This window comes from Pteronotus mesoamericanus, unplaced genomic scaffold (genome assembly GCF_021234165.1).
Source record: "Pteronotus mesoamericanus isolate MK-2021 breed Mesoamerican mustached bat unplaced genomic scaffold, CSHL_Meso_final contig_20, whole genome shotgun sequence".
In the NCBI taxonomy this organism is placed as follows: domain Eukaryota; kingdom Metazoa; phylum Chordata; class Mammalia; order Chiroptera; family Mormoopidae; genus Pteronotus; species Pteronotus mesoamericanus.
Window position 1 is genome coordinate 21,570,239 of NW_026555085.1, and position 60,951 is coordinate 21,631,189.

The following is a 60,951-nucleotide window of genomic DNA, read 5'->3' on the forward strand; positions in this document are numbered from 1 at the left end:
AGCTTGTATATAAATTTTATAAGGCATGTAGACAGCCTTTCCTTTCCCTGATTATTTTGCTGGTTAGTTTGAATTCATACCTAAAATATGCCTAGAGGAAGTTTTTTCCCCCACCACGGTGCAACAAAGGAGAGTTATTCTGTGAGTAGTAGAAAACTAATAAGTACCAGCAATTCAGTCCTACAACTGCAAAGCTGGGTAGATTTGGGGAAAGTTGATGCCATCCCAGAGCCATTGTAGATTTTCCACTAAATTAAAAGCAGAATAAGGTAGAAAGGAACTGCTTAATTTACATTTGTGCCCAGGACTTACATGAGAGACGGAAAGATTCAGAGACCTTCTTAGTGGCTGAGTTATGGTAACTCTAGGATGGGGTTGCAATATGATTTGGAATGCAATAGTCATGTACAACTCTGGTCCAAATTTACACAGCCTGTGCGCTTTAGTGGCCAGAGTATGTAGTTGTGGCACAGTCTGCAAAGAAAAAACTCTTTACCCTCTGATTCTTCACTCAAATCAGCTGCTGGCCCCTGGTCTAGAAAATCATGCAGGAAGCTCTAAGAAAAACAGCTAATATTTCTGAGAGCCTAAAATGTCTCAGCACGGCCATGGACCCGGCTGATTGATCATTTCATGCAGTTCCAATAAGCATACAGGAAAAAAATTGTTTTTCAGACTAGGTCAGGCTTACATGGCTACTCAATAAGGAGTTTGAATTACAGTCCAAGTCAGTCTCATGCCAAAGTTCTTTTATTTTTCTTTCAGCTATATTTCTTCCTTGTGGGTGTGCTATGTCCAAAAAAGAGAGTCAAATTTCTGTGTTTATGTGTAACGAGATGTGCAGCCCAAACTTAAGAACATAAATAGCAAGCATTCAAGTGGAGAGAGCCATGAAGAATTGAAGGCAAGGTCCTGGAGTGATGTCAGAAATAAGGATTCTAGAATCTTGGTGAAGCAGGAGGCAAGCAGTAGGATGTAAGTTCAGGGGGCCGAGGGTGCATGTGAAGCAGAGGAGGATGTATCTGAAGCTCTTCTGGGACGGTCCAGCTTCTCACCGGATTGGCCATCCCTCTGACCTCTGCATACCCAGAGGATCCTTCCATTAGACTACTAAGGGGGAATGGGCCTGTCAGCAATTCAGTACTAAACACTGCATAAGAACAGCTTCTAACCAGAGCTACCTATTTTCTAATCACTTTTCTTGCCTCACTCAGATAACAAAAACCAACCACCTAGGCAATATGGGAAGTCTAATTATCGCCACTAACACTGCTGCTGAAACAGGGCAACTGCTCTATCCTGGCCACAGTGTGGACCTTTATCTTAATAAAGTTACTATGAGTGCAAGGTCTGACATTGAACTTTGGAGTCTGAGGAATGGTTATTTTCCTGAGTTTACCTGGTGGTGATCAGGATTTAATGGGCAGATTCATATCAATGAAAATCAGCTGACTGGTTAATCCTATTGCAAATTTATAGCAGAAGGGAACAGAATGTTCAAGCTTATTGATCACAATCCGTATCCTCCTGATCCTCTGGACGTTAGTCCTGTTTTGCATCCTTCTAGAGTGGATATATATAGATTCCCACACTTTGACACATTCACACTGGGTGTTATTCTAAATGCTCAATGAGTGAGGACTCTGGAGTCAGACCCAGGGTTTACATTTTGGATTCCTTACTTTCAAGCCCTATAACCTGGACAAATTCCTGCCTAATCTCTTTAAACCTGTTTCCTCATTTGTAAAATGGGGATAATAATAGTAACTGCTGCACGCCATTGTTATTGTAAGGCTTTTAAATGAGAAGATACCTGAAAACAATGCTTAATGCAAAGCCTGACACATACATACACTTAAAAATGTTAGCTTAACATACCTTAATATCAGCAGCATTAGGTGTTATTTCTTAGGATGGAATCTCTGATGGTGACTCTTTCTCTGCAATACTAGTTCCTATAAAACTTTGAAACTGGAGTTGTATTTTTTGAACATATCTTAAAATTGTGAAGTATTTCCTATGTATCTGAAGATAAATACATGCTTGTCTTCCATCTGGATAAATGACAGCAGCTAGGGGCAGTCATTTCCTATACATTATCTCTAATCACCCCAGCTGTTCTACAAAATGGCTGCTACACTCTCAATTTCTCATGCATGGAAACTAAGGTCAGAGCTTAGAGGATGTATACTAAAAATGTTAATAGCTTTTGGGGTTTGGGATTATTTTTTTTTTACCATTTTCCATACTTTTCTATATTACTTGAATATTTCATAATGAACATGTATCTTTTTTTTTTGTGATCAAACAAATAAAAAAGCTCTTTCCCACTCAACAATAAGAATTTTTTCAGTCACAACCAGTAAGTGCGGTAAGTTCGTTTTGAACCTATGTCTGGTAATAAAGCCCATGTTCATTCTTTCTCTCTTGAATTCAACAACTATTTATTGGCTGTCTGAAGTGCCAAATGCCAGGCATTCTCCTAGCAGTAGGGGAAGCAAAGAACAAGACAGGCAAAAGTATCTGCTCTCCTGGAGAACATGCAGGGGAGAGAAAGACAATAAGTAGTAAACAAATATATACCAGTCATATACCAGATGATGCTCAATACTATGTAAAAAAAAAAGAAAACAAAGCAAAAGGGCTAAGGAAGCACAAGGTGGGATAGGATTCGATCAGGCCTATGACTGAGAGAGAATGCTTCATGGAATCAAATGTGTAGAATGTCAGACAGATTAGTTGTTTGCAAATGTTTGTATGTCTGTCATGCAACTAACAAAAAGTGTGATATTTAGCACTTTCCCCATTCATCTGCAATGAGTTTAAGCAGGGTTTTAAGAAAATGGTAGATTCTAAAAATGCTTTAAATAGCGTAGTTATGTGTGTACTGTCCAGATCTTTTGCCCTCACTTGAATTACAAATAAAATCTAAATTCCAGCATCAAAATAATAGTCTACCCACCAAACTGACTGTCACACTCACAATAAAAACTATATTCTGAATTAACATGGATTAAGAAAGGCCAAATCAAGAAACCAGTCACTTAAAAACTTAAGTAGGCACACTCAATAGTCTTAACTGTAATTATTTCTTCTGAGTACCTCATGCAACTAACTCCCGCTCTTTTTACAAGCATTAATGATTACCTTTTAGTCTACACAAAAGAATATATATGTAAGGTAAACAACATATTGGACTCTATCAAAAAGTCCATTTGAAAGGTTCACATTTGAACATGTTGATATGCATTATTTTCAAATTTATATTCGCACATTCATAGAGAATCTATTAATATAAAAAACTTTTACACACACATACACAATTTTTATATATCGAGCATAGCTTGCTTTCCTGCCTTCAACTCGAAACAATTTAAATGATATCCAAACCATTTTAAATAGTCCAAAGAAATCATGCAGTGAATGTAACTAGCACTTGAGGAATGCAGTAAGAATGTGATGGCAGTGACAGGATATAAAAAATACCAACATGCAGCTCTGATTGGTGTGGCTCAGGGGATTGGGTGTCGTCCCATAAACTGAAAGGTCACCGGTTTGATTCCTGGTCAGGGCACATGCGTGGGTTGTGTGTTGGGTCCCAGTTGGGAGCATGTGAAAGGCAACTGATGTTTTTCTCACGCTTCCATATTTCTCTCCCTCTTTTCCTTTCTCTCTAAAAATGAATAAATAAAATATTTTTTAAAAATACCAACAGGTACATAGGGTTGTATGTATATGGTTGAGTGGTGAAAAAGTTATGGAAAAGATTTTTATCAGTGGGATTTGTCTGATTTTTAAATTAATATCAAACATTAAAATTACAGCAGCACAAGGCTGTTGTCACCTGGAAGTTGTGTCCAAAAAGCCTACCTTCAAAGTGCAAATTTTAACCCTGGAGTGTTTGTAAAGAGTCAGACGAAAAATACTAGATGTTTCACTTATTGAAACAAAATATCAAGCTTCAAGAAGTATTTTGTCCTGGTAAAGTTGATTTTGGTTTCTTGGTAATAAGAAAAAAAAAATGTTAGCATCTAATAGCACCTGTGTATTTCTATATACAAAACCACTGGCAGTGGGAATGGACCTGATCTTACCTGTGAATTGTCCAGCAATCCTCTCTACTTCCTTTAATATTTAAATATTTGAATCATCTAATGGAAATATCATTAAGTACTTCTTTTATCCTAGTCACTCTCTACCCTCCTACTTCCCAGACATCCTCCTGGAGGAAGCCTCATATTCTAATTGTGTTTTCTAGGCCTCAAAAGTGAGGCTATTGAGGACCACCTCTGTGGTAGTAAAAGGAATACCTAAGGTGCACTTTCTGACCGTTCATTCCCTACCCCCACCTCCAGCTGAATGAATATTCTTATTCTGGAGCATGAGATCTAGAGGGCAAAGTTCTCTCTGACATTCGAACTGATTAATGAATGATGAGAAGGAGCCTCGTGGAAAGGAGTAGTCCAGGCAGAGGGAGCAGCAATCCCTTGTCCAGCAGGTAGCTCTCTCTTGAGAGGACGACTAGAAAGACAGTCAGTCCCACCAGTGACCTTCCATGTTTCCCTCCCTTTAGGGGATGTTTATGCCAAGTGGTGGGTGTCTAGGGTGCTCCTGTGCTAGACACCCTTCTCAGCCCTGCCATCTCTCTCAATTCTCCTTTCCCTGGTTCAGCCTGGGGCAGACCTATTTAGACAGATAAAAAAAGAGGCAAGACTCCCTTCCTGTCCAGAGTTTGAGGAGAAGAGACCAGCTTCCCCTCTCCCAGCTGGTCATCTTTTTATAATGCCTGGCTGTGGGGTGGGCAGTATTGCTGGCTCTTGAATTGGTGCTTCTCCATCCACTGTGGGGAGTGGCGGGCTCCTGCTGCTGCCTGTGGCAGAGCCTTTTCCCCTCTTCTTCGCGCCTCAGCAGAACCCCCTAACAGGAAAAAGCATTTACCTTATCCCTTATCACTCTGGTGTAACAGCTACCATCTTAGGGGTATTGCAGCGTGAGATCTAGGGTGTGAGGAAGCTTTTGTGAGTCATTCAAGCTGTGAAAAGTAGATGACTTTCCAGTGTACCTGCAGTCATGCGAGTGACCGGTGCTGGGAGTGAGCTGGGGACACAGGCTCGGGCTTCCAACCTTGCTCATATGGAAATGAGCAGAAATGTCTCTAAATGGCAGTTGAAAATGTTCAAAGTCTAGAGGAGGCTTTTGCCATTTGGAAGTGAGCCAAGCACAATGAATGACTTTGAACTTGTTTATCTGACAAATCTTAAAGTGATAACCCCCAAGAAGCAGAACTATTTACACACTTGAATAAGTCAGTATGCATGAGTGGAATAAAATAACCAAATTTGTGAGTTTTAGAGCTAGTAATGGTCAGGCATTGGTCAAGGTTTCATTTTGTTTTTCCTTCAAGCCAAACAGCCTTCACTCTTCTTTTGCCTTAGTTATAAAGGGTCTCACTGAATTCATCAGCATAACTCCATATGACTGGAGGTTTATTAAGTGGGAATCTCAGTAACATGCCTGGACATTTAAAAACTGTGAGGAGCATGTTCAGAACTGTACCCACAAAAGCAGCAATGAGGGCAATTGGTTCTATGGAGCTGATCAAACTGAATAAATCCCCTACTTACAGACACCAGGACAGACACCAGAAGGGTCCTTTGAACGGGTGCCTTTCCCCGAATGAAATGTTCAACTGAGAGAAGCTGAGCAGCGTGGCTGTGCAGAGTGACAAGGGCAAGACATTCTGAAGCCTTACCTTGGAGCTCTCCTATGAATTCTGGGATATTGCAAATTGAGAACCCAAACTCTTTGCTCACAGCTGTCATGAAGCTAAGGTATCTTTGTTGGTTGCTAATAGCCTGTCAATGTTAAAAAAAAACAATAATAATAATTTATTTCATCAGTAGCTTAGATTACTGATTAAGTAGGCTCCAGTTTAAGCTGTTTAAAACAAGCATACTAAAATCAACCAAATGGTCATGTTATTTTAAAAGTAACATGTAGCAGGCAATCCATAGATCTATGCTGAATGAAAGAACAAAGCTATGTTAACTGGTGTTTATATGGTGAACAGGAAAATGTAAGGTAAAGGTTGGAAGCACTGGATTTAATGCTTGTTATTTGAGGGTCTGTTAACAACAGCTCTTATGACACAGCATCCATTCAGTTCCTCAGTCCAAACACCCAAAAGTAATATGGTATTAGGTAAGTGCTTTTTCCTATTGCAGGCATTCTGCTCCCCACCCCATCCACCTTCCTTATAATCTATCAGCAAGTCTTGCCGGGTCAACTGCCAAAATATAACCACACCTGTTGCTTTCTCCATTTCCACTGCCCCAGATGCTTCAGTGGCTCTTAACAGGTCTCTCACTGACTGTTTCCACTCACACCCCACTTAGCAGCCACATTAACAGTACATCACTTCTGTGCTTACAACTCTTCAACAGACTTCCCTCATCAAAGTCCACAAAGCCCTTTACGATCTGACCGCTGTGTCTTTCTCTCGCCTCTCCTTGAACCTTCTACCACCTTGCTCGGAACACTTCAGACACATCAGCCTGCTTTTTGTTCATCAGACATGCCTCATGGTCTCTGTACTTGCTGCTCCCTCTGCCTTGAATGTTCCGCGCAAGGCTCACTGCTGCTTTTCATTCAGGTCACAGAGCAAATGTCAACACCTTCTAGATGCCCTCCCTGGCCACATTTGTCACTGTTCACTCTGTAATAAGTCTTCCAAAATAAGAATTATCATGATCTGACATTCTTTGTTTATTTGCTTACTGTACCCCTCTAATAGAGGCAGTGACTTGAAGTGTCTTATTGACCACAGTGTTCCCAGCCCCTACTCATGTCTCAACTAATTACTGTTGAGTGAATGAAATGGATGCCACTTCTCCTCTGCCATTTTTTTTCTACTTAGATTGTGACTCTCCCTCCCCCCCCAAAAAATCACAAAGGTGTAACATTTGACTGTTGAAAGAAAGCTGAGATCATCTACTCCTATCCCTTCACTTCAGGATGAGAAAGTGGCGGTTGGAGTTCCAAACTGACATGCCCAACAGCACGCTGCTCCTCAGGGACAGAGTCCAGAGTAAAACCAGGGCCCATGACTCTACCTGGTGCTCTCTCTGCAAAAGCTGCACAGGGCCAGGCTTCGAAACAATTGGATTTTGTGGTTCAGTGATTAGTAGAAAGAAATGTATTATCAAAAGTATAAGGAAAGCCTGGGAAGAAAATATAAGACCACATAAAATAATAGCAATAGGTAACAAGATCCCATAATCACAAATAAAGGAAAATACATGTCGGGGGAAGGAAAGTCATTATTTTCAACAGTGAAAGTAATGAGTACAATCTGCTGGGTTCTACACCAGGGGCCCACGACAGGCAAGGAGCATGTGGTGGCTGTGCTGAGACAGTGCTGACAGACTGGCGAGGACATACCCTGCCAGCAGACATTCACATTCACTTTTTAAACACTGCTCTCAATAAATATAAACTGGTTTTCGGTTTGGATTCAGCGAAGGGGCACTCAGTTGGAGTTCCCTGACAAAAATTTTCAGAATGTGGTTCGTTCTTGGGTTATACCAAATACATAATGAACGTCAATTGTGGTCCAGTGTTAAGCAGAAGACCTACTCTGATGGGAAAAATGATAGAAAAGGCCACTGGGTTGCTTCTACATTTAAGTCACCTTTTTTCTCTCCCAAAGCCATGTCCAGGGTTTGACAAATAACTGACTCTTCAGACAGAAAATGAGTCAGGAAATGGTGGTGAAAAGAGGAAGCTGGCTTGTTGGCTAGTACTGTGCACTTTGCACTCTACGCGCTCACACACACACATACACACACCCCACTCTGTCTTTATATGAACTCCAGGTCGTGACAGATTACACATGAGCCATGAAGACTGTCTAATACTCTGGAAAGAGGTTGCTCCTGGTCCCTGGGCGGGGATTCCAGAATTTGTCATTGGGTTAGAAAGGAAATCCAGGATTGGGCTGGAGACCAAAGGCAATAAAAATAACCAGGGAAGGGGGTTAGGCATTAATATCAAGGATAGACATATGAGAGGAAACAGACTGGTAGCAAGTAATTAAAGGGAGAACCCTGATCTAAATGGAAAAATATTTGGAAGGTGAGAATACAACTCTGGGATTCGCCTATCAGTCAACTTTAATGAAGTTTAGCTTATTCTCCCTTTATAACAGACTATAGAGAGTCTTCTGAATAAAAAATAAATCAAGACCAAACAATAAAACACCTTTCTAGGGACCCACTGAGGTAGTACTTGCTTTCTTTGCAGGTCAGCTTGACCCCAGAGGAACATTCTAAACAGCAATACAATACCCTAAGACTTGGCTCATTTTTGGTGGGAAAATGTTTGAGTACAATAGAGCTTCCTCTGACTCATTGTACTGGTTGACAAAGGCCTCTGCTGTGAAATTTCAATTCAGTTAATAGAAGAAGAATGTCTTTAATACACTGGGAAGGAAAAGAGTTGAGTTATGATTGCTTTTTGGCAGGAGGAGCTGCTCATGCCAACCTTTTGTCTCCTGCTCTACTCCCTTAAATAATACATAAGCTAGCTTGACGGGTTTTGTTCTTTAATTGCCCATCTGACAATGCAGGTAAGGGGCCAGGCTTTCCAGCCCAGTGAGGAGGTTGTCCATGTGGAGGGGTAGGTAGCCTGTTGTGGAGTTCATAACCCCGCGGCCGCATGAGCTGGGGACTCAGCGCTCAAGCAGAGGGAGGAAGAGCAGGGGGCTCGGGGGATTGGCACCCAGCTGCATTAGGAGGGTGTCCCTGCAGTGGGTGGCTCAGGGTAGTCTGGGTAGTGGAGTGAGGAGAGTTCCCACCCACCAGTGGGACCCATGAGAGTGGAAGCAAGGGTGGGGCGAAGGGAGCATATGTGGGGGTGACGGCCGCAATAGGAATGCGGTTACAAAGAGGGAGAGTGGGGGCAGGCACATGCGCCCTCTGGCGCCTGGGTTGGGAGATGCGGTGAGAGGTGGGCATGTTGGTTGCTGTGCCGGTCCCAGGCAGAGGCCTTGGTGTGGCTGGGGGTTGAATAGCTGTAGGTGGCCTGTTGGTGCGGGCAAGCTTCCTGCCTGTGCCATCCAGTACGAACACCTCCTGTTGCTGCAATGTAAGATCCTTGGGAGTTACGTGTCTGGCAGAAGTCGGGGCTGCGGGGCTAAGGGCAGACACCTGCTTTGATATCCCCAGATCCCACCCTGACAGGTTGTTTGCTTGGGCCTGTGGGAGGGGGAACCCAGCAGCAATCAGGCCCAAGCAAACACCCTCGCCCCACCTCTAAGATGAGGCCCCTGGGCAGCTGAGGGCTTCTGCTCTCTTCGGAGTGTCTGGGCACCCACAGTGCCCCCAGAACAGCTTGCGCCTCCAAGAGCCTCTTCTGCTTCTCCCAAACTTCCTGAGTCTGACTTGTGTTTTTCTTCTGGCCAGCTCGAGGCCCCCTCCTAATAAACCATGAAATTCAAATTGTGTAATTTCAGTGATTCTGCATATGAATTAAATGCTTACATTTGCATTTAAAACCGGCACTGCACAACATAAAGATGAGGGATAAAATTTATTCGAACATGTAGAATTTAGTTTTTCTTAGCCGAAAAAACTTTAAATAACAAATAAAAAACACTAGAACAAATTGACAGGAGTGAGGAAGTGGCCAGACTATGGAAGAAAGGAAAAAGCTTTATATGTATCTTTCATGCCATCTTCCCTTGAGCAAGGAAAACTGCAAATTATGTTTCCTATCCTGTCCTGCCCTTTTCTTCTCCAATCCCATAGAAACTTCCCTGGTTCCAGCCCAAAGCTACCTCATGGGCAGTTTCAACAGCCTCTTCACCGTCTCTCTGCTTCCTGTCTTGATGCCCTTCCACCTCAATGCTTTCTCTTTTAAAGACTGCAAGAGCAATCTTTAAAAATGCAGATTCTACTGCTGCCGTCTTTGGCTTGTGTCAATGACATCATAAAGTTTTAGCGGCCTCTCCAGCCCTCTCAGGTTTTCAGTGTCTCCCTGTGCTGCACTCGCAGAATATTTCTCAGTGCCCGTGCCTTCTATCCTGTGCTCTCTCGCTGTGTCCCAGCTCTGCTTCCTCCTGTTGCAAGTACTCACCCCACCTGCCCCGGACTTGTTATTAGCAGCATACCCTTCACATCTCAGCTCACCTGTAATGCCTTCTTGGATTGCTCCAGATAACGTTAGTCACTTCCCCTTCTCTTTTCTGAACTGAAATTTGTTGATTTATATTGTACCATATTTATTATATGGATTATAATTTTTTTTTGCATTTCTCTCTCTTTCTATGTCAATAGCAACTTAAAGGCAAGTTCTATTTATTTCTCTACATTCACTAATTTTTTTATTCAAACATTACTTGTTGGATGTCTAGCATGTCCTAACCACCTTTAGGCTGAAAATACAGTAAATAACAAAAAATTTATGAGTTCATGGGGCTACAATTTATTCATGGAGACGTAACCTTAACAAGTGAATTGTATGATAGGATAAAATCCAACAGAAAGGGGTGTTTTGAAGGAAACTTCATGGGTGTCTGATCTAGTTAGAGGAAACAGCTGGTATTCCTGAGAAAGAGATGTTTAAACAGATAGCTGAAAGACCACTATTAAGTCCACCAGGCAAAACCTGGGGAGAAAAATTCCAAGAAGATGGAACAGCTTGTGCAAAGATTGAGTGGTGGGAGACACTGGGGGACATGCGAGGAGCTGAGAGTGGGATGAGAGCTGAAATGAGATCAGAGAACTAGGTTTTAGGGCGAGATACTGTACAGCCAAAACCCAAGGAATAAAGAAAAACAGACTAAGCAGAGTTTGAACACGCTTCTCAGGGGTAAACATGAAAAGACATCTCGGGAGAGTGGGGGAATACTGGGATCCTTCTAGAATGCTGGAGGGCACCTTTCTAGAGGACAATGAAGTGAGGGGTATTATTGGCCTTTACTTTTGACACAACAGCTCTATTTCTAGGAACTTATACTAAGGGAATAATCCGATAGGGCGCTAAGACAGTGTCATTTAGACTTTGCACGAAAGAGAATTTCACAAATGGAAGGGCTGTTACTTCTAGTCTGAAGGAGCTCCTCTTAATTTTTCATTCTGAGTACACAAATCAATTTATTTATTTGAATAGAGATGTTTGTTTTTGCCCAAATTCATAACAGAGTATTGTACTCTCACAGCTTTTTCGGAGGTGGGGTTGGAGGAAGGGAGTGGGACCGGCACATTCCCTTCACTTCATCAAAAGAATCACAGTTTAATGCCAGTGGAAAGGCAATGCTCAATGATTTGGGTCCCTGGGGGAACTGAGGCCTGGTGGGTTTACTCCTTATGAGTCAAACATTGTTAGTTTGGTCAGTATGTTAGGTGATGCCAAAAATAAGACCATTTGTTAAAAAAAAAAATGCCCAGATTTTTTTAAAAAATGAATTCAAACCACATGTCCCAGTGGATCTTGTTATTTAAGGTGCTGTTCAGGAGTCACAAATCACTGCCTGTCCATGGCAAGTGGTTCGAAGTAATGTGACTTTGGAACACAGCAGTTGGACACCACATTGCTTATGCCTGCAAGTGGCAGGGGTCAGGTTTCCTGCCTCATACAATATGGTGCTTTTGGGAGATGGATTATAAGCCTTCATTTCTACAAATACGACTTTTTGAACATGATTAAATGGCGTTCCATGCTTTATGCAATGTTCTCAAGAACTAGGGCTAATAGTAGATCCAGTTATGTTAACATTCAGCATCGTGGGTCTCAACAAGGTGCCAGTGAATGTAAAAGAGCCTGGCTCAACCCTGGGATTGAACAACATGGATTCCACCTGCTTCCAACACATACCTAACCAGGAGACAAGAGATAAATTAACTTCTCCGAATCTGTTTTCTTTAACTGAAAATTGGAGATAATAATGGTATTCTCCCATCAGGTTATTTATGGAAATTACATGAGCTAATGCACCATAGGCCCCAAATAATGTCAACTGTCTCTATCCACAACAGAAATATGCCATAAGAGATGAAGTTTTCTAAATTACAATATCTTGAATCCACTGGGAGAAAAATGTTGTTATTTAAGAAAAGTGTCTAATTGTACACTTGAAATTCTTGCTCCAAGCAACCGTATCCTTTTGTGGCTAGCCAAACAGTGACAAAGAGTGTTACCGGTTTTTGAGCATGAAAGGAAGGAGGAAGCCTAGAAGGCATGGGGGTATGAGAAGTGACCAGGGCTAACAATACTGTCCTGGTAAGGGGTGCTGTAGGGGACAGTGAAGGCAAATTTGAAAGAAGCAAACTTTGACTAGACAGAAACAATGAACGGTTATCTAAGAAGAAGTCATCTCTTGATAGCCCCTGGCTCCATGATTTTCCAGTTGCACAGGCCTCCAAAATCCTCAAGAGTCTCCTTCTGAATAGTAGTCTCTCCTTAATCCATGAGGAATACATTCCAAGACCCCCAGTTGATGCCTGAAATTGCAGATTATACCCAACCCTACATATACCATGTTTTCTCTATACGCACATACCAATGATAAATTTTAACTTATAAATTAGGCACAGTAAGAGATTAACAACAATAAATCATAATAAAATAAAACAATTATAAATATACTGTAATAAAACTTAAGTGAATGTGACCTCGCTCTCTCAAAATATCTTATATTACTGTACTCACCCCTCCTGTGACGATGTAAGGTGACACAAAGCCTACAGGATGGGATGACGTGAGGCGAATGATGTGGGCATTATGATGTAGCGTTCAGTTGCTACTGACCTTCTGACGGTATGTGATGAGCACTTTACGGCTTCCCTTTGTCATATCCAAATTACCAGCGTCACTGCTCTTGCACGTTGGGACTGTTATTATATAGAATAGGTTGACTTGAACACAAGCACTGTGATCCTAGGACAGCTTACCTGATAACCAGGAGGGCTACTAAGTAACTAAGGGGTGGGTAACAGTATACAGTGTATGGAGTCTCTGGAAAAGAGATAATGCACCTCTCGGAAAGCACAGCAAGGGATTTCATCACGTTTCTCAGAGTGGCGTGACATTTAAAATATATGGATTTTTCATTTCTGGAGTTTTCCATTTAGTATTTTGGACATCGGTTGACCTTGTGTAACTAAAACTATGAAAAGCGAAATTGCAGAAAAGGGGAGACTACTGTATTGACAGGTCTGTCTTTTTCCTGTTGTTACTTGAAATCCTTCAAATGGACAGTTTGTGGAGGGTCAGTGCATAGATCCTGAGGGCGGAAATGCCTAGATTTGTAGCCTGATTCTGTCATTGTCTTAACTACGTGATCTTAGGCAATTTAATTAACCTCTGTGTTATGGGTGATAATAATTACATCCATCCCATTCAGCTGCTATGAAAGGAGCTAATTTGCATAGAGCATTTCACTACTGACTAGCACTTACTAGAATGCTGTTATTTTTCATAATGTTATTTCTTTATTCATCCTCTATTACCTAGGCGCTTCACTATTTTTATAGATGCTCAGCACCTGTCTGGGTTCTTTTTTCTTCTTAGCAAACTTGGCAATCAGGCTGTGATTTTGCAGTAACAGATTCCGACACTCTGAAATCTGCCACCATGATCCAAAGGTTAGCTGCTGAAATGAGTGCCATGATAATTAAACTGAACTGTCTATGTTGTCAAATGGAACACTAACATTTCTGCAGTGTTGAGGCTAATACCATTTGGGAGTACGAGCTATGGAGTCACAAGGACCTGGGTTCAAATCCTGACTCTGGTATTTCACAGCTTACATGAGCTTACACAACATAGTTTCCCTATGCCTCAGTTTGCTCATCTGTCAAATTGGGCTACAATGTCTGCTGTGCTAGACATCTTCTATGTGCTCCAACAGATGTTGCTCTACCTTTCTCCACCCTGTTCTGTGCCCCAAAAGTCATCAAAAAGCACCTTTGCCCTCTGGTTTCAATATGGGAGCATTCAATGATCAGTTCATATATATGACTCAAGGGAGGCCACGCATTGGTTCAGACTTCTTCCGATGCAGCTGTAATGTCACTGGTATGCACAAAAACTTGCACATGGAGGAAGTCTATATTTATAACCTGTAATAAAACATATTTCTTGATCCAATTGGCATATAAGCTTTATCTCCTCTTATTCCTCTGATGTATCCTCGTGCTGATGAAACCAAATTACTCACTCGTTATTTCCTGAACATGTCCATGCAATTCCCTACCTTCATTCCTCTGCTTCTGCTGTTCCCTGCCAGGTCCTGAATACACCTGACTAAATGCTACCCTTTGCGTGAGGACTGGCTCACATGCCTTCAAGGCATTCCCTTCCTCTACTCCCAAACACAGGAAATCAGTTTCTTGCAAGAACTCCCATATCACTTACGTGTATCATTCTTTCTGCACTTAATCACTTCCTACTTGCATTATAAATTCATGTTTTATTTTCCACATTGTTTTCTAACTTCTGTGGGGAGATGTCTGTGTTTCATTCATCCTGTGCCCCCCACCATTACTTGCCCACAGAGGCTGCTCAATAAACACTTCATGAATGATGTGTACGGTTTTTGTTTGTGAGTGAAGACCATTAGCTGGTTGAGTGACGTGAGCTCCTGTTAAGGATGTACTTACACAACAGTTTCTAACAAGAACTTCTTTTGGGTGTTCTTCAGCTATCTAAGTATTGTGCTTCCTTACAGTACAGCTCAGTGTGGAAGAAGGGGATGAGTAAATTCATCTTTAGTCTCTCTTTTGGATCATTGCTACTTATAGTTCATGACAAAACACTGTCTCACACAGCTCACTAGGGGTAACCCTGTGTGAATGATGATATTCCAGGACAGATGGCAGGCGCTGGGGGAGGGAGAAGTATGAAGGGAGAGTATAAATGGAAAATCTCACTCTCTGCCAACCAGGAAAATAGAATACATCCTCTAAGCTGATATCTTTGATTCCCCTCTTAACATAGGACACTCTGTGATGAATTAATGGTTATGCCTTGATAAATTCAGCTGATATATATTGATGTATTAGATTTGGGCTACATGTCCTGGCACTGCCATGTGCTTTGAGGGATACTGAGGACTGGAAGAAGGGTCTCTATCTCTATTTTATTGCTCAGGCTTATGTGATCTAAGCATTGCCATCCACAGCAAGGAGGCATATGGTGGGTTCATCATTTGACAACTCTCTCACCTAAAGCCTTTCATGAGTTGAAAGTATTTTAATATAATTTGAGTGACACTATGTGAGCCAGTTTCTCTATGCCTGAGTTACTCTCTGGGAGGAAAGAAGGTTCCTTTAAGGCAGCCAAGGTAAAAATAGCTTACCATAGACTTGAGTTGGGGCCAAATATTTTACCTCTTATGAAACAACTTTCAGTGGCTACTTGCCTTTCTGAGTCCAGACCAGCCCTTCTCTTCTGCCCCTCATCTCAGAAACTGACACTGGCACTGCTGGCCTTGGCCATTGGAGGGAAGTGCCGGAATGGTCTCAGATGCTATGGGCAGACTCAGAGACTCAGTGGGCCCGCTGGAGCTGCCACAGGCAGCGGAGAGGAGCAGGGTTGGTCACCACACACCCAGCGAGTAGAGTACCTGTCCCCCTTTCCCCTGCGTTTCCATTAAGCTCATATTTAATATCAGTTTACATAGTCTGTGACTTGGGAACAAAGAAATAAAACTTCACTTTTGCAAAAGTCACTTAATCTACTGGTAACCTTGATTTTGTCTGTCCTTGTTTATTTTCCCAGCAACCCATTTCACAGCATGGTTGGGAAGCTGGGCTAAAATAGGCTAACTTGCTTAGGAAAGTGAGGGCGCATGGTGAGCATGCAAAAATATTAGGCTTCATATATGAAACTCATCACTTGCCCTTGTGTCTCAATGTATTAACTCCTTTAAAGCAGAGCATACCATATTTTGTCATGTATAATGCACTCTTTTTTGCCCACATTTCTTAGGGAAAATTAAGGATGTACATTATACATGGGCAGTACTGATTCTGTATCTACATAAATGTTTTTAATTCTTTTATTTATGCTTATGCGTTAAAAGTGTAACTCTAGAAAGCAATAACAATATCCATATGCAAAATAATACCCTGGAATATGATCAGTGGTTTTGTTTCTAAATGTAAATAAATAAAAATTAAACTAAAAAATTAAAATGAAAGAATTTTTTTCCTTAAAGTTTGGGCCAAAGACATGGGTGCGCATTATTATAAATGGCGAAATACGGTACATTTGAATCCTCCTTGATTTCAACCTAGCACAAAACATGAATATATACTTTACTTCTATTAAGCTTTTAGTACTCTCTAATGACAATATCCTAAAGAAGGAATTTTTACTACTAACTGCTCTAAATCAGTCCTCTTCCTTTGTTACACCTGTGTATTTTTTGTGACCGTCCCTCATCCCTCAGTCCAGCACCAGCTGGTTCAGGAGAGAGGACCGTCCATGTGTGAGCCAGCAGGCCCAGCTGTGAGCCCTGAATTCGGAGTTGCTCCGGACGACCTTGGTGCCCCTTTGCTTGTGAAGGTGTTTTAGTCACAGAAGAACAGACATCGGCTCTCGCAGCTGCTCTTGTGGCCATGTCCAAAGGGAAGTCATTCTAAAATAGAATCAAAGGGAATAACAAATGGTCTGTCTGGTAGACTATTCTGAGGGGCAGGAGGTTGGAGGATTCAAAAATGAAAGTCTGTTATTGAGTATAATGAGAAGCATATGGAGTTTAAAGTTTGGGGTGTGATTTTAACAAAAAGGCTCAATTGGCCAAGTTTATGGCTATTGTGCCACCTGGAAATATTAAACACATAAAATTGTCAACATCAGATACAACTTAATGAGACATATTTATACTAAATATGTTTAGTATATTTACTAGTAGATTTTCCATTGATCTCACATTCAATTTTAACTGGAAATCCTGTGTATATATTACAAACTTGTTTCAGTATCTGTGCATTTGGATGTCCCTCTGTTTGTTTGAGCCGGCAGTGTTCCACAGGCCTAAATGTGACTAGGCAATATCTCTCAGAATTACAGGTAACTATTCTCTGCTTTTTCTCATTTGTCATTATCAGAAGGTCATCATTGTAAGTGCCTTATAAGGAGAGCAAGTCCTGCTAGTTGGAAGGCCTCTTCACCTACACCTTGATTGGTAGGGCCATGGAAGCCTGGGAGTGAGATTGTGCATCATCCGATTATTCTGCTTTCTAGAGGGAGAAGACTCCAGGAAATCCAGGAGGTATGTGAGGAGAAGACCAATCCAGCACCTCAGAGGGTCCCACACTCTGGTGACATTCACAAATCTTGTAAGTCATCTTTTAGTACCTGGGACTGTTTGGGTTGGCAGGAACTTCCAGGTCGAGTGTCCTGAGCCCAGACCAGGACTTGTATGAAGCCCCTATGGGTCCTGACCCCTTATTCTCATTTTGGTGACACTCTTCAATCTTCTAAAATGGTTGAGTAGATGCCCTGAGGAACTTGGGGAACTTCATGCCAATGGGGCCTTGGGGCCTGGCCCTAGTTCAAGAAAGGAGGCTTGGCAACCAGATCACCTCCACAGTTCAGCACAGTATTTCTGACATGGAACTGCATGAGAATGGGAAGCCAGTGTGGGGCTGACACACTCATTCTGAGTGATTCAAATTGTTTATACAGACAAGGCCCTGGCCAAAAATATTTGTCCTCCTCCACCCACCCACCCACACTAGGAGTGGCCCTGGAAAACAATTGAGAAGAAAGAGAAAGAAATGGGAAAGTTGGAAGAAAATAGGGTGCCAAGTTGACAAAGGACCTGAAAAGAATCAAGAAACCTCACTGAGAAGGATTTTGGAAAATGTCTAGTAATAATACTACATAATTAATGATAGCTAATAAACAGTACCCATAACATAGCCAGGCACTTAAGAATTTTGCATATACTAAGTTCTTTAATCCACAAAACCCTAGATGGTAGAAGTTATGACCACCCCAAATGACAAAAGAGAAAGGGGGAAGGAAGAAACAGAAGAAACGAAGGGAGGAAAAGATTGAAGACTAGAAAAATTAGGCAACTTTCCCAAGATCACACAGTAGCTAGGACACAGTAGGGTTGCAGTTTGGACTTGTAGGGTTGACTCTAGCATCTATGGACCAAAACACTTGGATACACATGTCTAATAAGGATTTTTAAGTTGTCAACTATGTGGTGTAGGATATGATCACTTCCCATTATGCCCAATATTCCACTAAACTTTACTATATCCATCAATGACTTATTTTTTAAATTTTGCTTTGTTTAGAAACCAGTAAATTGGCCATTTCTTCTTTAGATCTAGAAAGGGAAAAAGTAGGAATGCCTGGGCAGCAATAAACATGTGACTATAAGACTTTCTGTCATCCAAAGAAATCTTTGGGAAGGGCTATATATCAGTCAGGATACTAACAAGAAAAGAAGGTATCCTTCAAGGGTTAACTGAGAAGAGTTTAATTGGATAGGGGGCCAAAGTTAAGGATAAAAGCAAGAGAAAGTGAAGCCCTCAGGGACCAGCAATAGAGAGAAGCCTTTATACGCCTAGTGTTTAAGGGGCAGGAGAAAACAGTATTACCTGAATGCACAGAGGGTTTGCAACCTTGGAAGACAGACTGTCTTCCCAGACTGTAGGATGTAGAGCCATGGCAATACAAGAAAGAAGCAGAAGAAATAAATATCTCTTCTTCTTTCTGTTTCCACTCTCTGATTTCCTGAAGGTGTTTCTTCCTTTAAATTGAACTTATTGGGGTAGCATTGGTTAATATAATTATATAAGTTTCAGGTATACAATTCTATAGTAGGTTATATATTGTACTGTATGTTTACCACCCCAAGTCAAGTCTCCTTCCATCACCATTTAGCCCCCCTTTACCCTCTTCAATCTCCCCATAACCCCTTCCTTCTGACAGCTGTGAGTCTGTTGTTAGTTTATTTTGTTCATTAGATTTCATATATAAGTGAAATATATGGTACTTGTCTTTCTCTGACTGACTTATTTCACTTAGCATAATAGTCTCCAGGTCTATCCATGCTGTCACAAAAGTAAGATTTCCTCCTTTTTTACAGCTGAGTAGTATTCCTTTGTGTAAATATACCACAGCTTTTTTTAATCCACTCATCTATTGATGCTTGGGCTGCTTCCAAATCTTGGCTATTGTAAATAATGTTGCGATGAACATAGGAGTGCATATATTCTTTAGAATTAGTGTTTCGGGATTCTTTGCATATATTACCAGAAGTGAGATCACCAGGCCATAAGGCAGTTTCATTTTTAGTTTTTTGAGGTAACTCCATTCCACAGTACTACTTTCCACAGTGGCTGCACCAGCCCTCATTCCCACCAACAGTGCACAAGTGTTCCCTTTTCTCCACATCCTCACCAGCACTTGTGGTTTGTTGACTTATTAATGATAGCCATTTTGGCAAGTGTGAAGTGATATCTCATTCTGATTTTAATTTGCTTTTCTCTGATGATTAATTATGCTGAGCATCTTTTCATATGTCTATTAGCCATCTGTACATCCTCTTTGGAGAAGTGTCTATTCAGGTCTTTTGCCCATTTTTTTAATTGGATTGTTTGTTGTGGTGTTGACTTTTATAAGTTCTTTATAAATTTTTTATATTAACCCCTTATCAGACATATTATTGGAAAACATGTTCTACCATTTAGCAGATTATCTTTTCATTTTGTTGATGGTTTCCATTGTTGTTCAAAAACTTTTTAGTTTCATGTAGTGCCACTTGTTCATCTTTTTTTTGTTTGTTTCTCTTGCCCAAGGAGATATAGCAGAAAAAATATTGCTACAAGAAATGTCCAAGATTTTACTGCTTATGTTTTCTTCTAGGATTTATGGTTTCAAGTATAACATGTAAGTCTTTAATCCACTTTGAGTTTATTCCTGTGTGTAGTGTAAGAAGGTGGTCTAGTTTCATTTTTTGCATATATCTGTCCAACTTCCCAACACCATTTCTTGAATAGACTTGTTGATTTTCTGTCTGGAAAACCTATCCATCAGTGTTAACGAGGTGTAAAATCCCTAACTATGATTCTATTACTGTCCATCTCTCTCCTTATGTCCATCAAGATTTGCTTTTCATATTTAGGTGCTCCTATATGAGTGGATAAAAGTTAGCAAAGGTTATTTCCTCTTGTTGGATTGCTTCCTTTATCAGTATGTAGTGTCTTCCTTTGTTTCTAACTATAGCCTTTGTTTTAGTCTATTTTGTCAGAGGCATGTATTGCTATTCCAGCTTTTCTCCCCTTCCTATTTGCATGAAATAACTTTTTCTATCCTTTTACATTAAGTTTGTGTGTATCTTTCATTCTGAGGTGGGTGTCTTATGGACAGCATATATATGATTCTTATTGTCTTATACATTCAGCTAAACTATGTCTTTTGATTGGAACATTTAAACCATTTACATTTAAAGTGATTATTGATAGGTACATATTTATTGCCATTTTATTATTTTAATTATGTTCTTTTGTTTTCTTCCCTCTTTTTATTAGAGAAGGCCCTTTAACTTTTTTTGTAATACTACTTTGCTGCTAATGAACTCCTTCAGCTTTTTCTTGTCTGAAAAGCTCTTTACTTGCCTTCAATTTTAAGTGAGAGCCATGCTGGGTAGAGTAGTCTTGGTTAGAGGTCCTTTTTATCACTTTGACTATTTCATGCCAATCCCATCTGGCCTGAAATGTTTCTGTGGAGAAATCAGCTGACAGTCTTATGGGTGCTCCTTTGTCTTTCTCTTGCTGCTTTTAGGATTCTCTCTTTGTCTTCAGCCTTTCCAATTTTAATTTTGTTGTGTCTTGATGTGGGCCTCTCTGGATTCCTCTTGTTCAGGACTCTTTGTGCTTTCTGGACTCTTGTGTCATTTTCTTTCACCAGGTTAAGCAAGTTTTCAGTCATTATTTCTTCAAATAAGTTTGATTCCTTGCTTACTTTCTTCACAATCTGGTGCTCTTATGATGTGAATGTTGGTACACTTAAGTTGTCCCAATGGTCTCTTAATGGAACTACCCTCATTTTTAAATTTTTTTTCCTTGCTCCTCTGATTAAGTGTGTTTTGCTATCTTGTCCTCCAAATGACAGATTCGATCCTCTGCTTCATCCAACCTACTGTTTATTCCTTCTAGTGTAGTCTTTACTTCAGATACTGTATTCTTCACTTCTGGTTCTTTTTTATGGTTTCCATGTCCTTTTTCATGCTACTGTAATGCTCACTAATTTCCATGAGCATCCTTATAACCATTCTTTTGAACTCTATTCTGGTAAATTGTTTGCCTACATTTCATTTAGAGCTTTTTCTGGAGATTTATCCTCTTCTTTCATTTGGGACATGTTTTTCTGCCTCCCAGTTTTGGCAGTCTCCCTGTGCTTGTTTCTATGCATTAGGTAGATCTATGACTGCCAGTCTTGGTAGGATGGCTTTATGTGTACTGTGGAACCAAGTAGTACAGTGTCTTTGATCATCTGAGCTGGGCTCTCCAAGAATGTCCCTTGTGTGGATTATGTATTTCTCTTGTTGTAACTGAGTCTTGATTGCTGCTAGCCCATTCATGTGTAAGGTCAACTTTCAGGCTGGCTGACTGTAAGGATCAACCCTGACCACCATGTACAAGCTATTGTGTAGGTGCTGACCACTCAGAGTGGAATTTGTCCCAGGAGGGTCTGGTACCTGCTGAGATATCTCTTTGAATATGCTGTTTGTGAAGCTAATTGGATCCTGCTCTGATGTTGTCTGAAACTGGCCTCTGGGTATGTCTGTCCTGGGCCTCTTGGAGAGACTCAGGTGCAGTCCAATATCAGATGGTACCTGTGACTAGCCCTGGGCAACCTGTTTGAAGTTACAAAGTGATCCACAGTTAGTGGTTGCCTCTACTGGGCCTGGGTGTGCGTGGGAAGGAACAAGCTGCACACTAAACTGGCTATTACCAGCACTGGTCCCAGGGCCAGGTCAGCAAAAGTCCCAAAGCACCCTGAGATCTCCCTCTGTCCTTCTCTACCTGCCAATTACCTGTAAGGCTCAGTCACTGAAAGGGGCTCTGACGTTACCAGAGTTGCATAAGGTAGGTTCTCAGTGAGTCACCAGGTAGGAGCAAGTGGTGTTCACCAGATTGATATGGGTTCAAACTTGTTGCCAGTGCTGGGTCTGAGGTGACTCAGCAAATGTCCCAGGGTATATTAATTATAGCTGTTCCCTGCAGGGTGCTTTCACACCTTGTGGGGGAGCGGGGCCTCAAAAAGTCATCAGGATGAGGCCAGCTGCAGCTGTTTCTATTGGCCAAACCCAACCAAGGAGCCAGAAGGCAAGACCCTGTAAGGGTCAGCCTCCAAGAACACAAAGTAGTCAGAGAAGTATGAAGAAGAAAAAGTGAATAAAAATAACTAGTCCATGGACTGGAACTTGCACAAGTCCTGGAATTGGAGGTTCCAGAAAATGTTCCCATGTTCTCAAGGAGGGAGACCTCAGCTGATACATAGGTTACACTTGTATTCTTATATTTCTACAGTGAATGTGTGTGTTTGTGTGTGTTTCTGTGTGTGCCTCTGCACGTGTTTGCATGTGCCTGTGTGTTTCTGTGTGTGTGTGTGTGTGTGTGTGTGTGTGTAGAAAGATGGTAGTTTGGGTATAAGTTCAGGCTCTGTCTAGGTTGGGCCTCAGATGCTTCTGTGTTTCACCAGAAGTCCAGATATACCTAGATATACCTAGGGAGACTGAATTCTGTGAAGGGATGTGCTTGGCCAACTGCAGGCACCTGTGTACATCCTGAGGTCTCCTCTTGCACTGCCCTAGTCAGGGTGCAAACCCCAGGGCTTGGCCCAAACCATCTGGTTTCCTGAGGCCATGGCCAAGCAACACTCACCTCTCTGGTGTTTTGCCACCTCTGGGCTGGGCCCACCCTCAGAGTGCACATTCCACTCAGATGCCAGTGATACTGATGAGCAAGGCACCACAGACCATTTCTGACTGTCAGTCAGCGTGTTCTGCAGAATATTGCACAAGTCATGTAAGGGACACTATTTTATGACTCATTCTTTTAAAAAAGCATATAATAAAAATTGTAATCTTAACATGTCATGTAAGTAATATATGATTCTCATTGGACTGATTCTTTCAGAAAAGTGAAATCTTCATTGAATATAGTGGTTGCTTTTATAGTTTCACTAATCTTAAGACAAAGAGAACTTTGGGGGGACTTCTTTCAGAATAAATTTCTCTTGCATAGGTTTTTATTTATTATCCTAAAAGTTCAATGATATGTACTTGTTTGGATTTTAAGCAATGTCATTTGAAATCAGAATTGCGATCTTGTGGAGTAGAGCCTACATTATATTGATCACAATAAACCATGACTGTCACCTTGTGGTTTTCTTTCTACCTTGTAAACCTGAAAATTGGAATGGAGAAAATAGTTACCAGATTTTAGGAAACAAAAACTGTTATTAAAGCCATGGCAACTCATTTGCAAGAGCCTATTTTACCAGAAAATATCAGGTATATGCTGGTCATCCTGTCATGGAAGGCACGGATGAAGATTCACTTCTCGAGGATGGAGGAATGAAGGACTTAGATGGCTGAGGGTGACGTGTTGATGTGGATTTTGTGTGGGAGGCTTAGTCCAGACTCCAGTGGCAGTACTGGGGTCTTGTGGCTTTGCTGAAGCCTTCTAGAACTTTCTGCTATTACTTTAATCCATGCGAGTGGGTGTTTCGTTTGATTCTGATCTGAACTGCTGCTTGATGCAGTGAAAAATACACGATAATGTGGCTAATGTGATGTTCATAACTTTGTGGCATAATGTCATGCTGTACTGTGTGTGATCTGCGAGATTATCTTAAAAATGCTTGAAGTGTCCATTCATTCTTAGCTTTTTCAGAAAAGGAGTGTTGGCCCTTTGGATTATGGATTTTTTGCCTTTAAAAAAAAAAAACCCTTGCCTTTCAGTGCTCTTTATCCTCTTGGCTTCGGCTCTGTGGTTATTTTAAGGTCACTGCTACCCAAGTGCTGCTCAGTGAACTGACCCAGCTTCTTGGTATCACCTCTCAGGTCCAGAGACCTCCCAGGGGACAGGGAGTGCAGAGCAGGCCAGAGAAGCTGGAAGAGGGGGGATGAGAGGACCAGGTGTTCTGAACTGCCACCCCTCTACCACCACCCACATGAAGGATAAATTACAGCAAGTGTACCTTTCAAGGCATTGCTGAGTGCCCAAGATATTAAGGCAATCCAGATGGACAAAATCCTTAAAAATAAAAAAAAAATTAAAAAAAAAAACAGAAACGAGCATGGAAGCCAGGGCTGTCCTGGGAGCCGATGCTTCCTAAACACAAGTCCTCTCAGACAACGTCTGCAGATAGAAAAACATCAGTAAAACAGAGAGGTCTCTTTGCCTCATACAATGTTATCCCCCGCCCCCCACCCCAGAATGTGAATGTTTTGTGCCACACAAAACAGCAGCTTCTACAGACACAGCAGTGAAGGAATTCCGTGGTGTACATGGAATGCATTCACCCCAGATTCTCACTCTTGGCTCAGTTTGGTCATTTGTCTGCCTTAGAAGTCCTAATTACATGAGTCTCCTTGATCTTTGTGCACAAAACACTATACTAGACAAAGACCTGGAGCATCTGCCTCTGGCACCCTGGCGCTTCACACAGAGCCTGCAACCGCTTCTGAGAATGGGAGCTCCCTGCTCGTGCTCTCTAGACTCAGCTCATCTGAACCCCGCCTTGTTCTCTTCTGTCAGGCTATTTCCACTCCTCTTCGGCTAAAGCCCTATGTTTACTGTAATATTTCCTGTTTGTTTGGCATGAACATGTAGTTCTATTAATGTTTAAAAACTAATTTTTAGAGGGATGGGAAGGGAGGAAGAAAGAGAAGTAGAAAAACACGAATGTGAAAGAGAAAATTCAATGAGTTGCTTCTCATACACACCCTGACTAGGGACCGAACCCACAACCCAGGCATGTTTCCTGACTGAGAATTGAACTGGCAGCCTTTCACTTTGCAGAACAATGCCCAACCAATTGAGCCACTCCGGTCAGAGGAGGTTCTGTTAATTTTTTGTAAGAATTTGTTTCCAGTTTATGGAGTCACATTTATTGAATTGCTTATCTCTCCCTTTACCCCACCACAAGCCATGTTGTTTTTAATCTATGATATTATCAAATGTGAGGTGTTTATTTTTAGGAATATATATAATACATAGATCAAGTTTAGGTAGAAATACAGAACGAAAAATTGGAGCATTGCAGATGAAGGACCATGGGCAGGAGAATGGGAGGTCAGGCTTGGGTCTACTCCTGGTGGGGAAGCTAAGCCTGAGGACCCCCCACCCCTATACAGTCAAGACACCTGAAGAGGTCCCATTAGTGAATGGTTAGGCCTGGAAGAATCTGCAATGCCATAAAAGGCACCAAAAAAGAAAACTGTTGGTGGGGAAAAAAATGATGATAACGACAATAATATCCACTCTAACAATCTGCAGTTAAAGGCCCGTTCTTTCAGGGATCTGAGATTCCAATTCATACCCCCACTCACTTAGGGAGGCCCCACACCTAGAAACAGAAGTGACCCCAGGATAGTGGCACTCTGGTACACATGTACATCCTCTCTGGAGAGAAATATCCTCAGTCAAGTCTACACAGGTTATCCAAATATGAGCTTACAATGAAAAGATTACCAAATGTTTAGGAAACAAGACACCACGAGTGAGACTCAGCAGAATCACAAAAAACAGTTGTAGAGCTCTGTAAGATTTCAGATGTTGAAATGATCAGATACAGAACAAAGAATAATTATCCATGAAATGCATACTTACGGAGAGAGTGCCTATTTTTATGTATGACATTTTAAAATAATCACTTTCCAGTTAAAAAGACAGAACCAAAATACTAGACAATAATAACACATATACTTTGTTATTTGGGAGCAGAATCAAAATAATTTATTTTGTATACATCTTTGTTAAGTTATATAAAACATTTTAAAGATAAACACTAAAAGAATAAAAATAGAGTATATAATGTATAAACAGTATGGTGAAAAGAAATAAAAAAATGAGGAAAAAAAGAAACAGATGAAAATCATAACAAAGAGATCACAAAATAAGATGGCAGAAATAAATATAAATTTATCAATAATCACAATAAATATATACCAAATTTTTACAAACCTCAAAAATAATGTTCTAATTGTGAGAGTCCCTCTGCCCCCTCTGTGTGTGGCCTTGGAGGAGACCACACAGATGGTGACGGTGACGCAGGAGCACTGATTGCTTTTTCCCACACCCTGGTTGGTCCCCTGGCAGTCAGTCCCTCAGGACCAGCCACCATCCCAAGATGTCTGGCCTGAGGCGGCCATGAGCCATGTCTGAGGCATTCATCTTGGTGGCAGATTACATGGAGGATGTTCCTCTATTACAGCATCTCTTACAATGCTTGTGCATGAGGCTAAATCTGTATTCAACATTAAAAAAAAGAAAAAAAGAAAAAGGAACATGCTTCAGAGGACCAAGGAAAGCTGAGGAATGGAACCTCTGTTTCCAAGGAGGAGATTCTCCACACAGGTGAGAGCAACTACCAGACCACCCAGAGTGCAAAGAACACTTCAGAATTTGAGAGCAAATCTCACTGTAGAGCAGATGATAGAAATGAATAGACAGCAGATCTTTAAAAGGTGGAAGGACTAAATGTTGGCTATCCAGAACATCAGAAGAAAGAAGAAAACTTTAAATAATCTTCTCTTCTAAAAATTCTCTGAAAGAGAGAATTGATATTTTAGTGGAGCAACTTAAGAAAACTTTCCCAGAGCGTTTACACAGATTTTAACACAAAGAAAAGCAATGCTTTGCAGATGCTTTCCCCTTTCGTTCTTAAGATATTACTTCTAATAAAATGGAAAAGGACAGCTTATCCAAGTTTTTAGCAGAAACAAGAAGTAGAGCCCACCCCATTTTAATGAACTCTCTTCAGTTCCCAGAGATTTCAGCAGCCACCCTGTGCATCCCAGAATCAGCCTGAAATCCATGACCAAGCGTGAGGCTGCCACCAACTGGCGGACCATGTTCATTTCCCCTGTTGTCCACTTAAGCATAATTGGCTTTTGTATTTTGAGCGCTTAATTTTTGGAAGTTTCCTCTTTTTTGAAACAAAAGCTCAAGTCTACAACCATACTTTAAACATTCCAATGGACTGCCTATTACTATTTTTCACAAAATAAATAGGTGTTGGAGCTCAATGGAAGCCATTTCTGATATCTAGTAACCACTAGATGATTTGAGGGTCCTTGTAATATAAGGTAAGAAATTCAGCTCAAACTGGCTTACATCCAAAATTTGAATTTATTTGCTTCTGCAACTAGAAACTCAGCTCTGCAACTGGTCTCGAAGACCCCAGCTCTCAAGTAACATGCAGCAGGACAAATGGGGAGTCATAAAGCTAGGTTCACTTTGTTGTTCCCTTCTCTCACACTCAGCACTCTCAGATTCAGAGGTAGATTTTCCCCAAGGAAGCATCAGGATTGTTACAGGAAGAATGCAAAGAGAAAGAAGCAGACACTGTTCCTCTTTTTAGTGTCTAAATATGTTTGGAAATCTCAGGACAGAGATTGTAAAAGATAGCTTTGGATCTGCAAAAGCAGAGAATTTCTGAAAGGAGAAAGGCTTTTTAGAATCAAAAGAGCTAATCCCTGAAGGAGTCAGGGGATACGGTCTGTGTCTTAACAATATGCAGGAGAGGAATAGTGGCTCCTGGCCACGCAGACTAAGTTAGGATTGTCCATATGTGGAGTTGGGATGAGGGGAGGCAGGGATAGACCACGACCAGGAAGAAGGTTGGTGACCCCTGGAGAGAGAAGTGTACCTGGAGGGACTTCCAAAGAGAAAATGGGGTCAGCACTGGGAGACTGCCCAGGCCTCTGCTCCAGCAGGATTAGAGACTAAGTACCTGGGTGGAATCTCCCACTGGAAAACAACAATAGAACAGCAACAAGTTTTAAGAGCATTGATTTCCTGGAAGAAAGTAAAAGATAATTAGGACAAAAGATACAATAGAAACATGACTTAAAGATGGCGGAGGAGTGAATGGAAGTCACACTGACCTCCTCCAAGGACCAGTCTGGAATTACCACTATATTGTGGAGATATCACCTGGAACAAACAACTGAACAATAGCGAGAGAGGAGCCTTGTAAACTCAGAGACAGAAGAATCGGCTCTAGCACAACCTAACTGGTAAGGAGTGTGGAAGAGACTTGAGAAGGCGGGCTGGAAAGAAAGAGAGATGAGGAATCAAGATGGCAGAGAAGTGAGTGGAAGTCACACTGACCTCCTCCCAGGACCAACCTGGAATAACAACTAAATTGTGGAGAAATCACCTGGAACAAACAACTGAACAATAGTGAGAGAGGAGCCTTGTAAGTTCAGAGACAGAAGAATCGGCTTTAGCGCAATCTAAGTGGTAAGTTACAGTTAGTACAGATCTCACAGTACAGATGCGAGAAGGCAGGCGGGGCACCCACAGGCGGCAGCACCAGAAGGATATTAAAACGGCCAGTTGGATCCCCCTGAGAAGAGCAGGATCTAAACCAAAAGCGGGGATCTCTAGCCTACAGCACCAGAGCCCAAAAGTACACAGAAAACAGCCAGCTGCGAAGAGTGGCAGAGACAGGCAGCTGGAGACACAAAGAGCCTTTTAAAGGGCCAATGCAAAATTTTTATTTGCAGCCACTTGCCCTGGTCTCTGGCAAAGACAGAGGCAGAGTGGGCTAGATACACCTGAGGAGAGACTGGAGAAGGAGGCTTTGGGGAGACAACTGAGAGAGTAGCTGGCCGGATCTCAGTGCTGACTCATCCCCTGTGCAGCAGCAGCCATTTTGCTCAGGCAGAGACTACTCCCCCTGAGCAGCACCAATGTCAGAGAACCCAATAACCCCACCCCCAGGTGGAATTCCACCCCTCCTTGTGCTGTCTAAGTAATCTACTGAGTGCAGAATGGCAGCCACAGATAGTAGATCCCTGGCTAAAGGGCATGTGGAGAGGCCTGAAGACACTTGAGGACAGACTGGGGATGGAGGCTTTGGGGAGAGAATGGTTAGAGTAGTCAGCCGGATCCCAGTGCTGACTCCTCCCCCATGTGGCCGCAGCGAGAGAGGACCCAATAACCCCGTCCCCAGAAGGGACTGTGCCCCGCCTGAGCTGTCTAAGGCATCCTGCTAAGTGCAGAGTGACTAGATTAAGAGCTGAAGGAGACAGCCACAGACAGTAGATTCCTGGAAGTCTCAAACAGACTGCCTAAGGTCAGACAGGGACAACATCTCACATCATCAGAGGCAGATCCAGAAAGTAAAAACAGCAGTCTCCTACCATAGAAGTTCACACCACAGGGTCAGGAAATCAAGAGAGATCAACTTAAGAATCAGACGTAAAAGAGAAGAGTCTCACAAATAATAGGAAGACAAAGAAATATGCCCCACTAGAAGGGAAAGGAGGAATCCCCACAAAGAGAACTAAATGAAATAGAGTCAAGTAAACTATCGGATTTTGAATTCCAAACAATGGTTCTAAGGAAGCTAAATGAGCTCAGTGAGCTCAGAGAGAATTACCAAAAACTACAGGGAAACTACAAGGAACTTACTGCAAACAATTTCAGCCTGAAAAAGAACATAGAAACTATCAGGAAGACACACAAGGAAATGGAGAATACAATTTCTGAATTGAAGAACACAGTAGAAGGAATCAAAAGTAGGCTAGTTGAAGCTGAGGACCGAATCAGCAAACTGGAGGACAAGGTAGAAAAAAATCTCCCAGAAAGAGCAAGGAAATGAAAAAAGACTCAAAAAGAATGAAGAGGCATTGAGGGAAATGCAGGACAACCTGCAACATAATAATATCCACATAATAGGGATACCAGAAGGAGAAGAGGATGACAAAGGGACAGAGAACCTGTTTGAAAAAGTCATGATGGAAAACTTCTCTAATTTGAGGAGAGAAAAAGTCACACAAGTCCAGGAAGCACAGAGAGTCCCATTCAAGAGGAATCCAAAGAGGCCCACTCTAAGACACATCATCATTAAAAAGACAAATGTCAAAGACAAACAGAGAATCCTAAAGGAAACAAGGGAGAAAGAGGTAGTAACATACAAGGAGCCCCAATATGGCTAGCAGCTGACTTCTCAACAGGAACACTACCAGTCAGAAGGGAATGGCAAGAAATATTCCAAGTAATGAAAAACAAAGGCCTGCAACCAAGACTGCTTTACCCAGCAAGGTTCTCAATTCAACTGGAAGGCAAAATTAGGAGTTTCCCAGTCAAAAGAAAGCTAAAAAATATACCTCCACCAAACTAGCACTTCAAGATATGCTAAAGGGACTGCTTTAAGAAGATGAAGAAAAGGAGTGAGAAAGAGAGGAACACAGGTACAAAGGAAAAAAAATGAATAAGTACTTATCAATAATAACTGTGAATGTAAATGGACTAAATGCTCCATTCAAAAGACATAGGGTAGCTAAATGGATAAAAAAACATGACCCACACATATGCTGCCTGCAGGAAACCCACCTCAGAACAAAAGATATACATAGACTGAAAGTAAAGGGATGGAAAAAAATATTCCAAGCAAATGGACAGGAAAAAAAAAGCAAGGATAGCAATACTTATATCTGACAAAGTAGATTTCAAAACAAAGGCCAGAAGGACAATTCATAATACTCAAAGGAAGAATCTATCAAGAAGACATAAACATTATAAATTTATATGCACCCAACAGAGGAGCACCCAAATATGTAAGGAAAGTGTTGGAGGACTTCAAGAAAAATATAGATAGCAACACACTGATAGTAGGGGATTTTAACACCCCACTGTCAAAAATGGATGGATCTTCCAAACTAAAGATCATCAAGAATATTGTGGAACTAAATGATGCATTAGGTCAAATAGACTTAGCTGACATTTATAGAACTTTTCATCCCAAAGAAGCAAAATGCACATTCTTTTGAAATGCACATAGAACATTTTCAAAGAAAGACCACATGAAAAGATACAAATCAAGCCTCAACAAATTCAAAAAAACTGAAATCATAACAAGCATTTTCTCAGACCACAAGGGCTTGAAACTAGAAACCAACCTCAAGGAAAAAACTCAAAACATTCAAACTCATGGAGACTGAATAGCGTGCTATTAAACAATGAACGGGTTGATAATGAGAAATAAAAAATTTTCTAGAAACAAATGAAAATGAACACACAACAGTCCAAAACCTCTTGAACACAGCGAAGGCAGTCCTGAGAGGAAAGTTCATAGCAATACAGGCCTACCTAAAAAAGACAGAAACATTTCAAATAAACAACCTAACCCTCCAGCTTCAAGAACTAGAGAAACAACAACAAACAAAGCCCAGAGCAAGTAGAAGGAAGGAAATAATCAAGATCAGAGCAGAACTGAATGACATCGAGACTAAAAGAACAATTCAAAGGATTAACAAATCCAGGAGCTGGTTCTTTGAAAAGATAAACAAAATTGACAAGCCTTTAAGCAGGCTCATCAAGAAAAAAAAGGGAGAGGACCCAAATAAATTATATCAGAAATGAAACAGGAGAAATAATAACTGATACCACAGAAATACAAAGGATTGTAAGAAATTACTATGAACAATTATATGCCAAAAAAACTTGAAAACCTTGATGAAATTGACAAATTTCTAGAAAAATATAATTTTCCAACATCGAATGAAGAAGCAACAGAAACCTGAACAGACTGATGACAACTGATGAAATTGAAGCAGTAATCAAAAAACTCCCGGCACACAAAAGCCCTGGACTGGATGGTTTCACAGGAGAATTTTACAATACATATAAGAAAGAGCTAACCTCTGTCCTTCTCAGACTATTCCACCAACAAATCTAAGAAGAGGGAAGACTCCCAAAATCTTTTTATGAGGCCAGCACCCTCCTAATCCCAAAATCAGATAAAGACACAGCAAAGAAAGAAAACTACAGGCCAATATCGCTGATGAACATAGATGCTAAAATCCTGAACAAAATATTGGCAAACCGCATCCAGCAATACATTAAAAAGATCATCCACCACGATCAAATGGGATTCATCCCAGGGATGCACGGATGGTTCAATATTCACAAATCAATAAGTGTAATACATCACATAAACAAAAGGAAAGACAAAAACCACATGATCATATCAATAGATGCGGGAAAAGCATTTGATAAGGTAGAGTATGCATTTATGATAAAAACACTGAAATAAACCCACGTCTTTATGGTCAATTAATATTCAACAAAGGAGGCAGAAGCATAAAATGGAATAAAAATGGCCTCTTCAACAAATGGTGCTGGGAGACCTGGACAGCTACATGCAAAAAATTTAAATTCCACCACCAACTTACACCATACACAAAAACAAACTCAAAATGAATAAAAGACTTAAATATAAGTCATGACACCATAGAAGTCCTAGAGGAGAACACAAGCAGGAAACTCTCAGATATTCCACTCAGCAGTATTTTCACCAATATGTCCCCGAGAGCAAGGGACATAAAGGAAAGGATAAACAAATGGGACTTTGTTGGGAAATACCTGGCCTGGTTTCAGAAGCTGTAACCCTGCCAACATGCTGGAGGGCCCCAAGTCTGGAAATAATCAGGAGGCCTTGGAGAAACAGGTTCCTCAGGAGACTTGACCTGTCTTCCCAGGCAAGGGCATAACCCCTGCCTCTCTGCTTTGCCTTGGGATGGTCCCTGCCAATGATGGGTAAGACCCCTCAGGGGAGGTGCAACCTAAGACGGGCATCGACCGATAGAGGCAGCAGATAAGAAATTGGGGGACACAGAGAAGGGGCAAAAAGGCCTCCACACCTCTCAGCTTAGCTTGGACATGGCCGGAGTCCTCATTGCAGCCAAGAAGCAGTCTCCTTATCTCCTGGTGGTTCCCTCCCCATATCTGGCTCAGGCTTGAAGCAGTGCAGCAGTCAGCTCTAAATCAGGTCCGGTGGTTGCCAGGGAAATCAGGCCTAAAAGTAATTTCTTTAAAGCCTACTTTGTTCTATCCACAGATCTCTGGCCAGCTCTTGCTGCGAAGGACCTTCACATTATTTACACCCATTACCCTTTATCATTAAGGTGCTTGCCCTTATCTTCATTCTCTTTTGTTTATGCTGGTCTCCTCTCAGACCCATGTAAATCAATGAATTCCTGTCACTTGTTTTCTTAAAAAGTATCTATTCTCTGTGAAACTTAACATGTTAATGTAACGAGTGTACGTATGCATTCCTCTTACCTAGCCCACTGGTAAGTTTTTCATAAAAGCCTTGGAACAAAGGGCGACGAGGCCTTCCCCACTAGAGGGATGTGCCATGGCCTTCTCCAGTGAGAGGGAAGTGCCCCTGTCTGCTCTCCCAACAGAGAAGTGTTTGCGACATTTTGTGTTTATTCCCCCTCATCTGTGACAACCCCGGGACAGGCTCTGTGGGTTTCAGAGCTCTGCTCCCACCTCAGCTGGGCCCAGCCAGTTTCCCTCAGGTTCAGGGAGCGCTGCGCTCTCTGCGGCACTCCCCCGCATTGGCGGGCCCCTATAACCGCCATGCAGTGTGACAGGACTTCATCAAAATAAGAATCTTCTGCAGGTCTAAAGAAAACATCAGCAAAATGAAAAGGATACCAACCACATGGGAAAATATATTTGCCAATGATACCTCGGACAGGGGTTGGATCTGCAAAATATATAAAGAACTCACATGACTCCACTCCAGGAAGACAAACAATCCAATTAAAAAATGGGCGAAGGACCTGAACAGACACTTCTCCAAGGAGGACATACACAGAGCCCAGAGACACATGAGAGAATGCTCATCATCACTAGCCATCAGAGAAATTCAAATTAAAACCACCGTGAGATACCACTTCACACTGGTCAGAATGGCCATGATAAATCAACAAACAACAAGTGCTGGTGAGGCTGTGGAGAAAAGGGAACCCCAGTACACTGTTGGTGGGAATGCAGACTGGTGCAGCCACTGTGGAAAACAGTTCAAAATTCCCTCAAAAAGCTAAAAATGGAAGTGCCTTTTGGCCCAGCAATTCTACTGCTGGGATTATACCCTAAGAATCCCAGAACACCAATTCAAAGGAGCCTATGCACCCCAACGTTCATAGTAGCACAGTTTACAATAGCCAAGTGCTGGAAACAACCTAAGTGTCCATCAATAAATGAGTGGATCAAAAAACTATGGTACAATTACACAATGGAATACTACGCAGCAGAAAGTTACTGCCCTTTGCAACAGCATGGATGGAGGTGGAGAGCATTATGTTAAGCGAAATAAGCCAGGGGGTGAAAGACAAATACCATATAATTGCACATATAAGTGTATCCTAATCAACAAAACAAACAAGCAAGCAAAATATAACTAGCAGCATTTAAAGAAAAAACAAACTGATAGTAATGAGAGAAGGAGGGAGGTGGGTATTGAGGAAAAAAAGGGGAAGGGTCAAGTCAAGGAACATGTATAAAGGACCCATGGACAAAGCCAAAGTGGGGAAGGACTGAGGGTGGGAGGTGGGGGTGGGTAGGGCAGGGGAAAGTGGTGGCAGGAGAAGGGAGACAAATGTATTTGTACAATATATTTATAATCTTTAAAAAAACCTTTAAAAAAAGCTGCTTAAAATTGACGAAGTGTTCGAATTTCTGAGCAGGTTAAAATTTCATTGGATTTTCAAATATTTGCAAATGTAAAAACAACACAAAAATTATTACTAAGTATTCAGAATCTTGTACTGTGTAAACATGAGACTCTTGCCACTGAAAGATAAAGGTTAATGTAATTTATTCATTATAATATTCCAATATTTCTTGTGCTGGTATCACATATACATATGTTGGAATTAAACCTACCTTATTACTTCTTTTGCAAAAAGTTCTGTGTTAGATGTGTCAAATCTGTGATGCCTATTAGATATTCGAGTGGGGCTGTCATGGGCAGATGGAGTTACAAATGTGGAAGTGGGAGAACATGGGGCAATGTTTAGAGAAGCTTTATTTAGCCTTCCCATTGATTATCCTATCAGTGACGGGTGGAAAACTAAAGACAAATCAATGAACAGAAACTTTACGGACACTGGGGGTCTTTCTTGCTATTTCTAAAATGTAGTGACTCAAAAACTTTGGAAGGAGCTCCTCAGATTGACTAATTCCTGCATTTGATCAGGAAATCATGCTAATACATGATAAAACATGATGACACAAAAACCCACCCTGTGTGGCAGGGCCCTCCACTCCAAGGCAATTCAAACCATGCTTCGATTCTGCATGCTTCAGCAACCTTCTTTTTTTTTTAAATCCTAACCCCAGGATATGTTTTACTGATTTTAGAGAGAGAGAGGAAGGGAAAGAGAGACAGAAACATGAATGTGAGAAAGAAAGATCATTCGGCCACCTCCTGTACGTACCCCAACTGGGGATCGAACCAGCAACCTAGGTCTGTGCCTTGACCGGGTATGGACCTCACCACCTTTTGGTGCACAGGATGACATTCCAACCAACTGAGTCACCTGTCCAGGCCTCAGCAACCTTCTAAATAGCAAAAGGCACAGACCTGCAAGTCAACACACAAGTTGTTGCATTTTATCTTTTGTCCCTAAAATCCTGAGCACTGTGGATTCTGTCCTTCTCCATCTTAAACCATTCTTCTTGCTAAACGACTCGGGAGTCTGTAGATACAGCCCCGGTATTGGGGAGCAGATAATGACTGTGTCTTGCCTGTGACTTTGGAGAATGTGGGAGTCCCCGCCCTGGTGCTTGGTAACCTCCGACCTTGTCCTCCAGCTCTGTGCAGCCTAAGCAGCGCTAGCACAAAACCAAAGGCCAGGTTGGCTTCCTAGGCTCTGCCTCTTCCAGTCTGTCAGGCATTTATACCTTAGCTCTTGGGATGCTGCTCTGTAAAATGATTTAATCTAGATTTCAAAATGAACACCAAATGTAAATAAAAATGTTCACTTAACCAAAAAAAGAAAGAAAGAGAGAGTGATAAGTACACAGAAGCTGCTCCTACCAAACAAGTAAATGTAAGCTTTGAGCTTTAAGGGACTTGCCAGTTACAAGGTACAAGAGAAAAGGCCCCATAAAATAAGAGACATTAGATGATAGAGCTGCGGTCCCTAAAGAGCTATACTCCTCCTTGCACCAGTTCCATAATTTTTTGGTCCCAGTGCAAAATGAAGATGTGGGGTTCGTTGTTCAAAATTATAGAGAATTTCAAGATGGCAATAGCAGGTCACTACAGATCACTACACTGGAACCATCTCTGAGCTCGATGCATGCGCTGTAACCGGGGGAGCTGCCTGCATAGCTGCTACATCTTGCTTTCCTGCTTCCCAAAGCTGCATGGTCAAAAGCCTCCGTCCAAACCCCGGCAGGAATCCTCCCCCACAACCCCATCTCTGACTCCTTCAGCAAACCCTGCTACTGGGGAAGCTGCTAGCCCAGTTATCTCCTCAGTTAAACTTCTGCAAACCTTTCCGGTTTAGCCTTGTTTATATCCAAAATAACCATCTTTGCATAAGAGGAATGAAGCTATCCAGCTGTTACTGACATGCAAAATAACTCAATGGCCCTGCACTAGTCTCCCATCCCTCAGGGCAGCCCACCTTGGGCGGGGGTGAGAATATCTTATATTTTTCTTGGACACCCCAATTTCTGGACCCCATTACAGATCTCCTTTGGGGGGGCCTAGCTGCACCCTGTTACAGTACTGCCTGTTTTTTAATCAAAAAACATATTTTTCTTATATGAAGTATTCTATCTTCAAAATTTTTAAATTTCATTGTAATTAAGTATTTATGTGAAACAATTTTATAAAGTTGCAAGGCCACTTTTAAGAAAATAGGGTCAAGCCCTAGCTGGTATGGCTCAGCAGATTGGGTGCCGGCCTGCGAACCAAGGTGTGGAGGGTTCAATTCGGGGCAGGGAACATGCCTGGGCTGCAGGCCAGGTCCCCAGTAGGGGTGGGTGTGAGAGGAAATCACACACTGGTGTTTCTATCCCTCTCTTTCTTCCTCCTTTCCCCCTCTCTAAAAATAAATAAATAAATAAAATCTTTAAAAAATATATAGGACAGATATAATCACATAATATAATAAATATATGATAGCATTTAAAAAAAAAGAAAATAGGGTCAAGAAATCTCTCTTTTTACATGTACAAAGGATGGAAAGGACCATTTCCACAAGAATGTGCTAAGGTCATACTGTTTTTCAGTGTTGAAGCACTATAATCAATTTCCTCCGAATTTTCAAAACACGTTGACTTGGCCTCCAAATACAAATGGGTTTGTCTCAAAAACAAAGATCTTTGTTTAAAGTACCCCAGAATGCTGAATAATTTTAAGCTGGAGGGTGATATGCAAAATTATTCATTTAATCATGAAATTTTTTCACCCTCTTTACCTTTTCTTTTTACTGGAAGTCTATTTGTAGAAAAACTTTCAAAAGCAGCTTCTAGAAGATAGTTTTTAAAATAATTAATATTAATTCAATCTTTCAATCCAAGGAGGTATAAAAACAAAGACATGAACTATGATCTCCCCACCCACTTAATTCACTTATAAATTTAATCTGTACAGAACTGTGCAAACGGAAGAGTGAGAGGATTCTCCCCAAACTTACCCTTTCTTTTTGCCAGTATTCCATGATAAAAAGCATATATCCTAAAATAGTTGTCTATTTTTAGACATATACAGATTTTTGCCCAAAAGCTGTTATGGTGTTCTGCACCTTACTTTTTGTATTTAATAGTATACAAGAAAGATTTAATACCAAGCAGTTCTAACTACATGAATCATGGTTTACAATAAAAAAGGATAAAAATTTAAGGGTGCTTATAAAGAATTTTCGCTCAGCCTGAAAAACTCAGAAAGAAATAGCATCTTTAGGTAACTTTTTTGGTTACTTTTGTGGCAAGAGACACCTTGTTCTCTGCCATGGTCCAGAGTTCATGTTTTGGAGGTAGACCTTTCTGTATTTGAACTAAAACTATAGAATATACCAGTTATGTGTCCTTGGGCAAATAACAGCCTCTCTAAGCCAAAATGTCCTTACCTCACTCCTCCCAAATGGAGCAAACAGCATCTAGATTGGAGGGTTGTTGTAAGCATTAATAAGATAATGTCTATAAAGTATTTAATGTTGTGATCACATAGTAATTATTCAGCAATTATGGCTGTAATGAAGTGTAACTATGTAGGAGGAGGTCTCCAGTTTCCACCTAGTCTTAACGTCTTCTAGGAAAACCATCTGGGTGTTTAACAGTTACCCCTTTCAGACTTTGCATTATAATTGAATGTCCAGCATAATTTTTTTGCCTACCATAGAGCAGTTTCCTGTGCACTTCAGATATGACTAAGTCTTCTTCATTTGCATCTGAATTTTCTTTTTAACATTTTTTACAAGAAGCAGTCCCTCTTGTTTGGCAGAGCACTGACTCTCCCCACCAGGGTGCTTTCAATGACTGGCAAGTCACGGAGCGGCCCGACTCCAGCAGCTGTCTGCCTGGACATGGCCTGGATCACGCTGACCAGTAATACATGAGGAAGAGCAGGCTTGGAACAGAGAACATGGAAGCAAAGCACAGAGAAGGTAAGTTTCATCTTAGTGTGTTGAGTTTGATGTATCAGTTGCAAAATGTCCAAACAGCAGGTGGACTGCGGTCGTTCAGCCTAGGGAAAAGACCTAGTTGGGAATGTAAATTTAGGAGTTATACACTGAAGAACAAGCCCAGAAAAAGATACCTGGATAACAATTCTAGATTGAAAAAGATAGGGCAGAGTTTACAAAGAACCTAAGAAGATAAAGTCAGAGGGAGGATGAAGAGCAGAAGTTTAGTTCCCAGAAACCAAGAGAGTTTTAGGAATGAAAATGGTCGACAATGTCAAATGCTGCAAAGAAGCCAGGTAAGTGAAGAACTAAAAGGTGTGAGCTTTTTATCACCACCCCCTCCTTCAAAATCCCTCATGCTGGATTATGATGATGGTGCATATGTTTTGACATCTGTCAATATAAGAAACATTCAGACCTGTAGAGAATTTTTGGTGAGTTTATTTGAGCCAAACTGATGACAGTTGCCAGGAAGCAACACTCAACAGATTGAGGAATGCTCAATCAGATTGGTCACAGCAGGTTAGCACCTTATTTTATATATTGGAATTGAAGGAGGAGCCATGACGGGGGTTACAAGACATCCATTGGTGATAGGTTAGGGGAGGCAGGAGAAAGCAAAGCAGGGGTGAGGGTACGGGTCAGAGAACCTCTGGGATTGGATAAAAGATGAAGTGGTAGACACATACTTCTTTTACATACAGTAGGTAAGGGATAGTTAACAATCAACAATTAACATAGCAATAACAATGAGAGGATTTGTGGTCTCAGCTGTGCCCAATGGATTTGGAAAAAAGGGAAATTATCTTGTCATTCCAGAGGTCTGTTATCATAGACGACAAAAAACAATACATAATCTCGGTTAAGGTAAAGATTGACCTTTGTTAGGGAAAAATACTGGCCTAGGACATGACTACCCATCACGTACTGCTTTTAGTTAATAAGTTTTAATTTTAGACCATTCTTTGTGGTTCCTTCAGGCCTCTGAGTTTGTAAGGCTGCCTAGCAGGCTTCTCCTGACCTTGACGGTTTATGATCCCGTGCAGCAATGCAGGATTCCCTGTCTGCACATACGGGAGGCAATATGCGGCATAACTTTTCTTCCACACACCAATTCTCTGACACCAACTGGATTTCCAACAATTCAGTTCCAAAGTTAGCACAGACCCGTAAGTTAAGGACTCAGTTCCATAAGCCCCACTTCAGACGGCATCCGCAAGTCTCAGGTATCCCCAAGCTACCTGCACTTCTGCCTACAGCTGACTAGGAACTGGGGAGCCTTTATGATTGCTCTCAGGTTCAGTAATTCTCTAAAACGTCTCACAGAACTTGATGAAAATGCTAAACTTATATTTAAGGTTTTATTATAAAGGATCCAACTTGGGAGTAGCCCAAAGTAAGAGAAGAATAGGGAAAGGTGTAGGAGCAGTGGACACAGAGCTTCCAGGCCTTCTCTGGCTGTGCCACCTTCCCATAACCTCCATCAGACTCCGCCAACCAGGATGGTCTCTACGGCTCATTTTCCAGGGTCTTTATGTGGGGTTTCACTGTGTGGGCATGATTGACTGAGCCCAATCTTTATTCCTTCTCCCCTCCCCATGGATGCAGGAGTGAGGCTCAAAGTTCCAGCCTTTTAATGATATGGTTGGCTTTTTGGAAGACCAGCCCTCATTCTGAAGCTTCGTCAGGACCCAGCAATAAATTACCTCAATAGCATAACCTCAGGTACCATCAGTAGGGACTTGCTATGAATAGCAAAACACATTCTTATCACTCAAGAAATTCCCAATTCCCAAGCTTTGTGACAGGAACACAGGAACAAAGATCACATGTATTTTTTTTTTTAATTATACCACAGAGCAGTTGATTAAAAAACCATTGAGCTATATACTTAAAACAAGTGAAGTTTATGATTGCAAATTATACCTCAATAAAGCTTTTTTAAAAAAAGTTCTAGGAAATGTTACAGAACAGAAAGAGTTCGTCCACATGGCACCAGCAGAACCAAACAGCAGACACTCAGAATTGTAGTGGAGAAAGACCTGCTATTTTATTGTGAATGGCTCCATCCAGGAAACCAGGAAGCTAATACTCAAAAGCCGGAACACTTCAATGGCATGTAAGTTACAGATTCTTTAGGGCAAAATCACAAGACACTGGGTTAGGGGTTCAGTGTCATGTTGGGAGCGGATTTGTTGGAGGTAAGGTAAGGGTAATGAGTCATTTCTTCAGGTCATGAGGACATCTCTGAAGTTTTTTCCCAGTATTTCTCTGTCCAGTCTCATGGGAAAGTAGCCAGGGAATGGTTCCACCTTAGGGTTCAGGAACTATAACAAAACTTAGGTCAAGATGTTATCTTTAGCCCGCCAGAGATTTGACCCCTGTGGCCCCTAGCTAGGTAGGCTCCTGTCTGCTGCTGCCTCGGGTGTTGCTGATTACCCGTGGGAAAGGCTGGGCCTCTGAGGTGACAGAGAGAGAGAGAGAGAGAGAGAGAGAGAGAGTTTCTAGAACTAGAATTTAAAACTCAATTTAATCTAAGTTATAAGGACCCTCAGTTTCAGAAACCCCTATGGAAGGTGATTTAGCAATATCTATCAAAATTACACAACTATTTTTTTTTTTAAGATCAAATAAAATCAAGGCCTCTTCAAAACAGAGAGGTCAGGAATCCCAAGAAAAACTCGCCTAAGCTCACCCAATGCAAAATGCATAGCCGGTGGGCCACAATGGGCCTTTGCTGGTATCTAGCACTGGTCCAGGTTCATAGGGTGGTCCCAGGTGGGCCAACTAAGCCAAGTTAATGTTAGTGTAAGAAACGTCCAGCTGTGGCTGGTGTGGCTCAGTTGGAGTGTTGTTCCACTTGGTTTTGCATTCCATTCTGTGTCAGGCTCATCCCTAAGTGGCAGCTTCAAGCCCCTGACTACACGTGTTCTATCCTCTGTGCAGGGATGTAGGATTCCTCATCTATGCATACAGGAGGCAACCTATTGATGCTTCTCTCTTGTGTGGATGTTTCCCTCTCTCCCTTCATCTCTCTAAAAAGTAGTGAAAGGATGTCCTCAGGTAAAGATTAAAAAAACCCATCCAAACCTGTAAGAATTTTTATGAGTTTATTCAAGCCAAACTGACAATTGCCAGGAAGCGTTATTTCAACATATTGAGGAAAAGCCTCAGCAAATGACTGTTATACAGCATATTTTATATATTAGAATCAAAGAAGGAGAGGGGGTCATGAGAAATCCATTGGTGATAGTTTACTGGGGTAGGAGAAAGCAAAGCAGGGTAACCTCTGGGACTGGATAAAAAGTAAAATGGAGAGACACATACTTCTTTTACATTGGTGGGTACAGAATAATTAATAATCACATTTACAGCACATAGAAATGGTATTTGGGGAAGAAGATAACGATGAGGATTTTGTGGTCTCATGCTCAACACCTCCTGGTACTTGCTCTGTGTTCCTTTAAGCCTCTGGCCGAGGTGGGAGCCATTCTTGGCAACCTCGGCACAGTTTAAGCTCAGAGATTCTGTCCTTCTGGGTGGAAGCTCAGCCTGCAGCTCTTTCATCTGCTGCAGAGCGTTCCAGCCTCTTTTGCAAGTCTTGCAATTTCTGTTGTAGTTGCTGAATTTTGACATCGCTGTCAATAGTGGATTGAGTCAAGGAATGTGCTCAGGTTGGTTTTGGAGTCAGAGTTGGAAGAAAAGGTCTCCCTAGGTTTGCCCAGGGACGGGGCCAAGTCAGTGTGAATGGAATGGTAAAGCTCAGAGCTCAGGCCCACTTCAGCCTCCTTGGGTGTTTTGGCCTGTAATTTACCTTGTAATTCCTATTGTATAAAGTACAACTTTTGCTTGCAGTAGGAAAAGAATATGTTGTTGGTCCACCTCAGAACTTGTGTCCAGGAAGCTGTCAGGCCTGGCAGTGCTGTCACTCAGCCTGTCTTTATTGCCCCATGTTCTCAGCCTTGGAGGTACGTCGGCATCCATTCTGAGTCCACACTGGAAGTGGTGGGAAGTTACTGACCTTGGGGAAGGCACGTCACTCAGCGAGGCAGGGCTGATCGGAGGTGGTGGAGCTTTGCATTTTTGGGAGTTCCACCATTTTCTGAGCTTATAATTAAATATCAGAGTCTTGATCGTGCTGCTTTGGTTTTGTTGGTATCTTTGTATCAGCATCCTGAGAGATCTTTGGTAATAGAAGACTTTGAGTTCCTATATTTTCCGAGAGTTTGGAAAAATGTAAGGCATTGTTTTCAAAAGAATCTACAATGGTTAGGTCTGTACATTTTTTAATGAAGACTCCCACGATGTTAGAGCTGCTGGTCTCACCAACCTGCATGAGAGCTGTTCTCCCATTTTTCACCCTGTAATTCTCATCTGTCCACGGTCCACAAGCAAGCAGTAGACCTCGCCGTGGCCATTTCGTACTACAAGAAGCAGTGGTCTATTCCCATGGAAATCTTTGAGGTTTCTGGGTTCTTGTGCGCACAAGAACCTGCACAGCTTGAAGGCAGTCCTGCTCCACTCCATAATGTAGCCTTTGTATCTTTTAAAGCTCACTTGGTGATTCCATCTTGCAGGCGAGTTTTTAGTGTTGGTCTAGCCCACAGTGTGAGCCTCCTTGATGGGTACTGTGTGTGCTCTGCTGTGAACACTCTTACCATCTTCTATGCTCCTCAGTAGGGCATGAGCCAGTCCAGCATCAGGAGCTGTGTTCATCTCATCTTTGTCTGCCTGCAAATGCTTTCTTAAAATGGAACTCTGCTCGCGATTACTAAGCAGTCTACTGTGACCACTTTTCCCATGAATGGAAATGTCACATATCACAACATTCTAACAATTCCTTAGATTTCACACTCATTTGTATTGATAAATTACTTGACCATCATAACATATTTTTCACATGAGGGAGGGGTTCCTGTCCCATTCCCAGGGAGAGTCTTTTCATGGCTAAGGGTCACAGGGTAGTGAGGGTAGAGAGAAGGGGCTGGACCCAGCTCTCCTGACCACGGGTCCCAAACTTTTCTCCATGAAGTCAACCATCCTTCCCAAACTTCTAGGTGTGGCAGCTCCAGCAAACTGTCTCATCATTTCACAACCTCCCCATAAGACTTTTACTACATTAATAGCAATAATAATAATAATAATAATTTCCTAAATTTGTTCGAAGGCATTTGGAGATGGTTGCAATGAGAAGTGAAGCCCATCTTACTCTTCCTGGAGGTGGAAGAGGCCCTGATGGTCTAGCCTCTGAATTTGGGGTGCCCTCCAGAATGTAGGCCTGGCTGACCCTCCCTCACCAAACCCTCAGGTCATCCTCGCTTTCAGACCCTTCTGCTTTGCCCCATAAACCACTTTATCTCCTCCTTTGGACCCCTGGACTCAGCAGCACAAGGTGCCCACAAATCTCAAGGGTTATTGTGGGTCCCGAAAAAAAAAGCCTGAGGTGACCCACATGGCTGACACAACCAAAGGCTGGGCTCCTCTCACTGCCAGATCAGAGTTGTCAAGAAGAACCGAGGATCCCTGGCCCCCCACCCTGGCCTAAAGGACATAAAAGGCATTCGAGGATCTCAAAGCAGAATGAAGGTGCTTACAGGCGGGTTGGGGCAGAGGGAGCCGCAAGTGGGTGTCTGGTTCTCAAACGTCTGGGGATTGTACCTACTGGCTGGGAAAATGCCGACCCACCCTGTCAGGGGAACAAGGATTCCCTGGGTCTGGAGGGAAACCTGGATTCAGACTCTTCTTAAACAGCCTCAGGTTAATCCTGAGGTTGTGAATTAGAAAGAACTTCTTCCAGCCCCTCCCCACAGCCACCCCTGGATTGGAAGATCCCAGAACACTTCCTGCACATGGAGGAGGGGAAGGAAGGCTGGATTAGCCTGATTGAGTTGGGCTATGCCGGCCTGGATGAAAAGCCACCACTAGGGACCTAGGAAAATCTCATGGAGCTTCTGCCTTGTTCACTAAGGACCTGCTTTAGACATGGTGTAATTTCCGTCAAAGACTGGAGTGACTTCACAGAAACGACACAGTAACAGCAGGCCTGCGGTGCTTACAAAGTGCCTTGAGCAGGGCCCTTCCTGTCTCTGGTCTGACCTCTCCCAGGGGGATGCAGTCACCTGTGTTGGCCACGAGGCTTGACTATATAACACAAGATGTAAAGGAGAGAATGAAAAAGGAGGGAAGGGGAAGAGTGTGGAAGAAAGGAAGAGAGGAGAAAGGGGGAGCAAAAAGTAAAGTGGAAAAAAATTATACAAGATGCAATATTATGTCTAACCTTTATTTCTATCCATATCTAGTCTCTTCATTTGTAGACATTTCAGCACAATAATTTGATCTCTCTGTATTCAGACATAAATAGAGATCTGTGACTGTTACTGTGGGACCGAGTGGGAATACATAGCAACATAGGACCATTTTCCTCCAGATGTGTCAGGATACGTCTCTGCAACAAGAACAAGGTGTTCTGTTTGCTTTGTTCAGATCACCAAAGTGCACATTTCAAAGAGGATAACGTGTTTAAAGCCAACTTTACTGGGACATGTTACATACAGTAAAATGCAGCTGTTAGAAATGTACAACTGGTGACGATTGCACACGGCCACGTCCCCACTACCACAATGAAGATAGAGAACATTCCATTGTCACCAAGGAGAGTCAGTCATAAAATGCTATGAAGCCAATAAAAAGTGTAATTTAGAGTTTAATGTATTGCTGTGAAAACATGTATCCAACACAACTTCAAGCTTGTTTGAAAGATTAAGAACATACTAGATTATAATGTCACCTACCACTTACATATTATATATCTTTATATATTATGCACAGACAGATACATACACATGTATTTTAAATATAAATATACATATTAAAATATTTGTATAAAATATATTTTATATAAAATGATATCTATATGTATAATATAAAGATATACATATTTCAAATATATAAATTTATATTAAATACTTTAAATATAAACATGTATTAAATAGTAACACACACATACATGAATATATTTTCAAACACTCCATTTCTACAGAAGTTTCAGATATTCTAGCTTGCTTAGTAATGTGAGTGATTGCAAAATTAACAAAGGAGCATAGTTCAATTATTAAGTTACAAAATGTATCATTCTAAGGTAGTTCAAGTTTATGGCAGATACTAGATATAAATAAAAGAGCTGAAGTGTTCTGCACCGCTGTGATGTGTGTAGACCTTGAAATATTGGTTAGAAACTAAACGGTAACTTTTTTTTTTTTTTAATCTACAGATGCTGCCAGGAAGAAGAAATGTTTATCAGATTTCAAATGACACAGTTTTAAACTGGCGGTTGGCAGCTTCCCACGTAAAATTTCATTAGCAAGTGAAACAGCTGTAGTGAACTGGACCAGAAAAGGCGGGTGTGCGATCCCTAAAGTCCCCCAAGGGCCCATGAAAACAGGGACTGGAGCACTTCCCATACCGTCTGTTGACTTGCCTATAATAGTCACAGTTGGAAGAAATAACTGAAATTTTTAAAATTTTTTGTTGTTGTATTTAAGTCTTAGTACCTTTGGCATTTTTGTCCAAGTCGACTTTGATGTACCAAGTGGAGACATAGCCCTCTTCACCTTCATTTCTCTCCATCGTCTTTGTCTTCCTCAATGACACAAAGCATTTCCCCTTCAACCACTGAAATGGTTCCCTCATCCTGACTGTCAGACAGAGACAGCTTTGCACGTCCTGACTCCTGACGGCAGGTAGGGGTTCCTCCTCATCACACTTGTGGTGGGAACCGTGGCCAGCACCCTCCCCTGACTCTTGGTGCAGGGAGTTGGACACGTGTCTGTTCACTGCATGCCCAGAACCTGTCTTCATCTCAGCCAGCCAGGCCTCAAACTTTTGGGCGTCTGAGAGTCACTGTTTTGTTTTTTAGTATTTCAGCTGACTTCTGTTCATGTTTTATCCAAACTGGCTGGGTCTCCCATTGGAGGATTTGTTAGGTAAACATCTTTCATTTTGTTATGGCTTCTCTTTGATCCATTTCCTTTGTATTTTCTTTTTGAAAGATTTATTCATTTTTATTTTTAGAGAGGGAAGGGAGGGGGAAAGAGGGAAACATCAATGTGTGGTCACATTTCGTGCGCCCCCTGCTGGGGACCTGGCCTGCAACCCAGGCATGTGCACTACACTGGGAATCTAAAAGGCAGCCCCTTGGTTCCCAGGCCAGCGCTCAATCCACTGAACCACACCAGCCAGGCCTCCTTTGTGTTTCTTTATTTAACTCACTAGCTTTCCGTTGGAACTTTTTCTTTGTCTGTTCAGGTGGGGGATTGCGGAAATCCTCTGGTGTTAAAGCTAGCTTGAGAGAAAGCCCTGGAGTCAGGCTCCTGGAGCAGTGAGTTGGAGGTTAGGAGGGGATGACCTGGTTGAAGCAATGGGAAACAGGGGCTGTGGGAGCAGCAGAGGGCAAGCAGAGGCTGGGGGAGCAGGGGAGGCTGGTGGGAGAAGTGATGGTAAAAGGGACATACGCTCATTTTCCTGTTTTTTGTTCTGTTTGTTGAACGGCCATAATTTTCCATTGGATTTGCCAGCATACTTGAGCTCTGATTTACTGTCTCCTCTGACATGATAGCTTCATAAGCTGAGTGTAATCCACAAATCGAACATCTCCCGGAGGCTCTAATCCTGACTTACAAGCTTCTATGACCAGCTGTAAATTATTTTTTTTAGAGATAAGGATTTTTCTTTTTATTTTTTTTAAAGATTTTATTTATTTCCTTTTAGAGAGAGGGGAAGGGAGGGAGAAAGAAAGGGGGAGAAACATTGAGGTGTGAAAGATATGTCTATCACTTGCCTCTTACACATCCCCAACTGGGGACCTGGTCCTCAACCCAGGCATGTGCCCTGACTGGGGATCAAACCAGCGACCTTTCAGTTTGCAGGTGGCTGCTCATTCCTCTGAGCCATACCACCCAGGGAAATTTTTTTATGCCAGTATTTGGAATCAGCTGCCCATCACCCTCTGCATAGGTCTTCACTGATTCTACCATTCTCACTATCCTCTTTCTTGCACCTCTTTTACTTTCTTAAATATGTTGGGAATGTGAGTGTGGTAACACGAGTACTGCTCCTGGTTGGATTGCTGAAAAATCAATGAGGAATCTGGTTTGCTGTCATCTGCCACTTGGTATCTTGCCTTTTCAATACCTGTACCCTTTCTCTCTCTGAGTACTGCTGTGCTGGCCCAGTTTCCTCACAATGCTGCTCAAACCAACTTCTCCTTGGCTCACGTTGCTCCCAGCACAATTGTCCATCACATTTAGGATAGAAAGGAAGGCTTTACATGCCGTACACCTGAAGTCTTCCTCCTCCTTTGAGTATCTTTTAGATAGGTTATTTCTTTGAAAGATTTCCTCAGTTGCTTTGCATACTGAGTTCAATCTGTTCTTTCCTTGACAAGTTTGATGTTTTTCTCAAGAACATCAATTCACCACCATGTGTGTTTTCCTAAGTTGTCAGCGGGATCCCAGGGCTCTGTGCCCAGCTCACAGTGCAGCGGCTGGAATGGCCCCTTCCCCGAGGTCCCTGCCCTGGGCGTCCTCCTCGCTCCCTCGCCCCATGGCTCCTCAGCACAGTGGTCAAGGAAGCAGCCGCCAACCTGGTAAGCAAGTGGAGGGGGAGGGCTTAACATTTTAAATTTTATATTTTCCTTGCTGTTTTTGAAATAATTCACATATCTTATGTTGGGTTTTTGGCAGGAAGCCACCTGGAATCAACTGTGGAATTAAGGTCAGGAAGTACAGGTGTGGTTCTCCTTTGAATTACTGCTACCACCACCTTCGATTGTACCAGCCCTGACTCCGGTCACTTCTCACAGCCCATCTGGGAACTGTCCTCTCTACAACAGTCAACGGGTTAAACAGGCAGACTTCCAGCTGGGCTCCTGCTGACCCTCATGCCCATTACCCACAAAACAGACACAGCGACCTCTTCATTGCGAATTAGGACATAACCTTGCCACCACTTTGCACATAACACTGGGGTCCCTCCTTGGGCAGAATGCGCTCCCCATCCCTCACCACTGCCTACCAGCCTCTCAGGCCAGGGCCCCTCCGACCGCCCTGGCCGCATTACCCGACTCACAGCCCTGCTCACTTTTCTCTAGTCACCCTGGCCTCTGGACACTGCCCCGCCCTGACTCCAGGCGCCTGCCCCGCGGACTCCCCATGGGCTCCTCCTCCCCAGGGACCCATGTGGCTGCTTCCTGCCCCATTCAGGCCTCTGCTCAAGTGTTCAGTGTCAAGTCCTAAGAAACACCCTGTCCAGCAAACGGAGTATGTGCTCTGCCATCCCTCACCACCAATCTTTCAGCCTAAGCATATTTTTCCCCACAGCAATTATCTCTGATCTTAGAACAAATTTTGTTGAATGTCAGTATCACTGAAATATATGTTTCATAAGCAATGGGTCTTATCTGTTTCTTCACTGCTGTATCCTCAACATCATGACCATCTTGTGGCAGGGGCTAGATACATACGTGTTAAATGAATGAATATGTCAGTTCAGCAATTTAGAGAAGTAATTTGACCATATGTATCAAGAGGTGTAAAAATGTTTAAACTCTTTGACCTAATATAGACCATTTGAGTAGCCTATCAATTGAAAAAATCCCCACTAAAGAAGAATCTTTATGAAGAATGACACTTATCAAGTCATTATTTACCAGAGAAGACATGAAAGCAGATGTATAGAAAAAAGGTTTTGTTGCATCCCATTGTTTGAAATGGTATGCAGCTTGTGTACATTTACGCAGAGTTTTTAGAATGGAAAATTACTTTTATAGTAACACATTTCAGAAACATTCCAAATAACCCATAACATGCGAATGCAACTTTCTAAAATGAACACACACGTACATACATATAGATTTATTTTATGTAATACTTAAAAATATATTTATATAGTATTACATATAATGTTTTAATATTTTTTAATTTTATTTTTCAATTACAATTTACATTCAATATTATTTTGTATTAGTTTCTGGTGTACACCATAGTGGTTAGACAATCACATACCCGACAAAGTGTTTGCCCCCACATCAAGTCCCACTTGGTACCATACACAGTTATTACAATATTATTGATGGCATGCCCTATGTTGTACTTTAAAGGCAGAGAAAACCACAGAATGAAAATCAGTTCCACTATGAAGGGCAGCTCCAGAGAGCACAGTTCCCACTGGAGTCTGTGAACTTTCAACAATGTAACAGTTAACAATGTCTTTAGAGAGGAGGCCATATGTCTGTATTTCTTCTGTGCATTTTAAAATTGATTAAAATGCACAGAAGAAATGAGTCCATGATTAAAAGATTTTTATTATTTTAACATGAAAAACATGTTTTAAATTTCAAAATAAAACATGTGAAGTAAAGTAACAATAAAAAGAAGTAACCAATAAAAAGATCTCCTTCCTTCCTCAGCCTGACACAAAATCTCTCAATTGGACTCCACAGGGCAGAAATCCTTACTGGTGGCTCCTCAGAAAGAAGAGATAAACTCTTTATCCACAGTAATGACCTATCCTTTGACCATAGAATGCAGAGGAGCAATCAACACAACACTAAGAATACCATCATTGTATAGATTACCAACTGCTTGACTGGGTTCACAGAAAATGTTGGTTTTGAGAATTCAAGGACACTTCAGCCTCCTATGGAACCAACATGGGTGTGAGCCACATGGATGGAGGCTCCACAACAGCAGAAAGAGCAGCTGAGATCCCAGGATTGGACGGTCCCACTCACAGTGTGTCCACATCAGTGGAACCCAGCTGAAGAATAGGCTGAGGTAAGAGTTCCCTTCCCATCTTTCTGCAGTTGTGGGTGGCATCTGGGTGAGTCATTCAGCTACCAGTGAAGTACAGGTGCCTGGTATTCCTAGAGCCATCTCTAGTTCCTCTCCTGCGGACCCCACCTACACAAACCAAAACTACATGTTCATTTGTGAGCAAGTTTCTCTTCAGAAATGCAAATATGACATACTTTGAATTAAAGCTAATCACTGTCATTCTCAGTGAGTCCTACATGTAGGATAATCTCCTCACTTGCACGAAAATTAGCTTCAGATTGGCACCTGGGTATTTGGATTCAAGGCAAGAAGTCATTTTGGGGTTTCAACCTGGATGACCTAGAGGATGTTCTGAAAGACAGTTTTCTACAGGCAGGAGACCAAGGGGAGCTCTAGGGAGCAGATAAGTCCTGATGAGGAAAGACCGATGGGCAGATTCTAAAGCAAACCTTAGTTTATCACACTAACGTGTTTAGGATATATTCCCAAGCCTTTTTTTAAAAAAAAAATAAATATAAAATACATGTAACAAAATTTACCATTTTTACCATTTTAAAGTGTACAATTCAATGACACTTGGTGCATATACAATGTTGTGCAACCATCACCACGGTCTAGTTCCAGAACAATTTCATTGCACAAGAATGAAATCGCTACCCATTATAATCAGATACCCACATTCCCTCTAACCCCAGCCCATGGAATCACTAATCTTCTTTCTGTCTCTATGTATTTCCCTCTTCTGGATATTTCATATAAATGGAATCATACAATATAGCCTTCTATGTCTGGCTCATTTAAATTATCATAATGTCCTCAAGGTCCATCTGTGTCATAGTAGGTATGAGAACATCTTTTTATGTCCATGTATTATTCAATTTTATTGATATACCACCATTTCTTTATCCATTCATCAGCTGATGAATATTCACATATGCAATTATATTTAATTCAGAGAGGAAAAAACAGGGGTTACAAAAAAACAATAAAGCAATAATACTGGCTTTTATAATCAGCTATGTAGTTACATTTACCAATGTTCTTTATTTCTTCATCTCGCTTGAAATTACTTCCTACTGTGTTACAAAAAAACAATAAAGCAATAATACTGGCTTTTATAATCAGCTATGTAGTTACATTTACCAATTTCTTTATTTCTTCATCTCGCTTGAAATTACTTCCTACTGTCCTTTTATTTTAGCCTAAAGTGACCCCTTTCACTTTACTTACTTACTTCACATATAAGTAAGGAAAACTAGAGATAAACTTCCTCAGCTTTTGCTGATCTGGGAATGTCTTAATTTCTCCTTTATTTCTTTTATTTAAATAGTTTTTTTTTATTTTTCTGTTACAGTTGACATATAATACTACATTAGTTTCAAGTGTACAACATAGTTATAAAACATTTATACAACTTCCAAAGTGATTGCCCTGTTAAATCTAATATCCTTCTGACACCATACACAGTTACTGCATTATCAACTACATTCCCTATCATCCCCATGATTATTTTGTAACTACCAATTTGTATTTGTTAATCCCTTCACCTTTTTCACCCATCCTCCAACCCCCTCCCAACAAAATATCTGCTGTATCTATGAGTTTGTTTCTGTTTTTTTTTTAGATTTTACATATAAGTGAAATCATATGGCATGTCCTTCTTTGTCCGACTTATTTCTCTCAGCACAGTACCCTCTACGTCCAATCATGTTATGGCAGATGGTAAGATATCATTCCTTTTCTTTTTTTTTTCTTTTTTTCTTTTTAGGTTTTCATCGTATTATTAAATTAGGTGACAATTTTTGGCAGATTGAATAATAGTAACAAACATTCACTTTAACAGCCACGATACATCATTCCTTTTCATGGCTGCATCATATTCATTTGTATATATGCACCACTTGCTAATCCACTCATCTGTTGATGAACACTTAATGTTGCTTCCATATCTTGGCTATAGTAAATAATGCTGCAGTGAACATATGGGTGCATGTCTTTTTGAATTAGTGTTTTGGATTTTTTCAGGTAATACTCAGAAGTGGAATTGCTGGGTCCTTCTTTGTCTTTTGTTATAGCCTTTGTTTTAAAGTCTACTTTGTATGCTATAAGCATTGCTATCCCAACTTTCTTTTCACTTTAGTAATTCATTAAATATCTTTTTCCATCCCTTTACTTAAAACATATATATGGCTCTTGTTTTCTTACACATTCAGCCACCATATGTCTTTTGATTGGAGTATTCATTCAATTTACATTAAAGTGATTATTGATAGGTACCTATTTATTCCCATTTTATTATTTTTAAGTATATTTTATTGATTATGTTACTACAGTTGTCCCATTTTTCCATTTGTCTCCCTCCACCCAGTACCCCTATTCCCTCCAGCAATCCCCCCCACTTTGTTCATGTCCATGGGTCATGCATGTAAGTTCTTTGGTTTCTCCATTTCCTACACTATTCTTAACCTTCCCCTGTCTATTCTATACCTACCATTTATGCTTCCTATTCCCTGTACCTTTTCCTCCATTCCCCCCCTTCCCCCTCCCTGCTGATAATCCTCCATATGATCTCCATTTATATGCTTCTGTTCCTGTTCTACTTGTTTGCTTAGGTTTTTGTTTGTTTGTTTTTTAGGTTCAGTTGTTGATAGTTGTTAAGTTTGTTGTCATTTTACTGTTCATAGTTTTGATCTCCTTCTTTTTCTTAGGTAAGTCCTTTTAACATTTCATATAGTAAGGGCTTACTGACGATGAACTCCTTCAAATTTACCTTCTCTGGGAAGCACTTTTTCTGCCCTTCCATTCTAAATCATAGCTTTGATGGATAGAGTAATCTTGGATGTAAGTCCCTGCTTTTCCTGACTGAACAATTCTTATCAGCCCCTTCTTGCCTACAAGGTTTCCTTTGAGAAGTCAGCAGATAAGTCTTATGGGAACTCCTTTGTAGGTAACTCTCTTCTTTTTTCTTGCTGCTTTTAAGATTCTCCTCATCTTTAATCTTGGGTGATTTAATTATGGTGTGTCTTGGTGTGGCCCTCTTTGGGTCCAGCTTGGTTGGGACTCTCTGAGCTTCCTGGGTCTCTTGGAAGTCTATTTCTTTAACCAAATTGGGCAAGATTTCTTTCATTATTTTTAAAAATAAGTTGTCAATTTATTGCTCTACCTCTTCTCCTTCTGGCACCCCATGATTCGTATGTTGGTATATTTAAAGTTGTTCCAGAGGTTCCTAAGCCTCTCCTCATTTTCCTGAATTCTTATTTCTTCTTTTTGTTCCAGTTGAATATTTATTTCTTCCTTTTTTTCCAAATCATTGATTTGAGTCCTGGCTTCCTTCCCTTCACTGTTGGTTCCCTTTTTATTTTCCTTTATTTCATTTTGTATAGACTTCACTTCTTTCTTTATTTTGTGGAGTACTCAATCATTTCTCTGAGCATCTTGATTACCAGTGTTTTGAACTCTGCATCTGACAGGTTGGCTATCTCCTTGTTGCTTAGTTCTTCTTCTGGAGTTTTGATCTGTTATTTCATTTGAGCCATATTTCTTTGTCTCCTCAATTTGTTGGCACACCTGTTATATTGCAAGGGGTGGAGCCTTCAGTATTCACCAGGGCAGGGCAACCTGCTTCACCGAATAGTGGTGCTATAAGTGGGGGAGGAGTCAGAGCCACTTGCTTAGTTATCGCCCTATTTTCAGTCTCTTTCCCCACTTCCCGCAACTGACTGGCACCTTTCCAACTGCTTCCCTGGTGCTGATTCCCTGAATGGGTGGGCTGTGTACATTCTAGGACCCTGTGGGCCCCTCAATAGAAGTCTGTAGCTTAGCTGGGCAGATTCCCGTCTGTATTCTGGCTTCTTCCAGTTGCCCGTGCTAGGCCAGGCTCCTGCTCTTAATCTAAAACCACACATTCATGATGGGCCAGTGGGGGCCATTCTGCATCCTTTCAAACAGGATGGGCAAGACAGCATGGCTGGCCCATACCTGAGTTTAAATCCCAGTGTGGCTCTTCTTCCAGAACCCCATTTCCGACACCTCCCACAAAGGGCTACACCTGCCAGCACTCCAGATTCCTCTGCCTTTCTCAGCTGCCATTGTTAGTCCAGGAGGCTTGGCGCCATGACTTAGGAGCAGCCTCCAAGTCACTCATGGAGGGAGAGTGGGGGGCAGGGGACTGCCTCCTGGCTGCCTTCTAGATAGAGCCATGCCCATCTCCCTGGCTTTGAGTGCAGCAGGCCCAGGAGCTTAATGTTACCAAAACACTGGCCAAGTTCGTTAAATATGCAAAGTAACTTTCAATGGCCTTATTCTGCTTCCCCTTTTCCCAGCCAGGATATTGGAGGAACTTCCCCATTTTGGAGGACCCGAATTTTCCTGTTATACTATCTCAAGAAACAAGAAAAATCCCAAGTAAACAACCTAACATTATATCTTACAGATCTAAAAAAAGAACAAAAGCAACACAAAGTCAGAGAAGAAAGGAAATAATAAAAATCAGAGCAGAATTGAATGACATAGAGAACAAAAAGACTATACAGAAGTTAATGAAACAAAGAGCTGGTTCTTTGAAAAGGTTAATAAAATTGACAAACCCCTGGTGAGGCTAAGGAAAGAAGAGAAAAGACCCATATAAACAAAATCAGGAATGAAAGAGGTGTAGTTACCACTGACACCACAAAGATACAAAAGATCATATCAGAATACTAGGAAAGACAGCATGCCAACAAATTCAATAACCTAGAAGAAATGGATTAGTTCCTAGAAATATATAACCTTCCTAGACTGAACCATGAAAAATTGGAAAATCTAAATAGACCAATCAACAGTGAGGAAACAACCATCAAAACCTCCTAAAAAATAACAGTCCAGTACCAGATAGATTCACCAGTGAATTCTACCAAACTTCCAAAGATTTAAAACCTATCCTTCTCAAATTCTTCCAAGAAAAAAATGAAGAAGAGGCAATACTTCCTAACTTATTTTATGAGGCCAACGTAACCCTGATACCAAAACCTAACAGGGATAACACATACACACACACACAACTACAGACCAATATAGTATCTGTGATGAATACAGATGCAAAAATGCTAAACAAAATACTTACTAGCAAATTGAATACAACAACACATTAAAAAATAATACATCATGATCAAGTCAAGTTTATTCCAGGGGCACAAAAATGGTTCAACATAAGCAAATCAGTGTAATATACCACATTAACAAAAGAAAGAATAAAAATCATAGATCTTATCAATAGATGCAAAGAAAACACTTGATAAAATACAATATCCATTTATTATTAAATCACTCAATAAAATGGGTATAGAATGAAAGTACATGAACATAATAAAGGCCATATGTGACAAACCTTCAGCCAAAATCATACTCAATGCCAAAAAAACTGAAAGCTTTTCCTCTAAACTCAGGAATAAGACAAGGATGTCCACTCTTACCACTCTTATTCAACATACTTCTGGAAGTCCTAGCTAGAGCAATAAGGCAAGAGAAAGAAATAAACGGCATAAAATTGAGAAGCAAGAAGGAAAGTGTCACTTTTTGCAGACACAATTCTGTACATAAAAAATCCTAAAAACCCCACCAAAAAAACTATTAGGAACAACAAACAATACAGTAAAATTGCAGAATAAAATCGAGGAACAAAAATCCACAGCTTTTCTGTATACTAATACTAAAACTTCTGAAAAAAGAAATGAAAAAAAAAAAACAATTTCTTTTGAAACTGTAACCAAAAAAATACAATATCTAGGAATAAACGTAACAAAGGATGTTAAAGATCTATATACAAAAAACTACAAAGCATTATTAAAAGAGATTGAAAAAGATACAAGGAATTGGAAATATATTGCATGTTCATAGATTGGAAGAATCAACATAGTTAAAAAGGGCCGCATTACTAAAAGCATTATACAGATTTAATGCAATTCCCATCAAAATTCTGCTGTCATTTTCTAAAGAAATTGAACAAAAAATATCAGATTTAGATATAATCATGAAAGATCTGTAATAGCCAAAGCAATTCTGAGAAAAAAGAACAAAAGTGGAGGTACACAATCTGACTTCAAATTATACTACAGAGCTACGATAATCAAAACGCCATGGTATTGGCAGAAAAACAGATTAATGAAACAGTATTAAGACCCCAGATGGAAAACCACATGGATATGGGCAGATAACTTTTGACAAAGGAGCCAGAAACACACAGTGGAGAAAAGAAAACCTTTTCAATAGGTGGTTCTGAGAAAATTGGAAAGCCACATGCAAAATAATGAACCTAGATTGCAATTTGTCTCCATGTACAAAAATTAATTCAAAGTGGATCACAGACCTAAATGTAAGATCTGAAACAATAAACTACATAGAAGAAAACATAAATACTAAACTTAAGCAAATATTAAGCAGGACACACTTCCACCTGGGCTTGAAACCCCCCGAGCGGCACCAGAAGCTCAGACCCCACCTCTTCCTACCTGAGAGCATCCACTGCATCACACCTCCCGCGACCGCAGCTCCAGCGACCACAGCTCCAGCCACCGCTGCTCCAAGGAGCACCAGGCCAGCTTTGGGCTGAGAAGGTGGCACTGGGAAGGGAAGGGGAGGTGAGGTCCCGGCCCCCAGGCCTCAGCCCCGACCCTGCCGAAGTCCCCCAGAGGCCCCGCTTCCCTGAGAGAGGCTCCGTGCCCACGGCCGCCGCTCACCCCATCTCACGGTCAGCGGCGCGGGCAGCCCCTCGTGCTGCACACGGCACGTGTATCTCTGCTCCTCTCCAGAAGGCACCACCACGGCTGCCCACTTCTGGAAGGTCCCGTCCCCGCCAGGCCTGGTCTCCACCAGCTCCATATCCTGGGTCATCTCCACCCCCTCACGCTGCCAGGTCAGGGCGATCTCCGCAGGGTAGAAGCCCCGGGCCCAGCACCGCAGGGTGACCTCACGCTCAGAGATGGGGTGATGGGTCACGTGTGTCTCCGGAGGGGCTGAGAAGGGTGAGAAAATTCGGGAACTTGGCATCCCTCATGGGACACTCCAGCAGCACTCACGTCACCAACCTGAGAATGGACAGCGCACCTGGCGTCTGCGAAGGGAGCCCCCAACCCACGCACCAGCCTGGACATAGGCACCTGTCATGAGCTCCCAGTCTTTAGAAGGTTCTACAATGAGGGTGATGAAGCCCAGGGTAGGAGGCAGGTCTCAGAGGGAGAGAACAGGGATGGAGGCCAAATGACTCAGAAAAGCTGGGGTCAGGTGTCAGGCACTGTGGGTGAGGAGCGACGAACAAGGTCTGAAAGCGAATGTCCCCCATGGGTCCTACGGCCACTGTCAGGGAAATGGGAACCCGGTGCGTTATTTCAGGGCCGGTCTACCCTTTCATCCCGCATGAGACTGCAGCCCGAATTGTCGCGGAGAGAGAACTGTCCCGCTCCAGTACTGGATCGGCAAGCCCAAGTGGTTTTAATTTGGGAGGGGTACTCTGACACCCACTTTCTGTGTCCTTGTAGGAGCCCAAGCCTCGGCCCTGCCGGAGAGGAGGGAGGTCCCACAGACCCTGGTACCTGAGCGCGGCACCGCCTGCAGGTTGCTGCGGAGCCACTGCACGCACTCCCAGGCCAGGAAGGTCCTGTAGTGCTCCGCCTCGCCGGCCTCCTCCCACTTGCGCCAGGTGATCTGCGCCGCGCTGTCGGCCGCGGTCCAGGAGCGCAGGTCTTCGCTCAGGGAGAGGTAGTCGGCGCCGTCGTAGGCGAACTGAGAGTATCCGCGGAGGAACCGCCCGTCGGGTCCCACGTCGCAGCCGTACAGCACCTGGATGGTGTGAGACCCTGACCCCGCTCCGGGGAGGCCCCCCAAGTCAGCCCGGGCCCCAGCCCACCCCGCCCCGCCTGCCCCAGCACCCCTCCACCCCGGTACCTGAATAAGCTAAAGGTTAAGCGGAAACAAAATGAAACCTGGTCCCAGTGCCCGGGGGCTCAATTCGAGACGCGAGGGAGGGGCCGTCCCGCAGCTCCGGGGTGAAGCTCGGACCGGCCCCTGGGGGCGACAGCCGCCGGTCCGTGGGGACACGGGTCGTGACTGACCCGGACCACGTGGCTCACCTTCCTCGCTCTGGTTGTAGTAGCCGCGCAGGTTGATGAGGCTCATTCGGAAATTCTGCGCGTTGTCCCTCGCGTTGCGCATGTAACGGTCCAAATGCTGTGGCTCGTCCGCCAGCCACGGCCGCTGCACCCACCGCTGCTCCGGCCTCGGGCTCTTGTCGTGGCTGTCAAATCGCACGAACTGCGTGTCGTCCACGTAGCCGGCGTGGATGTACCGGTGTTCCCCGCGGCTGGACCCGGACACGGCGGTGTCGAAATATCTCAGCGAGTGGAGGCCTGGGGGCGAGAATGGGGGGTCTGGGGGTGTGGGCCGGGGTGGGGGAGACGCGCCTTCCCCGGGGTCGGGCTCCCGCGCTGGGCGCTCCCCTCGCACTTCCCCAGCAGGAGCTGTTTCCCCCGACCCTGCACTCACCCGCCCGGGTCTCGCTCAGGGCCAGGGCCCCCAGGAGCAGCAGGAGGAGGGAAGCGGGCCGCATTACTCGACTTCCCGGTCTGCACTATTGCGCACCCCGCCAAAACAGAGCGGTGTCGCTGACTGGCTCCTTGCGCACCAATGGGAATGAGAACTGGAGTAACGTCATGAGTATCCAGGACGGAGAACCCAACACCAGCTGCGAGAGAGAAGTGAAACCCAGTTAGGACTGGGGAGTGTTCCCGCTTCAGACTCCGTCCTCCGCCTGGTGCCATGAAACCCTGCGTCCCAGAGACCTGAGAACCAGGCCTGGGAACCTGGGCCTTTGCCCTGACCGCTTCTCCTGCCCCGAGAGCTCTCTCTCCTGCCCCAGGGTCTCCGGGGAAAGCAGGGAGCGAAACCCCTTGCTGGGACCGGCCCTTTTCTCTCCTCTTCTCTTCCTGGAATCCCTCCTCCTAAAATGGACTCGTTGCCTCCCACCTCTTATCTCTACTCCTGGACTTTTCTAGAAGAAAACTCACCTCAGGGAACTTGATGCCAGATAGTGAGCTCCCCCTGGGAATGGAGGTGGAGGGGCCGGGTTTTCCTCTTCAGCGGGGGAGGAGTTGTGCCTGAAAACAGGATAGATATTGTCACAGGCCAGTGAGCTACAGTGGGGAACACATCTTGGAAACCCTGAGCGTCAAAAGGCTAATCTGTATGTAAAATGTCATGTGTATGAGGCACATGAGTTCAGATGCCTCATATACAAAAGTATGTAAACAGCACTGGAGTCAGAGTGACAAAGCTCCTAAATTCTGTTTCCCAGGCAGTGTATGTGTGACTTGGGATTGCTACATTGTAAAATGATCTTCATCCCAAAGCCTTGAGTTTGTGTGAGTTGCGCACAGCCTCACTACACAAAATTAAAAATTTAACTGTATTACATAAATTCATAAAATAAAAAAATATAAAAACCTTAGGGAAGATTTTATTGCATGTAACTACTGGACACGTCAGTTCGTAAGTACGTTCCAGTGGGAAAAATGCCGGGTGCTATTCTGTGGCACAGCTGAGCCTGTGTACTAGTTTTCTGTGACTGTATAAAAATCACCACAACTTAGTGGCTCAAAACAACCTTCACTTATTTGCCCATAGTTCCTTAGCGAGAAATCCGGGTGTGGGGTGGCTGGGTTCCCTGGTCAGGGTGTCACAAAACTGTGTCCTCATCCTGAGCTCGGGATCGGGATCCTTCTCTAAGCTCATATAGAGATTGTCAGCAGAATTCATTTCCTTTTTTTCCAGTTGTGAGTCTGCGGCCCCTATTTTCTTAACAGCTGTTAGCGAGGAGGGGCCTGGGGAGGGCTGCTTGCAACACCTGGTGGCCACTGCGGTCTTTACAACGTGGTGCTGCGGTTCCAAAGCCCCCAGTGAAGAAAAAGGCTCAGGCTGAATTCTCACACGTGGCACCTCTTTGCTCAGGGGGAACCCAGGCAGCACTCATCTGCTGAGGACAGTCCCACCCAGGGAAGTCTAAGATTCCACTGATTTGAGACCCTCATTACATCTGCAAAATCCCTTCCCAGCAGCCCTACATTGGTGTTTGATTGATGAGCTGAGGAAGATTTCTTTGATATTACCAATTTTTTCCTCCATCTGGTGAACTCCATTTTCTAATCTTACGAGTTTATTAATCTCTTTTATTGAGTTCTTTATCTGAATAATCTCTTTTTGGTTTTATTAAAGTTTCATTCTCTTTGGTTAAGTCCTCCTATTGTTTGTTTGTTGATTTTTCTTTCTGAGCTCATTAAACTGCCTCTCTGTATTTTCTTGTATCTTGTTGAGTTTTTTCAGAACTGCAACCTTGAATTTTCTGTCATTTAAATCACATAGTTCCATGACTTTAAGCTTATTTTTGAG

At 42.3% G+C, this 60,951-nt stretch overlaps 1 protein-coding gene and 2 pseudogenes across 1 annotated transcript; all 3 read right to left on the bottom strand.

The window, feature by feature from the left end:
- Window positions 1-8,735: 8,735 nt before the first annotated feature.
- LOC129066827 (ankycorbin-like) lies at window positions 8,736-43,423 on the bottom strand (annotated as a pseudogene).
- A 2,820-nt stretch (window positions 43,424-46,243) lies between these two features.
- Window positions 46,244-48,820, bottom strand: LOC129066828 (formin-binding protein 1-like; annotated as a pseudogene).
- A 6,144-nt stretch (window positions 48,821-54,964) lies between these two features.
- LOC129066830 (patr class I histocompatibility antigen, A-126 alpha chain-like) lies at window positions 54,965-59,116 on the bottom strand. The gene is made up of 6 exons (XM_054568613.1): window positions 59,053-59,116; window positions 58,641-58,916; window positions 58,104-58,367; window positions 57,252-57,527; window positions 57,024-57,134; window positions 54,965-54,972 (listed from the first exon to the last, which is right to left on the bottom strand). The coding sequence occupies exons 1-6, from the start codon at window positions 59,114-59,116 to the stop codon at window positions 54,965-54,967; spliced, it is 999 nt and encodes a 332-aa protein (XP_054424588.1).
- Window positions 59,117-60,951: the final 1,835 nt, after the last annotated feature.

Excerpts from the sequence above, each read along its gene's own strand:
- LOC129066830 (XM_054568613.1), bottom strand. The coding sequence starts at position 59,116 with ATGCGGCCCGCTTCCCTCCTCCTGCTGCTCCTGGGGGCCCTGGCCCTG. Across the intron at positions 57,528-58,103 it reads GCAGGCGGTGCCGCGCTCAG|CCCCTCCGGAGACACACGTG; the intron begins GTACCAGGGTCT and ends CACCCTTCTCAG. Across the intron at positions 57,135-57,251 it reads GCCGCTGACCGTGAGATGGG|TGCCACCTTCTCAGCCCAAA; the intron begins GTGAGCGGCGGC and ends TTCCCTTCCCAG.